The sequence below is a fragment of the Tiliqua scincoides genome, chromosome 3 (assembly GCF_035046505.1).
Source record: "Tiliqua scincoides isolate rTilSci1 chromosome 3, rTilSci1.hap2, whole genome shotgun sequence".
Lineage (NCBI taxonomy): Eukaryota > Metazoa > Chordata > Lepidosauria > Squamata > Scincidae > Tiliqua > Tiliqua scincoides.
Window position 1 is genome coordinate 131,879,362 of NC_089823.1, and position 71,166 is coordinate 131,950,527.

General features: G+C 45.8%; 2 protein-coding genes and 1 pseudogene across 2 annotated transcripts; 2 read left to right on the forward strand and 1 right to left on the reverse strand.

Moving 5' to 3' along the window:
* The first annotated feature begins 13,167 nt into the window (after positions 1-13,167).
* WNT8B (Wnt family member 8B) lies at positions 13,168-31,761 on the forward strand. Its single transcript, XM_066620358.1, has 6 exons — positions 13,168-13,235; positions 19,551-19,584; positions 25,143-25,281; positions 27,838-27,963; positions 29,205-29,347; positions 31,201-31,761. Exons 1-6 carry the CDS (start codon positions 13,168-13,170, stop codon positions 31,759-31,761), a joined length of 1,071 nt encoding a protein of 356 aa, XP_066476455.1.
* Positions 31,762-41,634: 9,873 nt separating this feature from the next.
* Positions 41,635-41,751, forward strand: LOC136647191 (5S ribosomal RNA; annotated as a pseudogene).
* Positions 41,752-62,030: 20,279 nt separating this feature from the next.
* NDUFB8 (NADH:ubiquinone oxidoreductase subunit B8) lies at positions 62,031-67,179 on the reverse strand. The gene is made up of 5 exons (XM_066620346.1): positions 67,041-67,179; positions 65,488-65,614; positions 64,170-64,269; positions 63,147-63,302; positions 62,031-62,444 (listed from the first exon to the last, which is right to left on the reverse strand). Exons 1-5 carry the CDS (start codon positions 67,135-67,137, stop codon positions 62,352-62,354), a joined length of 573 nt encoding a protein of 190 aa, XP_066476443.1. The 5' UTR covers positions 67,138-67,179; the 3' UTR covers positions 62,031-62,351.
* Between the last annotated feature and the right edge of the window lie 3,987 nt (positions 67,180-71,166).

A 71,166-nucleotide genomic window follows, 5' to 3' on the forward strand; every position in this document is an offset into this window, starting at 1 on the left:
TGTTCCCTTACCACGGGGCTGCATTGCAGCTGCACTGGTGCTGGAAAGTTGGATAGGATTGGGCCCTAAAACACATGATCATGATTAACTGAGGAATGAGTTTGCTCTTTGAATAATTAAGAAAAGATAACCAATTTCTAAAGAACTTTTCAGTCAGTCAGTCAGTCTGTCTGTCTGTTCTTGGTCCAAATATACGTAGTAAGTCATAATTGTGGACTTCTGTGTACTGTCTGAGGGAGACGTTGGAAGTGTCTTTTTAACATTTTCATTGAAGTGCCCATATTTTTTTCTGGTCTTAGCCCTCTTAGATGGATCTTGAAAAGTCAAGTGTCTAAGCAGAAAGAGAAATGCATCTTGACTTTTGTGCACATGCTTGAACATTCAGTGCTTTCCTCCAAAGTTGTCCATCTAGGTAGTCAATGCTACTGGGTGACTTCAGAGAAGAACTATATAAACGACTCCAAGGTAATTTAGGAATCAAAGTTTCCTTTTAAAGTATGTTCTTGAAGGAACTCATCTCTTTGTGTGATAGTGTTCACTGTACTAGGTGCAGGATGTTTCCCATGCTTCTTTTGTCATTAGACCCTTACAAGGCTTTTGTGCTTCACATCATTGGTTCATGACAAATACGACTAAACTATAGAATGGGGATAAAATTCACAGAAGCGTTAACTAATTTATATTGACATAATGTTACATTGTCATGATTATATTTAGGTAATGCAAATGGGATTTGCATGAATGATTTTGACTTCCAACTTATTTTGCTCACTAGAAGACAGGCCCTTATAACAAGAATGTTATTGAATAACATTCAATAGCAGTTAATGATACAACAGGCAATTAATGATACCTAGCATGACAAGAACTTTTTGCAGATAACACAGGAGCTTTATTTTTATGAAGTTTATTTTTATGAAGTTTATCAAGTTCCCTGTGGAAAATATGCAGAGAATATACATGGAGATATTCCTGGTCCATGCAGAAGTCACCATAAATTGGAGGATAGCATGAATAAGGGGTAGGGAATAGGAATCATATTGATATTCGCAAATACTAATCACAAACGTCTGTGGTTCAAATCAAAGCCCAGGCTGTGCGGGTCCATCTGGAGTACTCAGGGCCATCAGGAGTTCTCCAACTTGAAACATTAGTGCTTCAAGACTTGAGTATTTTTCGACAAAACTGGAAGTAATGCTTAAAGGCCCTCCAGAGGCTTCAGAAGGCTTTCGGAAGGCCAGAGGATGTCGTGCGTGGCTCTGGAGCAACCAGCAAGGAAGGGAATGGCAGTCCCCATTGCTGATGCTACCCTATGAGTGGTACGATTATCATAATTACCTCACCACAGAATAAATATGATGGGTGGTTATGTGATGTTTTTGCCTTCCTTTCATGAGCCATAGATGGACAGGATTAGGGGACTAGGAAGAAAGAAAAACTTAAGCACAGGCAGGCTGATAGGAACAGGATCAAGTGGCTGTCCATCTTCACTGCTTTGGTGCTTCAAGCTCAATCACAGAGGGCAGGGCCGGCCTTAGGGTGATTCGGCCAATTTGACCAAATTGGGTCACGTGATGGGGGGGCCAAGCGCTGAAGCAGTGAGCGGAACACCTTCAGCCATAGCCACCACGGATTCATCCATACCTGGGTGTCGTGAAGAGAGGGCAACAAGAGGAGCCTTGCTGCTGTGTGTGTGGCCTGCCAACCCCTGGGTAAAATGACCCAAAATTGGGCTGCTAAAAGCAGTCTGTGGTGACGACACCACCACCTGCTTCTGGGTGCCGCACGTTGCAAGGGCATGATCAGTCCAGGCTTACTGCTGCTACTCACCCTGCCCCGGTGAGTACCATCCTCCCCCCGCAAAAATGTTTTACATTGGGCCCTGCAGGTCCCAAGGCCAGCCCAGATGGAGGGCTCTGCAGTGATGAATGACAGAGATGTAAATCACAGTGTTGGGAACTTGAATCAGGTGACTTGGATTTGAGTTACGAAAATGCATGTTTTTGGGTGACTCGGCAACTCATGAGTAGCACACGTGGAAGACTCTGAAAAAGACTCAAGTCAGGGCCCCCTGACTCAGCACTCATCCCCATGCATGCTGAATCGAGTCTGCCTGTGTCTAGGGGTGCTTACTTACTGTTTTTGCCATGTGGAAAACCTTGTGGGGCAAGCATTCCAACAGCGAGTGGAAGGGAGAACCAGCCAGGAGGCAGGAAAGGGTGAATGAATTGGGTGGGAGAGGGGAGGCAGAAGTGAGCTCTTTTTCACCCATCTCTGATAGGAAGGAAGGAACCAATGATCATTGGACAAACAATGGGCATTCGGATATTTTTATTGGCTGAGGGACAGCAGGAGGCGGATCCCAAGGGGTTTCTTGCCAGAAGTCCGGAGAAGTGGGAGAAAACACTTCTGACCAATTCTGCTTTCCAACCTCATGGCGGCTTCTAGAACCTGTTGTTACTTGGGGGAGGGAGCCTCATTGAATGACCCACTAGAGTGGGACTACTTCTGAGTAGGTCTGCCAAGGATCGGTTGTCCTGGTGAGCCTCCCAGTTGCTGCTTGTGACCCTCCTCCTCTCTCTTGCTGCTTCTGTCCCTGCTCTCTCGCACTCCCTTTCACCCCTCCTGCCCTGTTTACAGATGGGTGGGGACAGCAGGAGAATGAGTAAAGAGAACCCTGACTTGGCACTTGTCCGACACACACACACACACACACACACACACACACACACACACACACACACACACACCCTGGCAGCAGCCTCGTTTTTTCCATGGCGGGTTTTTTAAAGGGGGGAGGGCAACTCGACTCCATTCAAGTCACTCAGAGACTCGGAAAGTGCCACTGTTATGACTCTTTTTTGAGTTGAGTTGTGGGGGGCAGTGACTCTGCAACTCAAGTCAAGCCCTGCTGGGTTTTCCCCACATTGGTACATTCCCCACATTCATCATGCATTTGCAGAGTTCATGCAACCCACGTGGCTCTATTAGGTTGTATCTTTCAGGATGCATGCAGCCCTTGTTGGGGTGCTGCATTAGTAGTTGCTGTGTCAGGGGAGCACTGATGGGCCAATGTGATGACTCTTTCCAGCTCCTCTGATGGTTTGATTTAGGATTCTTATTGAGGACCAAGTTGGACATCGACAGCATACTGCCAATGAGTTGCTCCACAATGTACTGGCTTCACCAGCTTCTGATAAAAGGTACTTGCACTGCAGTGTTGGGAGTTAGTTCAATAGATTAACTATTGGGCAGCCTAACCTTATTGAGGCTTTATGCTGGCAGATCTTGCGATCCGCTGCTCTAAGTTCTCTTACAGAATCGGTCAATGCTACTGTTGTGTGCTGCAGGACTTCCGGTCAAATAGCTGGAGGCCTGGCACATGCTCCAGCAGCTCCCAGATGCTGCACTGGAGCAGGTGAGGTGACAGTGGGGGCGGTTTGTGGGTGGGGAGAAGATCGGGGTGGGGCAGAAGCAGACCTGCTCTCTAGGCGCCGCGGGGCAAAGGTCTGCAATGACGCCCTCCCTGCAAAGCTGCCCCACTACTCCTCTGCAGCACAACAGAACCTCGCGCTGCTCCAGGACTGACTGCTCCAGGACTGACTTTTCTCCATACCCAGGGATTTATTTCCAAGGGAGCATTCCAAAGCCAGTCTCCTACTTCCACCAGGAGCAATTCCGTCTATGGCAAGCTTTGCTATTTGATTCTGCGCATGTGTAAAGCAGCCCTGTGTTTCCAGGAGAGGTCTGGATCCTAGAGACCTTCCTGAGTGGAACAAGCAGGTCTTGCTTCTCTCCAGCTTTTGGATCTCTCCGTTCCTGTGCAAGCTGTTATTCATGAGCCTGAAGTTCTCACCTAAGACTGTTCAGTGGCAAGATGCAAAAGGTTTCTTTATTTAGATTTGTGTACTGTCTTTCCCTGGACTAAGACCTGGATTTCCAGAACATTCCCTTGTGCCGACCCTGGAAAAAGAGACTGGACACAGAAAATGGGTTACAACTTGGGCCACACTTTATTAACTAATTTTTTCAGAAACCTGTGAATTCCAATTCTAGAGCAAGGCAGCATTTGGGCTGCAATTACTGCCTCTGCTTCTTTGGGAAAGCAAACTGGGGTCTGAGTTGCAGGATGGCTTCTGCCTCTTCACTGTCCACGCTCACCACTCCCAGGGCCCCCCTGAATGGGAGATACTGGCATTTCTCCCCAGGGGGTTCTGTTGCCAGCACCTGGGTCCCAAAGCCCTGAGAGTCTGATTAAGGTCCATGAGATGACCACCCTGTCTTTCATCTTCCCTGTGCCTTCAGCTACACAATACTGTCTGTTCCCACACTAACCTGCCCTTGTGACCAAGAGACTACACTAGTTATTCGCACTGCCTCCTAATGATAGCCAATTAAAAGACCCTTCCAGTGTCACCGTGTAGAGTAGGCAAAAACCACCCCCCTGTAGGCCAATTCAGGGGGCTGGAAAAACATTCCTACTTGGCTCCAAATAGCAGATGGCTAACCTCACACTGTCACCTGGGTAGTTGGGCAGGTGCCAGCCACTGCCCCAAGCTGCTGCTGCAAGCTGCTGCCCCAAGCTGCTACCAGTGGCTGCAAGCCACTGTCCCAAGCTGCTGCCCGCCGCCTCGGCTGCTACCAGCTGCTACTGGCTGCTGCCCCATGCTGCTGCCTGCTGCTGCCAACCGCTGCCCCAAGCTGTTGCCAGCCACTGCTGCTGCCCCAGGCTGCTGCCAGCCAGTGCCCCAAGCTGCCATCAGCTGCTGCCAGCTGCTACCCTAAGCTGGTGCCCCAAATTGCTGCCAGCTTCTGCCCCAAGCTGCCGCCAGCAGGTGCTGCAAGCTACTTCCAGCTGCTGCCAGCTGTGCTAGCTACTGCCCCAAGCTGCTGCCAGTTGCTCTCATCAGCTGCTGCCACAAGCGGCTGCCAGCCACTGCCACTAGTGCAAGCTGCAGCCAGCCATTGCCAGCCGATGCTCCAAGCTGCCGCCAGCTGCTGTCAACCGCTGCTCCAAGCAGCTGCCAGCCACTGCTGCTGCTGCAGGCTGCTGCCAGCCATTGCCAACCAGTGCCCTGAGCCGCTGCCAACTGTGGACAGCCACTGCCCCAAGCTACTGGCAGCCGCTGCCAGCCGCTGCCCCTGCCGCAAGCAGCTTCCAGCCATTGCTAGCCATTGCTTCCAGCCCCAAGCTGCCACCAGCTGGTGCCGCAAGCTCCTGCCAGCCATTTCCAAAAGCTGCCACCGGACGATCCAGCCACTGCTGCAAGCACATACCAGCCATTGCCAGTCAGTGCCCCGAGCTGCTGCCAGCCACTGCCGTAAGCTACTGCCAACCACTGCCACAAGCCGCTGCCAGTCGTTGACAGCTGGGGCCACAAGCTGCCACCGGCCAGTGCCCCATGCGGCCGCCAGCCGCTGCTGCAAGCCGCAGCCAGTCAGCGCCAGCCAGTGCCCCGAGTTGCTGCCAGCTGCTGCCCCTGCCGGTGCCCCCAGCTGCCACCAGCCAGCGCCGTAAGCTGCTAACAGCTACTTCTGAAAGTCGCCATCAGACGCTGTTGAAAGCTGCTGCCAGGCACTGCTGCTTCCACATGATGCTGCCAGCCGCAACCCGCTGCGGCTGTCAATGTCAAAGGCCAATTAAAAGACCCTTCCAGTGTCACAGGGTAGAGAAGGCAAAAACCACCCCCCTGTAGGCCAATTCAGGAGGATGGAAACATTTCCTACTCGGCCCCCAATGGCAGCCGGCTAATCCCACACTGTTAACTGGGTGGGTGGGCAGGTGCCAAGATGCTGCTGATGGAGGATGGGGGTAAGTTTTACGAGTATGGCATCGCATCCAACCCTGCCCCCCCCCCATTGACCTGAAGCAGCATGAAGCTGCAGGGTGGTTCAGTGGAGGGTTGCATCTCTCTTCTACATCCAGATTCTGCTCAGTCCCCAGTGCCACCGGCAGAGCCAGGGGATGGAACAGCATTGGGCCCACTCCCATGGTGACCCGGAGCACTCTGGGGTGGAAGCGGGCAACAGCCCAGCAGACAAGTGGTGCTCGTCTGCCCTGGCTCACAGAAGAGGCTGTTTTTCAAGCTCAAAGCAAGAAAGGCTGCACCACCCAGGTAGCCCCCCTCCCAGCACCCCTTGGGAAACTGCAAGCAGTTTTGCCAGTTCTCAGGGGCTGTTTTTGGTTTCTGAGGGCTGCCCAAAACCAGAAACAGCCTCCCCTCCCCCCAAGCGCTGGCTGCAAAGAAATCAACTCTGATTTCTTCCCAGCTTCACCAGGGATGCATCTTTCACTGCTTCCTGCTGTAGCGATAAAAACGCATTTCCTTGGTTTCCTTGCTCCTGCCGCCACAAGCATTCCTGCTTTGCTCCTTTCTGCTGGTTCTTCATTATTGGTGTGTTTCTTCTAGGACCTTTCCTGCTGCATAATAAATGCTGAGCAATCCTGTCTCTCTTCCCCATCTCCTGTGTTGCGTTTCTCCCTCCTGGGTTGGACTAAAAACTTCTTGGCATCTGATGTGGTGTGCTGTGGTGGCAATCAGCTGCTACTGCTAGCTGCTGCCAGCCACTGCCCCAAGCTGCTTTCTGACATTGCCCCAAGCTGCTAAAAGCTGCTGCCTCAAGCCGCTGCCAGCTGCTGCCAGCTACCACCGCTGCCCCAAGCTGCTGCCAGCTGTGCCTTCAAGCCACTGTCGCTACAAGAAGCTGCTGCCAGCTGGTGCCCCAAGCTGCCACCAGCCACTTCTGCAAGCTGCTGCCAGCTGCTGCCTGAAGCTACTGCCAGCCGTTGGCCCAAGCTGCTGCTAGCCGCTGCCCCAAGCTGTTGCCAGCTGGGGCCCCAAGCCCAAGCTGCTGCCAGCCACTGCTGCCAACCATTGCCAGCTACTGCTCCAAGCTGTTGCCAGCCGCTGCCACAAGCTGCTACCAGTCACTGCCGCAAGCTGCTGCCAGCCATTGCCCAAAGCTGCCACCAGCTGCTGCCAGCCACTGCCGCAAGCTGCTGTCAGCGGTTGCCAGCCAATGCCCCAAGCTGGTGCCAACCCCTGCCCCAAGAGGCTGCCAGTCACAGTCACCGCTGCAAACTGCTGCCAGCCATTGCCAGCCAGTAGCTGCTGCCAGCCGTTGCCCCAAGCTGTTTCCAGGCGCTGCCCCTGCCACAAGCAGCTGCCAGCCATTGCCAGTCAGTGCCGGTCGATGCCCCAAACTGCAACCAGCCAGTGCCCAAGCTGCCGCCAACCGCTGCCAGCCACTGCCCCAAGTGGCTGCCAACCACTGCTGCTGCTGCATGTTGCCAGACAGTGCCCCAAGCTGCTGCCAGCCACTGCCCCTGCTGTATGCAGCTGCCAGCCATTGCCAGCTGGTGCCCCAAGCTGCCACCAGCCGGTGCCACAAGCTGCTGCCAGCCACTTCCAAAAGCTGCCACCAGATGCTGTTGAAAGCTGCTGCCTGCCACTGCTGCAAACTGCTTCGAGCTGCTGCCCTAAGCTTCAACTGCTGCTGCCAGCCACTGCTGCCCCTGCCACCAGCTGCCGCCAGCTCTTGCCAGCTGGTGCCCCAAGGTGCCTCCTGCCATGGCTGCAAGCTTCCGTCGGCTGCTGCTCCAAGCTTGTGCCAGTTGCTGGCACAAGCCGCTGCCACCTGCTGCTGCCCCAAGTTGCTGCAAGCTGTTGCCAGCCGGTGCCCCAAGCTGCTGCCAGTCGCTACCCCAGGCTGTTGCCAGCTGCTGCTGCAAGCCACTGAGCTGCTGCTGCCACTTCGTCAAGCCACTGGTGCTTTTGCCACTGCTTCAATTTGGGGAGAGAGAATGACTTCAGGGGACAGACTTGCCTGTTGGGGGCCACCTTGCTGCCTTCAGGTGGTCGTGACAGGGCCATTCCTTGGAATCAGCATGAATAAGAGCTCCACCTGGAACCTGTTCTTTGAAGTAGCAGGTCTCATAAGAACCTAAGAACAGCCCCACTGGATCAGGCCATAGGCCCATCTAGTCCAGCTTCCTGTATCTCACAGCGGCCCACCAAATGCCCCAGGGAGCACACCAGACAACAAGAAGACCTGCAAGGCCTCCTGGGAATTGTCGTTAAGAACATAAGAACAGCCCCACTGGATCAGGCCATAGGCCCATCTAGTCCAGCTTCCTGTATTTCACAGCGGCCCACCAAATGCCCTCCTCAACCCCTCTGCATCTTCACAGTGCCTTCCAGGGGTCTCCAGGGAATCTGGGGCTTTTCTCTGTCAGGGCTGATGAAATAATGTGAGCAAATCCTCAGAGGCCAACTGGGGCAGGCGTGCTGGACGCCTTGAGGACAGGATGGCTCTGATTCACAGGGACATGAGTTTCGGAAGTTATTCATTAGAGCATGTGGAGGCATCCAGGGCTGTCTAGCTGTTGGCTGTTTCAGTTGCTGAGGCCTGAGGGCATCGATAGGCAAGTGCTTGAATGGAGAGTGGGCAGAAGGATGGGTGGGTGTCGAATGGATAGGTGGTTCGTAGGTGGGTGGGACGTTCTTGGGTAGCCTAATTGAAGATCAGGAGTCTTCTGAGGCTGTGGAAGGAGGCAGGGGCTTCTTCTTCTCTTTCCTGATCAGGGCTGCTGCCTGTAGGTCCTCTGTGTGGCAGCAGGAGCTGCGTGTCAGGCACTTCTGTTGCCAACTTCCTCCCAGGCTTCAATTGGGAGGAAGAAGAGCCCCAGCCATGCTGTTAAAACCCCGGTTCTCAAAAATCACCAATCTGGGTAGTACTGCCTTGCTGGCAGCCTCTTCCTTCACCCTGAAAGCTGGGGACAGGGCTGCAGCAGGAAAAATCAGCCCAGCACTCGTTAACCTGCAGTCTAAATCCCGGGTTCAGACAAACATCCACAGCTGTGGTTGAAGAAGCCAGGCTGCTTCCATCACCTCAGATGATACATGAGGAGAAGGGGGAGCAAGTGGCTTCGGTGCTCTTTCTGGTTGTCTGCCACATCCTCTGACTCCATCCATTGTCTCTCGCTGCCACCTCCCCAGCATCTGTGCAGAAGGACCATTATGTGTGGCAGTTCCTTCCAACCGTCCCTGGACCTCTTTGGCTCTTTCCAGGCATCCTTTTGAGAGGCCTTCACTCAGATAGAGGCAGACAAGGCAAACATGGCAGGAACACCTCCGCCAGTCTCCAGAGCCCCCTGCTCCGAAAGGCAGGGCTGCCCTTCAGGGCTGCCCTTCAAGCTACTCACTGCTTGGATAAGTGGGGAGGCATGTCAGAAATGGGGGAGAAGCCCCTGTCTCCAGCATTGGCTTCCTCATCTGGTAGGATCCTGATGCTGCCCAGAAAGGGAAGGCCCAGTTGTTCTCCACGAAGCCTTCACACGAAGAATAACGTTTTGAAGTACCTGCCCAGCAAGAATGACAAACCTGCATTCACAAATACACTCCCCCCTTTCTCAGTGATGGGAAGGTGATCTCAAAAGCAGAGCAAACCATCCAGCCTCTTGTTCTCTCAAGAAACCTCTGCCCAACTGATAGGCTGACAGTTGGTGATGTCACAAAGAAAACTCCTCCCAGTGTGATGTCACTCAGAGTGATGTCACAAAGAAAACTCCTCCCAGCGTGATGTCACTGAGAGTGATGTCACAAAGAGAACTCCTCCCAGTGACGACAAGCAGGCCAAGAAAAGCCCTTTCTGGGGCTGACCAATGACCCTGCTTCTGCCAGATGCCTCCAGGAATCTCACAAGTGGAGCCTGAAGGCTTCCTCCAGTGGCTGCGGTTCTGCTCAGTAACTGGTGCTTCAGACCCAGCTTTAAACCAATTGGACCAACTGGGCCCCATGACGGAGGAGGCCCCGCTGTAGGATAATCTGCACTTGTCTGGTAAAATGCACACCACACAGTGCAACAGACATTTGGATTTTTTGATAAATAAAAAATAAAGTTAACATTTTTGCTAAATCATTTCCCATCACTAAAACAACTGGTTTTGTAACGGTGTACTTTTCAAAGGTATTCTACATGTTTTGATTACTTGTAGGCTTGCATGCTTGCAATTTTTATATCAAAATGTGCTTAGATCCATTAAAGGCGAAATCCTATCCTGCGCTGGAACAGGCAAGCCAAGAGGCTTGCACTGTATCCAGGACAGGATAATGGCCATAAGCAACTCAGCCAGAGGCAAGGGGAAACATTGCCCCATATCTCCGGGTAAGGGTTGCTGGCCCCTATGGTTCTCCTCGGACTTGCACCACTTCTTGAGGTGGCGCAAGTCTGAGGAGAGCGGCTTGAAACCGCTCCGTTCTCCCCGGGAATGGGGGTTGGTATCCGGCATAACTTTCGGATCCCAGCCCCGCCTCCCGCTCCCCCTGCCCGCCCCCAGGGCTGTGCACCCCCCACACAGGGGGAACACCTCTCTCCCACCTCCTCCCTGCCTCCCGCCCGCCTACCTTTGCTTCCTCCTTAGGATGTTTGCGACTCTCCTGGGCTGGCGCAAGGGACATGCGCCAGCCCAACTCATTTCCAGGATTGTGCCCTTTATGCCCTTTATCTCACATGCACTTTTTGATTGCTTTCCATTCTACCATAGAGATTTAAATATAAATTTTATTTATATGCCTTCCTTCAGACCTATGTCAACAACAAAATATCAGGTGCTGTACTTTTTGAGAATGTCTGAAAATAAATATATTCAGGCAAGCATTTGAAAGTATTGCACTGTATTCCCAGTCCCTAATGGCAGAGCTCCTGACCAGTTTCAACTAGCCTGAAAGAGGAGACATGGATTACTGTATTGGGCTCAAGGGGGGGGGGGGAGACTTCTCCTTGAAATATCCCCCTTTTTAGTATATTAAGGCTGCAATCCTAACCACACTTTCCTGAGAGTAAGCCCCACTGAACAAAATAGGACTTGCATCTGAGTAGACCTGGTTAGGATTGTGCCCTTAGTGTTATATATCAGAGTGGGATATAAGATTTCTGAAAAGTAAAGAAAACGCTTTTGCCTCCTCCTAGAACCTCATCAAATTGCACAGGAGGGATGTCTGTATAGTCACTTATTTTGAAAAACACATCTACCACTCTTCTCCCATAGGGGCCAGAACTTCTTAGCTCATGGAAAACGCCCCTCTCACCCTAATTCTTCTCTGCAGAATACTATCTAAGCTGTCAGGTATTTAAGCAAACTAATTTCTGTCCCCACCCATTTTTTTTTATGTTACATAATCTTTCTCTCTCTCCCCACACACACATATTACATATTATTATTAACAACACCAACATACATACATACATACATACAATACAGATACAGGAGACTAAAATGTTGGCTTGGTTTATAAATTCACTCCATTCCAGCAAGCTCTCTGGCACACAAAGAAGGCTGGGAGGAAGTGTAGCTTGTTTTCTTATTTGTGTTGGGGTCTGGAGAAAGTAAGAAACGGTTTGGGCCTGCTCAGCCTGCTGAGAACTCATGAGTCAGAGGACAGACACAGAGCAGGATGGGAGGCCATTCTTGGTGACCTGGCATCTTGCACTTGTGCAGTCCTGTGTTTCTAAATCTACTAGTCTCCAGGAGATTCAAGGATGCACTGACTTGCTCACTCACAAGTCTATCGGAATTGTTGGTACCCAGAAAAATGTGAAACAAAAATATAGGTGGATGAAGATTCCACGAATCAGACATCTCATTGTCGAGTGTTCTTGCGAAAGGAGCATGTAGTATTCTTGCTGCCCCCAGTACCTTTTGTGTGCCTTTTGATTAAAAATGTAGGGTGTATAACTCCCGGCAGTTCCATTTGCACGTGGTTTTCAACTTAATTTTTCTGATTAAAATATTGACCAGTTGTGCAACCTTGTAGATTTTTTTCCTAGATATGACTTTGTTGCACCAACTGGCCCATCCTGAGTTGTCTTTGGCAGGACTCTGGGATAAATCTCAAGTGGTCCTATGGTAAGGTAGGGAGGACAATAGGGACAAGCGAGGGGCTGTGCAGAACTCATGGGAGATTTAAAAGGGGAAAACCCAAGTGCCCAGTCTTCATCTCTCGTGTACAGCAACAAGATGCATTTCAACAGCAGGAATATGGGATGGAAGCAGAACCCAGAAATTCCTGGGAGGTGGAGCACATGTCCCTGCTGAACTTCATCGTCTGAATTCAAATGTCTTTGGACTGCAGTATCCTTCTTTAATGTCTGTGCAGAATAAATTTTGAGACACTTTAAGCAGCCAACAAGAGGTAGATTGTCATGGATTCCAATGGTAGCATTTCTAGCATCTGCTTCCTTAGATACAATTTCTAATTAACCACTGTGGCATAAAAGCACTTCTGTGTGGTTTGGTCCCACAACCATACTTCATATCTATAAACAGAATAGAGTGGTTCCTACTAGGCTGCTGTCAGCTGCCCCCCCCCCCCGGGATGTGCTCTTAAAGGAGGGCTACAAAGGCCAGAAGAAAGGTCATATAGAAAGGAAAAAGTCACCTGCCTTTTGGAACTGCCTCCTTTTCTGGCCCGCTCTCTGAGAGGTATGTTGCACGTCTCTTCCACACTCCAGTCTTTCTCTGCAACTTTAGGTAGCCCCTTTCCAAAGCAGCTCCATTGCAGAACCCTTTAAGAACAAATCTAATTCCTCTGGTGCTCAGACAAAAAACATACAGCCACTGGTAGCAAAGGAAGTCTCCAAGGCAAAAGATCAAAGATCTTTCCAAGTTGCCTTTGGGGATGTTGCAGGGAGGCTGATGGTGGAGATTGCATCCAGTGACTATTGGAGGGATTTGCTTTGTCTTTTTCTCTCTTTTTCTCTCCCCCCCCCCCCATCCCTTTCCTTAGTGCATTTGTCTTTGAGGGACCTGGGGTGTTCTTTTGATCAGTTCAGTCTCTCTCTCTGGCACTTGAGTTCTGATTGGCTGAAGGACTTAGAGGAAAAAAATCTTTAATTAAGTAGATAATCTCTTCTTACGAATTTCAGTGGCTCCATTTCACCAGTCCCCTTTGCTCACAGTTCAGGATTGATTGTCCTCCAGCGTAGTTCGGATTCAGGGTCTTTCAACTTCTCGACACACTTTAGGAGCCGAGGCTTGACGCTCATTTTGCTCTTCTTCTAGTTTGTTTCTCTGTCCACCACCTACCATCCTTACCATCCTACTATTTTAAGATCTTCATTTGCACTCCTTGCTTTTAAAAAATTTTTTTGGGGGGGAGGGGGATTATGTTTCGGATGGGTTCTTATCCAGGCTCCTTGCTCCTTGTGTCCTTCTTCCACTTCAGCCATCCTTGGTGAGTATTCAGAGTTCCTTGCTTTGTATACAGGCAGATGGGACACAACTGTGCAGAAGCAAGGACTTTTGTACCTTGCTCTCAGCAGTCACCATCCCCTTTCTCTTGAATGTTTATGATGCTTTTAGGTTGAAATCTGAGCTCACTGAGAGGCAGATCCACAGATTCCTTTTGAACTCCAAAAGCCCAAACCACTGCTTGGATAAACCAGCAGGAGACCCAGGGAAGTTACTTGCAACCAATCTGGGGCATCACTTTCAATTTGCAAGATGAGATAATTGATGAAGTGGGGACCCCCTGTCTGAAGGATCCCAAGCTATGCAGCACTCATCTTTAATATCTTTCCATTCTAAAAATTAGCCTAACCTAAACAAGCAGAAGTCATCAATTCAGCGGCAACCGTCCAAAATTCGTTTAACAGCTTTGGCAATGTCAATTTCATATGAACCTGTTGAAATCATAGCTTCTTGGGTTGGATTGGCACAAACCTAAGGGCCAGGTAAGATGGATAAAGGGGCTAAGTAAGACACTTCAAGAGAGACACATTTGACATGTGGCTGCATCTTTTAGTAGCAGAGTTTTGACTTGCTAACATCTTTTATTTGGCTTTCTATAGGAGCCAATAAAACTTGATCATTCTGAAAGAAATTGGCATGCATTTCAGTTGACTTTGCTGCTGTGTTTTCTATGATTTTGTTCTATGGCCTAAAAATGGTAATAAGGGGTAAGATTTTGTTCTGTGGGGCTCAGAAAATACAGGATTTGTGCAATTTTTGTAGTTTCTTGTAGAAACTATTTTAAAAAAATCATTCTGGAAAAGGATGTTGGAGAAATGATGACCTGTGTTCATAAGAGATTAGGCATTTTAAAAGGCCTATGTTTGCTGGTGTTGGTCTTTGCAGGTTTTGTGGTCACACTAATATTATCATTAGGCAGAATTAACTCAACAATAAAGGTTCCCCCCAATCCCTCATCATCACTTGGTTTTAATTAACATCCTCATATAGAGGGGTCCCAGTGAAACAACATTGTCTGAGCAAGTTCTGTGTTTGATGAACTCTGTGCTTACCATACTATTAGTCAGTTAGGTTTTTGCAGCTTGTTGAAAGTGTGGCAACTCAGTGTATTCCAATTTACAGCATGCTATGTCCCTTCAGAGCTTAGCTTAACTGAGATCCCACTACATAGCAAATGTAAAAATAATCAGATAACGGTGAATGAGGAGTGGCCAAAGGACCTAGTGTCTCCTCACAAAGACCAAGAGCAGGAACAGGAAAAACCTAACCTTGTTCTAATATAGAGGTAAGTTTGGGATCCAGTCCATAACTCATAGTAGTTTCATAGCCCAATCCTATCCACACTTTCCTGGGAGTAAGCCCCATTGACTCAAATGGGACTGACTTCTGAGTAGATATGCATAGGATTGGGCTGTCAGATGGCTGAACAAGTGCCTCATGCTTCTGCTTTACCAAAGGAGAGTTCACATGGGGAATACTGTATACAGATGCTGAATCCTTAGCTTGAATCGAGCATTTTCGTCATCTAGGTTCTCCTTTGGGTGTTACACAGAAGCAAAAAAGGTGCAAGCACAAGTCATTCAGCCATCCGGTTGTGAGCGCTTGCTGAAAAATAGGAAACTGCTTATGGTCAAGTTAAAGTGGAGGTATTATTATTAACAGTATTTATATACCGCTTTTCAACTAAAAGTTCACAAAGCGGTTTACAGAGAAAAATCAAACAACTAAATGGCTCCCTGTCCCAAAAGGGCTCACAATCTAAAAAGATGCAAAAGAATACAAGCAGACAGCCACTAGAAAAGACACTGCTGGGGTGAGATGGGCCAGTTACTCTCCCCTTGCTAAAAAAAAAAATAATTTTTTTTATAGGTATAATTATGGTATAATTATGGTTGGAGGTATAATTATGATTGGAAGAGTGTCTGCCTTGAGGTTAAATTTTTTAAAAAAAACTCCCTTTCCTGCCCTCTATGGAGAGATTTCAGGAGGAGAGAAAAAAAAGGAATTTTTTCTACCATCCTCAGTCTTTTCCCTCCAGTGAGACCTAAACTGTGGCACAAAGCTCCTGTTCTAGGTTGGGTGGAGCCCTGAACAGAAGAATCAAGGACTTCTTGCCACAAAATCTTGCAGGTCCATATTCATTTCTCCTAACAGCAAACTTAGTGGTCCAGTTGATACTTCATGTACCAAAATGGGACCACGTACAGACATGGTAGTTTCTTTTATGTACCTGGGAGATATCTGTGTATGCAAGAAAAAAATTAGCTCATAAATTAAAGGAAAAAGAAAGTTACCACCACCACCACCCCCAAAATTCCCAATGAGGATTGACCTCCATGAGTCATGCAATGCTGAGAGAAGCTGTGTTGTGTTCACCTGAAAAAAATAAGAATAAAAAGGAAAACCAGGAGAGGCTGGTGGAGTATCTAAGAGCATACTATATACTAGAGGGAGACTGGAACCCCCACCTTGCAAATGCAGGATGCCTTACACTTTTAAGAACCTTGGTCACTGGGAAGCAAAAAAAGCCTGGAGAATTAATCAGGATTAAAGGAATAATGATCCAAAGTATCAAAATGCTCTGATTCAAATTAATCACTAACCAAAAAACTGTCTAAACTCAGATGGGGCAGAGCCTCTATAGTTTAAAATATCTGAACGGTGAAATCTGAGGTTCTAAAGTGTACTTTCCTTGATCGCAATTTTCTCCCCAAGAATTCCATAAAATCTTTCATAACCGCAGGGAAGGAGAGACAAAAATACTTCTCTCTTCTGTACAACACAGTACAGGTTCAGGACTAGATAAGCAACTTCCTACTGATGTAGCCCCAAACCTAAGCTGCCCCACAGGGCCATTGCAATAGCTGTCTGAGAGACAAGGATGGCAAAAGATAGCAGAAAGCTATTTATCGAGCCCTATAATTCAGCAGTCTGGCATGATTGTGTATGGAGAGGGAGAGACATTTCCAAAACATTTCCTTATTGTCTCCCCCATGATTTCATGTGGGTCCCCAACTTACATAATATATTCCCCATTAAAGTAAGATGCAAAAGTCATAATAGCGTACATGAACAAGTTCAAATCTTGCCAGTATTGCTGAAGGCACCGATACAGTGAAATTGATTTCCACTTCAATTGCTCATGTTTCTTATTGCTTGACAGAAAGCCAGAAATGCAGAATATGTGCTAGCTTTGAGGATAACCTGAAGGGGATGCTCATTCTGTAAGTTCTCAGTTGTGCCACTAAGTGGAAGGGACCTATGTGAGCTTGTGCCTCGCTGTCTTAGATGGCAAACCTATGACATGCATAGCAAAGTGGTCACACCACAACATTTTGGGTGAGACGCTGGCATTCACCAACATCAGTTTGGTAGTGAGAGAACTGGAATGGTTCCAGTCTATCATTTTTCAAGGAGTGATTCCTACTGTTGGAACCAAGGGTTGTGTCTGATTACCCCTATGACTGTGTCTCTGTGCTGTGTTCATGCACATTTCATGTGCTTTGTTTATGCACATAGCATGCCCAGCCAAAGTGATATATTTCATGAGGCTGGTAGGAAATAAGCTGTGTGGCCCCTTCACACAACACGCTGATACATATATCTAGTTCTAGGAATCACTAAGGCATTATACTATTCCATGTCTTACCCCCAAATGCTAGTTTCCTTCAAGAACTTTGATGAAGAGATGAAATGATAATTGGGTATTTGATAGTCTAGGAAGCAATGAAGTTCACTTTTAGAAGCAAAGCCTCTTTTGCCGTAAAGAAGCAATTAATGTGGACAGACATCCTTGCACGGATTTACAATCAGAATGACCTATATTATGTGGCACTAGTAGTCACAAGCCTTCAATGGAACCAGTAATTTCCCCCCTAACACTGAGGCTTAGATTATCAGGTTGGGAGACTGCAGCCGGCTCGCTCAGTTGTAGGTGATGACAGAATTTGAAATCACCTTTGCTTTTCCCTTCAGTTTATCCTTAAGAGGGCCATTTCCACACGGCCATGCTTATTTATAAATGTAACTGATCCAACGCCTCACGCAACCGGAAAACTTGAATTTGTGTGTTCCCTTTTTTCTCCTTCCCCTGTCCTCCTCTTTTCCTGTGAATAAAGATAAAGTTAGTCCATCAAAAAGCAATCACTTCTGCAGGCATTTGACAGAAGTACTCCAGCAAAAGTTGGAAGGCATTTTCACACCAGTATCCACCAAGCTAATATTTCCTAAAGTCTGGGTGTGACTTATGAATAAAGGTCCTTCATTTTAAGCTCATGATGATAATGGTGATGATGCTGGTGGAATGGAATCTTAACTGATAAAAATTATGAGGCAAAGTGCAAGGATGAGTAATGAAACCTGAGAGATTTCACTGGGAAAACAATCTCAGAAAAAGCATCCTTTGGTTTAGGCAGACTTGGGTATTAGGGTAGTTGCTCTTGCTCTTTACTTTTTCCCCATAGTCCATTTGCCATTGCAATATAGAATACTTTCAGGACTAATGTTATCTGGTCCTCATCCAGCTCTGGTATCCTCCCTTGAATGTGACTAGTGGTCATGAATGGAGATGTACCTTCACCAGATGCATTTCCAAGTACCTGAAAACCTAATGAGCATCAAGGTGGGGATGTAGATTTCCTCTGGATGTGATGATGTTTTCTGCCTTGTTTATGGTGTGGCAATTGCCCCCTGCTAACTGGGGCACAGAGGCTCCATTTGTAGTGGTGTATGTGTGTGTGCTTCTTATCCAGTATCGAGCAGGGGGACAGCAACTGACCCTATTCAGCCCAGCAGTAGCATCTCTCCCAATGGCTGTTTGCTACCTAGTGCCTCCTTGGTGTCTTTTTAAAATTAAGATTGTAGACCCCTTTGGGGCAGGGACTCATCTTTTCATTTGTTTTGCTGTGTAACTCATCGTGTGAACTTCTCTGTTTAAAAGCCTTTTACAAACATTTTTAACAATAAGGATAAGAACTATGTTTTCTGGATCCATTCCTGACATCTTTACTTATCCTTCCAAGCACAGCCACATTTTTAAAAAGCCTATTGCTCATCCAGAAACATATCAGAAGAATCCAGTTGTTGGTTACTAAAGAACCACAGACCATGGCAACATCACATATTTTATTAACAACTTTCTGTATTAGAAGCAGATACTTACCAAGACCAGAGGCCAACTCTGTTGTATAGAGAGTATATAATAATATACTAAATAATAATATACTAAAAGTATACTGAAGTATACTTCGATATACATGATCGAACCCAGGGCATCAAACTTGTTTCGTACAGCAGGCCAAATAGCATTCATGGCGCCTGCTAAGGGCCAAAAGTGATGCCATTAAGCAGGTGATGACCAGAAATAAGCATGTTTTTCTCACTTAGTAACTCATTAGCTCAGAGGTTCCCAAAGTATGCATCACAATGTGTTTCTGGGAGCATCATGGGATGTGCACTGGCTGAGCTTCTTGTTAGTGCAAGCACAACATGCTGGATCGCTGCATAAAGGTGTCGAGCTGCAGGCAGGGCTCTCTGTGGTGCTGTAGAAGGGCCCTCTTGCAGAAGGTTCCTCCCACCCTCCCTGCACCTTTTAATGCTATTTTTGAGGGCTTTTCAGCAGATCCTGGAAGTAAGTGGCAATGATGTCATCACGACAGTGTGTTGTTGTGTCATCACAGTGTACTTCCGGGTCCTGAGCTTGATGCGGGTGTTGTGTACCAAGTGAGTTTGGGAAGTGCTGCATTCGGTGCAGATGACAGAAGATAAAATATGAGAGCCCTGATCATGTTTTACAGCTATGGGGGAGCCCAATTAGCAAGCAGGCCACCCCTTCAGCAGGGCCACTTCTGCTGAGGTGTCGTTTAACAACTTAGCAGCTCAGAGGTGCCTGGGCTCTACCAAGTGATGCCTTTTGAGGCACTTTGCTCCAGAGTGCTCTGCCAAGAACTTTGTTTGGCAGAAGCAGTGCTGTTGAAAGGGTGGCCCACATGATAAATAGGCTCTCCCAGAGCTTTGGCAGCTTCTCCCTTTCTGACCCTTTTTTTCTCCAATCAGATGCAAATATTTGACCATATGCAACAATGTTTGATCAGAGAATGAATTAAAGCAGGGAGAGTTAAGTCTGATGAGCCCTCGATCATAGCCAGCGATACAATGGGTACTGGCACATGTAATTAGAACATGAGAGAGACATTGCTTAGGCAGAATGAGTGGTCGGTGGCTGAACAGAAATGGTGCAGAGGAATTCCAGACATTCCCGTTGCTTCTCGCCATTGATGAACTCTTCTCTTCCTTCCAGGTCAGTGAATAATTTCCTGATGACTGGTCCCAAGGTAAGTTAATTCCCTTTGATCTGTGATTCTGATTCCAGTCAACTCAGATCAGATGGAGGTAGTTTGTCTCTGAATTTCTTGGTTTGCTGAAGGTTGGATGGGCTTGTGTGCTAAATCAGAAGTGCAAGAAGAAAACAACAACAAAAGCTACACTTCTATCCCACCCTTCTCCTAAATTGTTCAGGGCAGTGGTTTCTCCTTTTTAATCTCCCAACAAACCTGTGAGACATTGGGCTGTGAAACAGTGCCCTGTCCAAAGCCACCCAGTGAAATTGACAGCTGAAGAGGATTTGATCCCGAGCCTTTTTGGTTCAGACCCCACTCCTCCAGGACACCCTGGCTAGTAGCTTAAACAATAGACTCCCTGTCACTCCTGGGCTGTGCGTAACCCAGTTAGTGTTAGGATCACCAACATTTTTACTGGCTCCTGTGTTTTTTGGTGCAATTTGATCTGTAGGTGTTAGCTGAAAGTGTCACCTGTTAAGATAACAGCCCTCTAAATCACTTCATCTATATGTTTGTTGAGAGGCCAACTAAAGACTAGCATGTTCAAAGCAAGGAGGTCAATTCACAATTGTATTGTTCAGAGGAGGAATCCCACACTGTCCTCCTTACCAGCTACTCACAATGATTTCATGGCCTATTATAATCTCTGTTATGGCTGGGAGAGTGGTGGCACCAGGGGAAAAAAAGAGACAAAGTTGATGGCAAAGTGCATTTCTGGGGGGAAGAGACAGAACATTTCCAAAATAAAAATCTCATTGTATTTTACATTAATGGGATGCTCCTTCCCCTATCACAAATAGGAGATAGGATAGGGCCTTCAGCTTCTTTGAATTCCCTTTGTTCCTTGGGTTTCTGCATGCCTGATTTATATTTGCAGCAAAACATGGCAGTATGGGATGCATGTATATCATGTCTGCTGCATCATGTGGTGGGAGGCAGTCACGGCGACATCCTCAAGGTAAGGGAACATTTATTCCCTTATCTTGGATCTGCACTGTGGCTGCATCGGTGCTGGAAAGCTGGATAGGATTGGGCCCTAATTTACTCGTATATATCCTGGAGTCTGAAAATCTGGTCATTGGTACAGACTTCAAATATCCCTGGGATTGATCCATGTCTTTGATTATTCTGGGGTTTGCCCCTCCCTCCTGCTGATAGTCCATTTACCATCTGTTGGCTCTACCTGTCTGTGCACAGGGACTACTCAGGGACTTGTAGTTCTCATTGTTCAGAAGTGGCTTTTTTCTGTTCAAACAGTATTTCTGATTGGCTCCAGCAAACCTCCCAAGACTTTACAAGACATCTCATATAGATATTGAAAAATAAGCTACATAAGCACCCTCGGTCATGATCTACAATTTAGTGTCCATTTTTTTCCTCTTGCTACTGAGCTGGCAGCTTGGATGAGGCTTCCACGGTAGAGATGCCAACCCTCCAGGCAGGACCAGCCCATTTATGAGACTAAGTGAAGGTGTTGCCTCAGGCAGCAATTAGTCAGGGGGCTGCCCAACTCAGGCAGCAACACTCGCCTCCACTGTGCATCCTCAAAACCTGTCATATTACCAGGTAAGGGGGCATTTGGTGCTTTGTCTCACGTGCCAGGAGATCTTGAGTCAGCTCCAGGGTTGGCCTGAAGGCTTTGGGAATCAGCATCAAACTCCAGGTGATGCCCAAGACCTCCTGGCACCTGAAGTGTGGTGCCAAATGCTGCCCCTCCCCTTCCTGGAGAAGTGTCAGACTGCTCCTCCTGCTCCCTAGACTGAAAGAGGAAGAGAGGGACAAGGTGGGAGAGGAAGTGTGGAGGAGAGCCAACGGGTGGGTAGGGTATCTCTGAGGCAAAGGGGAGGAGGGACTGGTGAGTGGGCAGATGGAAGTGGGCACCCTCCACCAATTTGCCACCTGGGGTGACCAGTCATGGATGGGCTGGCTTTGAGGTGACAACTGAAAGCAATCCTGGAGATTCTAACAGAGCCTTCAGGAATTTCTGACATGAAGAGCCCAATCCTTCCCCCCCCCCCATGCCTGATGCAGCCAAGGAAGCCTCCAAATGCACAAAATATAGGACCGCACTTATGTAAGTGTGTTTCGAAGTCTGACACATGAGTGAAGAAGGAAGGGAACCAGAAGTGCCTAAAAGGTTATTTTCTGCATGGATAGGGGATTTTTAAGACTGCAGCACCCATTTCCCTGAAGGAAGCACCATTTGTCAGGGATGCTTCAGGCACAGGGTATCCTCCAAGACAATTATTTAGAGTCAAACCACATATTCATTGAAATACGCACTTCTCACCAGAAGTGCCTCATTTGTCTCAAAAAAAACATTTCAGGGTAGGGGGGATCCCAGTGTGTGGGAAGAGAGGGTTAACAATTTCACCTTGTGCCATTTTCCCACTGAAAATCCTTGCCGAAGTGACAATATGCCCCTAAGTAGCTATTCAAGGAACTAGCTGAGGACCAGGATCGCCCTCCCTCCCTCCCTCCCTCCCTTACCCCCCATAATTGTTTTTTGAGAGAAAGATGCATCCAGTTGAAAGCATGCCTATTTAGAATGTGTTCCCATGAAAAAGTGATTGGCAAGACCCCCTCTAACTTTATTCTACTGTATGTCATGATGTAACATTTTCCTTTTCGTAAGAAGATTTGTGGAGGCTCTGGGGGGGGGGGGAGGGAGCCATTTTGGACTGGAAAAGTCACCTGCATTTTGAAATATGAAGTAACATGTTAAATGAAAACAAGTCATATGGTACATTAAAGATGGGCAGCGCAATCCTAAATTGTGCTGGAACAGACAAGCTGGCGGGCCTGCGCTGTATCCAGCACAAGTTTCGGGCTGCCTGAGGCTCAGCTTGAGACAAGGGGAAACTTTTCCCCTTACCCCAGGGACAGTCACAGCAGCCCCAATGGGGCTACTCAGATCTGTGCCACCAAAATCGGTGGTGCAAATCCAAGCAGCCCAAGACTGCACCAGGCCACCTGGGAATGTGGCTAGGATCTGGCATAAGTGCCAGTTCCTGGCCCTGCCTCCCACTCCCTGCCCAACCATCCCTGGGAATGCCTGCTGCCTGCCCTCCCCCTGTCCCAAAACACCTCCTCCCTGCCCTCCCCACAAACCCCTCAGACCCCTGCGCCAGCTGAGCTCGGCTGATGCAAACTCACCTGTTCCCAGGGCCTGCGTTGACCCAGGGAGACTGGCACACGAATGTGCGCCAGCTTATCTCCCCAAAGAGTGGTGCGAAAGTGCTTTATGGCACTTTTGTGACACTCTTCAGCCAGTGTAAGGGACTTGCACCAGCCGAAGGGGTGCTTAGGATTGCGACCTAAGGGCCCAATCCTAATCAACTTTCCAGCACTTAACCCTGGTGTAATGCCTGGTGAAGCCCTGAAGTAAGTGAACAAACATTCCCTTGCGATAAGGAAGCCTCTGTGACTCCCCCCTCCCCAGAATGCAGCACACACCCTGTTGGCATTGCAGAATCAGAGTTAGAAGGTTGGACAGGATTGGGCCGTAACGTTTATTAAGTAGAAACTGACATCAGAATACAGTAGACCTGTTTGTCTGTTTAAGCTGTAAAATGCATCAGCATGGTTGCTTTTCTGGCACATTTTTTAATGCTCCACAGATATTCCTCTCTAAAGACTGCATTGTAAATGGTCTTCTGAAGTAAAAAGAAGGAAAGAAAGAGGAAAAGGGAACTTGCAGATGGACCACACACAGATGGGTGGACCCTTAAAGAAAGCCTACATAAAAGTCTAGGTCCACTTGACAAGGTGTTGCTGGGAAGAGGGAGGAAGTGGATTAAGAGGCTGGGATAAAACATGATTCAAGCGGGAGGTCAGCAAGCGGCACAAACACTGTCTGAGAGGCTCTGAAGTTTCTGTCTCGTCTGGAGACTGAACTGGCTGCATTATCTGCACACGTGGCATGAGAGCCCAGTCAGGAAAAAGCTCAATTCAAAGCCAGGACCCTTTCTGTGCCCTTCAAATTTCTGCAAGGCAAGAAATGACAGAGCCATTCAAGACATGCATCTGCGAAGGAGCCACCACTGTCCATCTCCAGTCAGTCTGTGGAAGATCTTAAGCTGATTGGCCTAACAGTGACAAACACAGGGGGGGAAAGTAGTGGTGGCTTGGCAACTGAGAAGTCCTCCCAAACCCTTCAGCTTGGTTCCCTTGATGATAGATACATTAGCAGGTGGAGACTGCATGCGCAAGGGATATGCTCTTGAGGATTTCAAGAATGGGTCATATAGTGAACCTACCAAAGACCTAGCAGAGAGTGCTTTAGGAGGCTCTCGTTTTAGTACTTAATTTTAAAAGCATATGGGCACAATCCTAACCAGGTCTACTCAGAAGAAAGTCCTATTTTGTTCAGTGGGGTTTACTCTCAGGAAAGTGTGGTTAGGATTGCAGCCTACACCTTCTGGATTTCTAATTGCATGTCATATGGGGAAGACATCACTAAATGATTAACAGCCCAGTCCTATTTAGGATTGCGTGGAAGGCTTTATGGCAATGGAAAAGAGTTCTGCTGTTGTAAAATTGTTGCTGAGCACAGCCATTAGAGGTGTCAGTGCCACAGCTGCACTGACAGATCCTGTGGGGGTGGAAGACTGGGCAAAACTGGGTGGAGAGGGGAGAGGAATGGGGGCAGGGAGGCAGCAGGGGATGGATATAGTGGCAATGGTGCATGCCGAATCCTTTCCTCACTTTGAACAACCTCCCCACCCCTTTCCAGAGCATGCCTTTTGTGGCACAGCTGCAAAAAGGGTAGGACTGGGCTCCAAGAGTATTTCATGGAGTGGCAGGGGTTTGGATGTCTGGCAAGTAGAGTTTCCAGCTAACACTTGATGTTCCTGTCAAACTTTCTTAAAGGGAACAGTGGCACCACTATGTTATCAGCATTGGTCCTGATGGGAAATAAATAAGGAGAATAATGTAAGATGGATGACACTGTGGTTGATTGGTTTATATCACAATGAACTGACAGCAGAACTGGCAAATTCTATTGAGGTATGCCATGTAGAAAGAGAAGTTGAGGCAAGGGGGGCTCTGAAATGATTCTGGTTCGATGACCATGTACCCAATATGGTGCAGTTGTAACATTTGGGGTCACTGAGATAAAATGATTGGAGAGGACCAGAAACAAACTTCTTCACACATAACATATTTCACTGTCAAAAGATGGACTTTTTCCAAGGACTAGATAAAGTCATGGAGAAGTCTCGGTCAACTGGTGACTGTCAGCTGAGATAACTAAATGGATCCTTCACGTTCAGAGGCATGATGCTGCTGGGCAAAAGGGCATAGGATAGTCATCACCATGATGCCTTGCTTGTGAACCTCTAGAGGAAGCCAGCCAGCCAGCCAGCCAGCTATTGGAGGCAGAAGGCTAGCATAGAAGGACTTTGGTCTGATCTTATCCTCTGGTTTTTCTATGACAGACCAAGAACGAACTCCTAAAGGTAAGGTTTGAAAAACAGGTTTAGTCATTTCTGTATGTCTGCTCTCTGTCTGAAAGTGCCTCCGTTATCCATGCCATCTTCCTTTTGCAGGCATATCTCATCTACTCCAGCAGCGTTGCAGCTGGTGCACAGAGTGGTATTGAAGAATGCAAGTTCCAGTTTGCTTGGGATCGCTGGAACTGTCCCGAGAGAGCTTTGCAACTCTCCAGCCATGGAGGCCTGCGCAGTGGTAAGGAAAGGCCAGTGATCACAGAGGAGCCTGCTTTTGCCAGTGTATGCTGCGCATAGCCAGAGGTGTAACAAATGGCCCCGGAGCGCGGGCAGTGACATCACATTGTTACATGATATCACTTTCAGATTCATCAGGAGAAGGAGGAGGTGCTGGTGGTGGCCACTTTGTGATGTGGCTGCCACCCAGGTTCCTTCTCCTGTGGGCATAGCCCCATGGCAACCTCATTGTGAAGTGGCCTCAGTCAGCACCTCCTCCTTCCCCAGAGAACTTGCCAGGAAGTCATGGAGGAGGAAGCACTGGCAGAGAAAAATAATTGTGCCCCCCTTGGCACAGGGCCGAGGGCAGGTGCTCCTCAGACTCTGCCCTAGTTATGCTTGTGGGCACAGCCTATATGGAAACTCAGCTAAACAAATAAGGAACTCAGCTGATAGAATGTCATTGGCTGGTTGTTCTTTGGTCTCCTCAGAATGTGTCTTTTGAAAAACATGCCACAATGTTTCTTTAGTTCTACAAATGTAAAGATCCTTCCCCATTACACATCTGTCATAGTGAAGAGAAAGGGAGGGTGAAGACTAACAAATTAGCTGGCCAGCTGCAATTTAGCTTGATAGCATGGCCAAGTAGATTAGTACGTCTGGCTTTAGGCAATATGGCTGTCTGGTTCTACAGTAACTGGATGTGGCCTCCTCAGTTTGAGGTGACTTCTCAGCAGAACCGAAGATGAAGCGGGAACTGCCACCCAGATGGCCAAAGAAGCCCTGCTAGTGTAAGAGCAGGATTCAAAGAGCAATTTGGATCTACTTGGAAGTAGAGAGACTTCTTGTTTCCACCCATCTTTGGAGGAAGAATCAGCTAGGCAGGAGGGCTGGGGAACTGGGCACAGCTGAGAGGAGGGAGATATAAAAGTCAGGCCATTCCTGTGCTGAGGAGGGGGTGGGGGGGAAGAGGCTGGCAGAAAGCTCCATGGCGGGTTTGGCTCAGTGAAGCTGCTCGTAAGAGAAGAGCAAGAGCACTTGGTTGACCCAGCTCCCTCTGCCCTCAGGAAGCGCGAGATGCAGGGTGACCAGATGTCATAACCGCATAAGAGGAAAAGGTACCCCAGAATGTAGGACATCCAAGAAAAATGTAGAACATGACCAAATAAAAGCTAAAAACATTCATATACTGATTTCATGTGGTTAATATATCATGTAGTTAAGTAATATAGTGTTTAAATTACTTATTATGAAATTTAAAATTATATAAATTTATTAATTGCAAGAAGGCTATGCACTGCCTGCAAGGGCCTGCTCACAGGGAAAAGGAGGACGTTTGAGTTCTTTTCCAGAGCGCAAGGCTAAAAAACAGGACATGTCCTGGAGAAAGGGGACATCTGGTCACCCTGGTGAGGTGCTACTGGGAAAGGGACTACTTCAGAGGTTGTGGCCACTGGAAGCAGAACAACTCTGGTAACACAGGCCTACAAAACTGAGGGTCAGAAAAGTTTTCCCCAAACTTTATGGTGGTTTGATATGAATTTGGGGTGCTGATTCCAAAAATGGCATTCGTTTTGCCCTGTCACGACTAGTTTTGGTGATGTAGTATAGCCTCTTTAGTGAACGGTTCAAGCAGCTTTCTCATGAGGAAGCCATGGTGCAGGCTTCCTCATTAGGAAGCTGCTTGAGCCATTCACTAAAGAGGCTATGATGCCATGTCTCCCAAACTAGCTGTGATAGGGCAAAACGGATGCCATTGTTGCAATCAGCACCCCAAATATACCCAGGAATTGGTGTAACGTTTAAGAAAGCAAAATGTGTCTTGGCCTCTGTAATTAGAAGGGAAGCCCCCTCAGTCTGGTGTAGACTGACAAAGGGAATGAATGTGGGGAGGCAGAGATTCCTTCCTGACACTAAAGATCCCAGCATCATAAGCTTTCAAATATGAACACTGTTGCTCAAAAGAAAGTCCAGGGCCAAGGCCCAGACTATATGTCATCTGGTTGTTTTTCCTGATTGATTTTTCTGTTAATACAAAGCAGCTGTGGATGGCTTCAGGCTGAGCAGAAAGAGTTCTGTGAAGAAGCTGTTTAATCCTCTCCTTGTCAGTCCACCCAAAACCTCTCCCTCCCCTCCACTTGCCATTTCCCACCAGTCAACTTGAAGCTACTAATACCTGCTTTGCATTTAAAAAACACAAACACGGTTTGGTCCTGGGTAACTTATGAATGGTAAGCTATTGTTTCTGTTTATGGAGAAAACCCTGCAGCTCAGTGTTGAGACAAGGCAACGCTCCATAAAACAAATCCAATGAAACATCAGTTGTCAAAGGAAGAGCAAAGTTCGGTTCAATGATAGGAAATTGTTCACATGTTGGTCACATAAATTATGATACATCAAACAGTGACATCATTTCACTTCAGTTAGCTCAGTTATCTTCCAGCTCAATTATTCTGCCCAGTGAAGCGACCTGCTTTGAACCTCCTGCACAAAAGCGTCTCTAAGCTGAATGTTGAGTGGTTGTCGCATTCTGCCTTGTACCTTCCTTAGCAATCCGCTTGTGTCTTTTGCCTGACAGCAAACCGAGAAACAGCTTTTGTCCATGCTATCAGCTCTGCTGGGGTTATGTACACACTGACACGCAACTGCAGCCTCGGGGACTTTGACAATTGCGGATGTGATGACTCCCGCAATGGACAACTTGGTAAGGAGCATTCTTTCTTCTTTTTTCAGAATGGAGGTACACAAGTGTTATTTTTACATCAGCTCACCCTCTCCCCCCTGAACACAGATAAATAAGCACTTGCAACTATTCTTTAGCAAGGGGGGAGAGACCATCACAGCCATGGCCATCAGCATAGCTGTCTCGTCTGCCAACCAGGGCAGTGACTCCTGGTGTGACCCCACCACACAGCTGCAAAAGTAATTGGTGATGATGTGATGACATCACCACCAATTACTTTTGGGTAAGCAGCTGCTAACTCAGCTGCTTTTTTGCTGTGCTCAACTTTTGCATGATCTTCTGGGATGGAACCCGCGGCAGCCTGCCCCCACTAGCTACACCACTGGCCATGGCATTTGGTGCCCAGCTCCACATTCACACCTTGGGGTAACCCTTTCGGAGTGCTATGACGAGTCAGTGATCTGGAAGGCATGAAGTATATTTTCCAAAAGTGAGCAGAGCAGCATGAGGCTTACAAGTTCTTTCAACTGCTTCTCTTACCCTTAGAGTAATTGTGTCTGAGTCTCTTCAGCCACCTTCCTCATTAATGAATCAGTTCACACTATTTTGCTGCCCTGGGAAAAAAAATGAATAATCTTGCCTCTGTTGCTGTATGCAATCTAAAAACCATGTCCTGCATGGATTTTTACCTGTTTCTTTTTCCTGTTCCATCAAGGGAGAGTCGCAATGGGAAGCAACTTCCATGCTGTTCATTTATATGGAATGAGACAAATCATATTGTTTATTGATTATATGCGTATACACCTTTCAGCCAGAAATGGATTGGGGGGGTGGGGGGGTTCCAACTGCCTCCTGTCTTTTGGGCTGACCTGGTCTGTATGATAACTTCTGCTTTATATCTATACCGTACTAAAGTTGTTCCTCGCATTATTTTACTTATATGATTTTTTTTCCTTTCCCCACCTTGCAAGAGAAGGCTTCCCCACATCCCCTTGCCATGGAGAAGGGACTGTGGCAGATACTTATTTGATGACAATGCTCCAGCCAGTAGTGTCTGACTAGCAGGAAAGCACTCATTTCTTGAATTCTGAACTTGGATGCTTAGAATTACTGCTAAATATTCCAATGATAACTAAACTGCATTTAACAAGCAACTTGTCACCACTTCAGATTATAATCTCAACATTATATGATTCCATGATTATAATTCATTTACAGGATGACTCCCTGTCATTTCTTTGAACTGGCATATCTTTCCACAGGAGGACAAGGATGGCTGTGGGGAGGCTGCAGTGACAATGTGGGCTTTGGGGAAGCCATTTCCAAGCAGTTTGTGGACGCACTTGAGACTGGGCAGGATGCCAGAGCAGCAATGAACTTGCATAACAATGAGGCTGGCAGAAAGGTGAGGCCTCTATGAAAAGTCAGTAGAAGCAGGAGATGGACTAGACCTCTTTGGTTTCCTTCTTTATCCTCTTTACAGCAAGGCATTGTGCTCTTTTATAACCTGCTTTTCAACCCCAGAGAACATCACAAAGGTGTCTAACCACCATTGACAATATTGTCCCTACACTTTCTGCATTTATCTGTCCATGCAGTCTTTCCAAATCTCTTTGATGGCATGAGTAGAAAAAGTACTATTGGAAAGCTGATAGGGAGGGTCATATTGGGAAACTTGCAAACTTTCATCCAACAGTATCTTTGTGACTGCCATTACACTGATTCTCACTCTCGTCTGAGTCCTACTTGCATGCTTAGCAACTACCTTCTCACTAAGGCAAGGATCACAGATTTCCATATTTGACCAACCCTGGAATCAAAAGGTGAGAGAATATGGGCATAGAGAAGTGAACAGCAAACCAAACCATATATATATATTCCCATTATTTAAAATTTATTTAATTTCAGCCCATTTCAGGTGGGTCCCCATTCATTTCAATATTGTATTTTTCATATATAAGACTTGATGCTACCGTGGGATGTGACTACATTTGGGGAAATGATACAGACCTGTATAATAATAATAATAATAATAATAATAATAATAATAATAATAATAATAAACAGTATTTATATACCGCTTTTCAACTAAAAGTTCACAAAGCGGTTTACAGAGAAAAAAATCAAATAACTAAATGGCTCCCTGTCCCAAAAGGGCTCACAATCTAAAAATATGCAAAAGAATACCAGCAGACAGCCACCAGAACAGACACTGCTGGGGTGAGATGGGCCAGTTACTCTCCCCCTGCTAAAAAAAGAGGAGCACCCACTTGAAAAAGTGCCTCTTACCCAATCAGCAGGGACTTGTACTTTTAACTTGTACTTTTACAAGCTTGTACTTTTAACAAGCTACTATGTTTATTCTTTTAACAATGATAATCAATGGGACTTACTCCTGGGTAAGTGCGGGTAGGATTGCAGCCTAGGATTTTTAAAAATTTTCCTGCTTGATGATGTCACTTCCGGTCATGACAACACTTCCGATAGGCCCTTACAGATTCTCATTCTAAAAGTGAGTCCCAGTGCTAAATGTGTGAGAACCACTGCCTATGTGATAACTGCCTATGTCTTCAAAAAAGAATAATTCATGCTGGAGAAGGAGCAAGAGGAGCAATTAAGAATGATTGCAAGAATGAAGAACTATCATTCTTTATAAGAATAGATTAAAAGAAGCTGGCATGTCAAGTTCAGAAAAATTGAGATGGGGACTTGTTTTGTACATTATGTAGCTGGTATTGTCAGTTGCTGCTGAAAGCTAGTTCTGCATGGAGAGAGTTCTGTGTGTCTTACATATTACGTGTAAGTGGGCAACCATATGGATCATGCCTCTGAAAGTCTCCAAGAAGTGGTTGTGGCAGCAAGGAAGCTGGTGCGTTAAGGTTGGATAGTTTCCACCCAGTTGGCCAAAACCACATGGTAAGCTGCTTACATACATTATGGCAATAACACATAAACCATTTTTGTGGCAACCACAGCACCCACCTGGTGAGCAAAGTGGACCTCAAAGGTTTGTGCTATAAACTCTGTGCATTTAACATTACATCACAATAGAATGGGAAAGGTATTGAAGTTAATCAAAATGGTGGGTTCAGGAATTAATCATTTTGGGGCTGATGTTTCATAAAGCAGAAATCAAATTGCTGACTGTTAATGGGGAAATTTTAGTTTTAGGTAGGTAGTGTAACTTCAAAAGGAGGAACATCCTGATCATCTGGGTTCATTGTGTGACATTCACTCTGTCTTTTTTGTCATCTCTAGGCAGTGAAAGGGACCATGAAAAGGACTTGCAAATGCCATGGGGTATCGGGCAGCTGCACCACCCAGACCTGTTGGTTACAACTGCCTGAGTTTCGAGAAGTGGGGACATACCTGAAGGAGAAGTACCACAAAGCACTGAAAGTCGACTTGCTCCAAGGAGCAGGCAACAGTGCCGCAAGCCGGGGGGCCATTGCCGAGACCTTCAGCTCCATCTCCAAGAAGGAGCTGGTCCATCTGGAAGACTCACCTGACTACTGCTTGGAGAACAAGACTTTGGGCCTCCTCGGCACTGAAGGCAGGGAGTGCTTGAAGAGAGGTAAAGCCCTGAGCAAGTGGGAGAAGCGGAGCTGCCAGCGCTTGTGTGGGGACTGTGGGCTGGCAGTGGAGGAGCGGCGAGCTGAGATGGTGTCCAGCTGCAACTGCAAGTTCCACTGGTGTTGTGCCGTCCGTTGCGAGCAGTGTCGCAAGCGTGTCACCAAATATTACTGCGTTCACAAGGAGAAGAGGGAGCGTAACGGGGGCAGCGCAGCCTCTCGCAAACTCAGAAGGAAGCAGCCCTAATACCTTGATTAATTCATAACAACTTCTTACCCTCTCACCACTTCCCACCCTTCTCTTCACTTCATTTTTCTTTTTTTCCATGTGTATAGATAACCCTGAGGATGGAAGGTTCTGTTCTATATAGTATTTAAATTAGCACCATGTCTCCAGTTTGGGGTGCCAAGATGGAAGACGTTCACCATAGTACCAGCAAAGATGAAGTCATCTCGAGTGTTGTGGAGTGAATTTGGTTTAAACCAAGATTCCCCCCCCCCCCCGCGCATGAAAACACCACTGTCCTCTTAGTTGGGTTTTCTAAGAAACCAACCTACCTTTATCAGAAATTATTAAACTCATTTTAGGGACACTTGCCAACCTCTCAGGCTTAGTGTGCGGATACTCAGTAAGGGAAACCCAAGGTTTAGAGGTAGTTAGGCCATGTTTTCATAGAGGAGGAATCCCAGGCATGTTCTTGCTCTGCAGCCTTACCTGTTCTCTCAGGGTGCGTATCATGACCTTTGACCTCCATATAACAGTGCAGGCCTGGGATCAGGACCATGTAGCTGTTCCCAGAACCTGATGTGACAAGAGCACCACCACTCTTTTTTTTTTTTTTAACCAGGGGCTTTCCTTCACTATGATCTCTGCTTCAGAATCTGATTTGTCCTGTGATTGTATAAGCAGACTGGGGACTGAAGTGGATTAAAGAGTTTCATTTCAGGGCCCCTGGCTGAGTTAAGAGACTTCCTAGGAGAGGGCGTCCTTGAACTCTGAAACAATCTTCCAAGATTTTCCAGGGTCAGGACAAACAGGAAGTAGGGAAAGCAACCCTGCATTCTAAAGCAGGGAATGGGAACGAAGAATTTGTAACTAGAACAGAACATAATTTTTAAGGGGAAGATGGAGGAGTGGAAAGGAGGGCAAGGGAATTTTGGGGGGAGGATTAGAAAATGTGTGTTTTATTTTGAGCGGTCTATGATGGAAATACACTTCCACACACACTTCCTGTATTTTTCTAAAAAGAAAAACATCTTCATTTTTGGGCCATGTTTATGTACCAAAAAATTTGATGTGGGTAGCCCAATTCTACCTAACTCCCTGTGCAACAATGCAGCAGAGCCAACATGGTGAGGAGAGTTTTAGCATGTTGAGGCCTCTTCAGGAGAAGCCTTGCTGCCGCCATGGATAAAATCAGACCTGTGTCAGCAATATTGCCCTCCTCCTCTCCCCTGTTGCCTCCCCCTTCCACCAACACTCTCTCAACCCATGTGACATCTTACTGGTGGCAGTGGGCATTCACTGTCCATTGTCATCATGCAGACCTGGCTGCTCATCACTTGTAGCTTTGCATTTGCCCATTATGTTTGTTCTGATGGCATAAATGGCCCTTAGAATTGGGTCATAAATCTTTGACTATATTTTATTTCTCAGAGCAAGAAGGGGCTTTGATGGGGATTTTGTAAAGTCAATCCACATTTGTTACTCATTTGATTTGAGGATGAAGACATCTTCTGTCAAGGTTGCGCTGAAGTGGAGGAACTCACATTTTCTTGGCATTTGAATCTCAGTTCTTTTTCACTTTGAAAATGCAATTCCCCCCCCCCCCACACACACACCAATGCATCACTGCTTTTGCAATTGTTATGGGGGTCCATATGTCGCCTGGATCTTTCCAGTGACATCACTAGTGAATCGGACAAAAAGCTCATGTCAGTTTGTGAATTTTTATTTGTAAAATTGTTTTCTTAAAGACCAAGTACCCTGTCCCCTCTGTATGCAACCTTTTCTCGTCTTCGGTTATTCCATCCTTCTGCCAATCACTTCCTTGCTGGGTACATGCTCCCTAGATATACTTATCCTTCCAGCCCATTCACAAAGAGGCATGGTTATGCCCTCACACCAAGACTTCCCCACATCTAGTCTATCTAATGTGAGGATATGTTATTTCACTATTGGGGCTAGTAAACATGTACTTTTGTATGGACAATCTCATTTTTATCATTTGGAAAGGCCCGCAGTTAAAAGAAAGTGAATTAAGGGGAGACTAATTCTGTTTGTCCTCTGCCCTGGAAAATGTTATGGGGGAGAAAAATTTGCCCACTGAAACATTCTCACCCCCCCCCAAACATTATATTTCTGAAAGAAATCATATTGTAAGGAGAAAAGGTTTGATCTGAAACTGTTGAACAAATTGTTAAAAGTGATGTTGGTGATTTTCAATGCTTTGCTAACATTTGGAGTGTATTATGATAAGAACTGCAAGAATTTTTCTTTAAGCAGTTCATCCCTTCTTGGCGTAGATGTGAAGGGTACCTTCTGTGAGAGTCTTTGAGTGGAATCCTCTGCCTCTTTGATCACTTCTCCAGCTCTCAACAGTGCAGTGCAGTGTGAATAAGGGTTTTAGAGGCTCTGACTTGAAGATTTCAGGGTGCCATTTGACCTTCTTAATCAGCTGCTGTCTCAAACACGGTGATTTAGGGATCCCATGACTCACTCTCTCATGCTTCTATGGCACATCTGGAGCATCCATTCTTGCCTTTCGTAATGTGTATTCTTTCCCATATCAGTTCTCCTTCCTTAATATCTCCCAGAATTATGCTACAGAAACTATGAAATTCTACATACTTCTGTGCAATTATGCTACAGAAAAAGTCCTCAGTTTGTTCCTAGGATCTGATCACAGGAACATTATCCTCAGGAGTCTGTGTTCACCAAGCTTTAAGGAGAACAAAGTGAGAGATGTCTAGGACATATGCATATATGCAGGCTATGGGTCTAATGGCCAATTCACACAGGCTTGTATTTGTGGTATTTTCAAATCAGCTTTGCAGAGAAGAGATCTTCTGAGCAGTTTGTTATGGGAAGACTGCTAAGTTGCTTGAGCGATGGGGTGTGCAAAATCACAGCCTGAGCTTTAAGCTGAACCGTTCATGTGTCTGCCTCATCATTACTGCATATGTTGAGCCCATCTAGGGAGGAAGTAGGTCTCCAAGCAGGCTTGTAACCAGTGCAAGATTTGAGTTTCCAATCTCACATCAAATATTATAGTGATGGCAGATGGGCGGACAGAGAAGTTTATTTCCTATGTCCAGTCATTCTAGGGCCAGATGAAATTACGCTACTAAAATCCCTTTCTTGTTCTCCCTAATGCTACTTACAAAAACCATCCTCTTGTATGGAATGAATAACATCAATACAGTATTTAATTATGTTGTAAATAGGAGAGTTAAGCACTTTGAAGTTTTATTTATTTGCACAGTTAACTGTGATATATACATAACTGTTTGCCCAACTAGATTGTATATCTTTACTAGACATAGCAAAAACTTTATAACTGTGGGTGGAAGACTTTTTCTTTTGCTCTTTGCTGTGCAATGGTATATACAACAGAACTTCTGTCATTGTACGTAGGGAATTTCCCATGTGACGTGGCATACAGAGAAAGGTAGTCTCTCAGAGCATTAATTAATTGCAACTTTTGCTGCTAATTTTCAAAATTAGAATGGTCCTAACCCAAGCTAGCTAGCCAGTAGACATCTAGCTTGTAAGCCAATAGTTAATAAACTGACAGCCAATTTTAAGGTGTCTTAGCAGTTTATTTATTTTGATTTCAGCCACTGCATCCTGAAGGATCAAGGAGGGTAAGGAATCTGGAGATATTTTAAAGCAGAACCAGAGTTATTGGGGAAAGTCTGAATTTACACAAGGAGGCCCATCCATGAAATTCTTCCATGACTATTGGTTCTCTTATAAGCACATCCACATGGTAAAATATTGGGTGAAATATAAATACAACATGGTATTGGGTGAAATCCTTTTATGGAAAATAAGCAATATTGTATTGCTGTTTTACCAGATAAAAGTACATTTCGAAGGATAAGTAATGCTAGGAATATTACAGGTATTTCTTACCCTTTTGGTGAGTGTTCCCTCTTCAAACAAAATAATGTAGGTTCACCCTGAGGCTTGGGCTTGGGCTTCAGCAAAATGGCAACTCTTTCGCATGACAGTGTGCTACTGGAAATTTGCTTAGGTCTGGGCTGTAATAGCAGCCACTGTTCCTCACCCCCTGTTAAGTCTGCCAAGATCTATCCAGATGGGGGGTCATGACATAGGAGGATCTCCAGAAGAGTGCTTTGCCTATGGCCATCTTCGATCTTGATCCAGCCTTGCCTACACTCATTACAGCAGTGTACTGTTGTGATAATTTGTTTGAAAGCAGCTAAAGTTAAGGAACTGTCATAGGAGGCAGCTAAAGTTCCATAGGAGGCAGCTAAAGTTAAGGGACTGTCATTCTTCCCTAGGCCTTTACTTTCATTATTGAATTATATACAATGTTGGCAAAGTAAACACAGGGTGGCCTCAAACAAATGAACAAGGGGACTGTTCAGATGCCATCCAATCCCATGTGTAAAAAGACATGAATGCTCAGAATGCATATATTGCCTGGTTCACCTGTATTCCCTGGTAAATCTTCCTCATTGCATGCTGTTTTTGGTTTTGGTTTGTCTTTCATTTTCATCCAAACCACTCCCCTACACATGTTGCAGCACAAATAAGGGGGCGGTTTTGAACTTTCACCACCACAAGTTTAGGATGACTTATTGGGAAACAAGGGAAGCGAGCAGGAGCCCACACCATGAGCACATATGCCTTTTAATGCATAGGTCTGGTGGCTGACGAAAGTACTGTCCAAATTAGCCCAAAGTGATTATTTTATTATTCAGGGTAAAACTGCTAAACACCCCTTCATGCACACGTTTTCAAACACAGCTTTAAAGCCTCAGTTTTAAAAGGATCCCACTAGAACCTTACTGCTGGACAATAGGACACAGGGCTGGTGTCAGAGGCTGACTATGTCGGATGTTAACAGAGGGGCCCAGAGCTCCTACCAGCCTACCCTGAAGCCTCCCAACACATCAGACAGTGGTGATGCAGGTCATTCACTGAGACCACCGTGGCAGGGTCACATGGATGAGGGAGATGTGAGGTCTGTGCTTCTCTTTCTCATATACCCTCTGAATTTCTTGTATTTCCTCAGGTATTTCCTAGGTGGCTAGGAGCTGTTTGGCAAAGGGGTAGATGCTCCACTTGGAAAGGAGAAGATCTCAAAATGGGTGTCCTTCCCAACCCAGCATCCTGTTAAAGTGGGAACTCCAATTGCCAGGTGCCCTTAGCATGAAAGCTGGCTACTAGATGAGCAGCACAGAAAGCCAACCAACATGACTGACCCTACTCCTCTGAATCCAGGCAGTGGTGATCCTGGCACAGATGCTGCCAGGGGCCACAACTGCAAATTGCCACCTCCCCACCAACCAGGCTGCCCCTCCCCCCATGATCCTGTCTGCTGCCTCCTGTCCGGATGCCTTCGGAGAGCCGGAGCAGCTACACATAACCTCCCAGACCCTCAGAAGGCCTTATAAGGCCTTGTTCATTCATCTGAAAACTGGAAGTGAAGTTTTTATGCCCTTAGAAGGCTTTCTGAAGGCATTAAAACTTCACTTCCAGTTTCCCTGAGAAACCAGAAGTGTCATTTTTTGACCTTCCAAAGGCTCTACAATGCCTTCTGAGAGTCAATGAGGCTGTTAGTGGCCTTTCTGGCTCTCTAAATGCCTTTGGACAGAAGGAAGCGGCCAGGATCAGGGGAGTGGCATGGCTGGGGGGGCTGTGCTACCCCTCCAGATGTGCTGCCCGGGGTCACTTGACCCTGTGGACAACCCCCCAAGTATGCCACTGAATCCAGGATTGCCCAGTGTAGTGCTAGCCCTGAGCTACTCTCAGGGAGTGGGGGGGGGGGGAATAGTTCTTTAGTCTGATAATAACAACTGGGCAAGTGACTTGTAAAAATAACAAAAGATTATTTTAAAAAGAAAAAAAAATGGGCAAAGGCTGAAAAGGGAAAAACAGGCACTTGGAATTACAGTATACCAGTGGTTCTCACACATTTAGCACAGGGACCCACTTTTTAGAATGAGAATCTGTCAGGACCCACCGGAAGTGACATCATCAAGCAGGAACATTTTTAACAATCCTAGGCTGCAATCCTGCCCGCACTTACCCAGGAGTAAATCCCATTGACTATCATTGTTAAAAGAATATACATAGTAGCTTGTTAACAGTACAGGTCTGTAACATTTCCCCAAATGCAGTCACAGACCAGGGTAGTATCAGGTCTAATATATTAAAATAAAATATTGAAATGAATGGGAACCCACCTGAAATCAGCTCGTGACCCACCTAGTGAGTCCCAACCCATAGTTTGAGAAAAACGGCAGTATACCAAACCAGATCTCAATTTTAGAGAAAATTGTAGGCAACCTTCAGTCTCGAAAGAATATGGTATCGCGCTCTGAGTGGTGGTTCTGGAACAGCGTCTAGTGTGGCTGAAAAGGCCAATTCGGGAGTGACAATCCCTTCCACACTGGGAGCAAGTGCAGTCTGTCCCTGGTCTGTCTCCCTGGCTATGGGCCTTCCTTCTTTGCCTCTTAGCCTCAGACTGTTGGCCAAGTGACTCTTCAAACTGGGAAAGGCCATGCTGCACAGACTGCCTCCAAGTGGGCCGCTCAGAGGCCAAGGTTTAGAGAAAATTAGTTCTTAGAATTATGAACGTTAGAAGTATTAGAATTAGAATTAAAAAAACCTGACACAACTACTCTAGACATGGGTGCGTATGATTATTGAAATATGTTTTAAATTACCTTGTTGGCTTTGATATAATCAGGCACTCAGTAATTCCTTTTAAAGAAAAATACAGCCTGTGTGGTTTCTGGCACTAAAATATATCTTTTGGTTTTTCATGCTTACAAGAAATTGAATTGGTTTGGATAATACTTATTGTTTTGAACAAACCCCATGCAACTAAGATGCATGCTCAAAGCATGTGCACATGTGTTGGCCTTTCCTCTTGTCCCATGGGTATTATAAACAGCATGGTGGGCAGCAAGGTACTGTACCAGCTATGTGAGTGCACCTGCCCTGAATGACGTGGACCAATTTGGAGCGCAGAACATTGTTCAAAATAGTTGAAAGAGTAAAGAATGGAATGAAAAAAGCCTTATGTTTTTATTTGTTTTGCTGTGGTTGTTAGCCCAGTGTGGCTAACAGGGGCTGGATCATTATCCATAATAAAATTAGGGAAGAAAGACTATCTGAAGATAGTCTAAGCAGCAGCACTGAAGTCTTAGGATGTAATCTGAAAGGCACCTAGTTCTGCTGGAACAAGTGATCTGGTGGTGGTACTAGGTGAGCTCTGGTGTGCCGCTGTGAGATACAGGAAGCTGGACTAGATGGGCCTATGGCCTGATCCAGTGGGGCTGTTCTTATGTTCTTATGTTCTTATGTGCTTTCTGGCTGTCTCAAAAAGTGACAGGCTGGAGAGTGCTGCCTGGCCAACTCCAAACATCCACCCTTGTCATCCTCCATTCTTGTTATCCCCATCAAATATATTTGAAAGCAGGCCATACTGGGAGAGACAGATGACCTCAGAAACAAGTTTCCTGAACCAAAGTGCACAGTACCCCTATTGGTTGATAGAAAAATTAATTTCCTAGGATCTAAAACTCAATTTTTATGTTGATAGCAGGTAAACAGGGACTCTCAATTTAGGGCCCAATCCTATCCAACTTTTCAGCCCTAGTGGAGCCACAATGCAGCCCCATGATAAGGGAACACATGTTCCCATACCTTAAGAAGGTCCTGATGACTGCCCTTTCACCACAGGATGCAGCGCACACCCCACTAGCACAACTACACCAGCACTGGAAAATTGAATAGGATTGGGCCCTTAATTTCCTACATGAGATTAGGAGTCTAACCAGCAAACTAGGTTAATTAACACTTCAAAGAAATGGATGAGCCATCAAGATAAGTGGAGGGTGATTGTCTACTACCAGAAATTCATTTACATTTGATAAGCACCACTCAAAATCCCCATACAAGTGAAATTGGAGACAAAAGGAAGGTTAGTAATTAATTCGAATCCGCATTCTCTGGGGCCTTTCACTGGACACAGAGCAAAAGTTTCACAAGTACTAGCTGCTGTTTGACAAATAAAAAATAACAGGGCAAATAATCTCTCATAGAAATTATATATAGCCATCTCTATCTATCAGAAAAAATTTAAAAGTCACAATACAGTAATAATTTTGGGGGGATCAAATAAACTGTCACAAAACAGAGAGGGCGCATTTGAGTTTTCTAGGACTTTGCATCAGAATGTTAAGCAAGATGGGGGGGGGGGACAAGTTTAGCACCATGGAAAAGTACCTCAAATTCTGTTTGTTAGTCTTTAAAATGGAATGCAGAAGGAACCATCTAGAAGTAATTCCATTTGCCTCAGTAGATGCTAGACAGGTTTCAGTTGTTAGAAAACTACTGGGACAAGGAAACAATTATATCTATATATATGATTTAGCAGTTATTCAGTTATTGGAACGCATGAATCCCGTGTGAGGCAGCAAGCAGAAATGTGGTAGCTGATGCTTCGCGATGTGAAAGACAGCCATATTTTCATCAGGAGCCATCAAGCTCCTGAGACCAATGCCACATAGCTGGGGAAGGGAGAAAACTTGATTTTATCATTGCTATTGCCTCTGCTTCACTGCCAGAAAAGTTTACCCACATTGGTGGTGGGCAGGCATTAGACTAGGGAGCCTTAGGGTGCAATCCTAAGCAACTTTCCAGCACTGACACAACTGTGCCAATGTGACTTGCCCTGCATCCTGCAGTGGGTTGGCAGTCAAGGGGGCCTCCTCAAAGTAAGGGCATGTTTGTTACCTTACCTTGAGTCTGCATTGCAGCCAAGTCAGTGCTGGAAATTTGGTTAGGATTGTGCCCTGTGAGAACTACATTTCTTAGGACTCCTTATGCCCAGTCCACAGGAGTATACATTTGGATTCTGTTGCATATATGCAACGTTGAGCAGAAAATGTTAACTTGGAATGCTGCTGTTGTATTTTTCTTCTAGGCACTCCAATGGAGAGAAGAAAGCTACTTTTCTGCCTGTAATGCTACTGCCCTGTTGCCAGGGAAGCCTGGGAAAAAAGAGGGGACCCAAGGGTTTGTGGTGGGCTAGGGAAGGGGGACCACCTAAATTTGTGTGTGTTTTTTATAATACAGTCTTTTCATGAGCACTTTCAGGTTTTGTTCAAGTGGGGGGAAAAATTATCAGTCAATGCAAGTCAGGAAGTTGAAATAACAATACTCCTGTAAACCATTTTACCTTCAGTTTACCTTCAGGTAAACCTTCAGTGTTCTGATAAACCATTGTTCTATTTTTTTTTCTTTACAACAGAAATTGCCTACCAGAAAGCATCAAAATTTCCTTTTCTCTAACCTGTAGATCCCTGAAACATCTTTGCAAAATTCTCCCTCTTCTTCAAGAAGTTCACAGCTCCTGATTCTTGAGTTTCCTTCACCCATTCTTTCCCAAACTGGGGGGTGGAACTTACCTAAATGTGACTTGCCCTCTTAGCCTGCACCTCTTTATGACCCTTCCAGCCAGCTTCCCACTCATATATTTTAATCTGAAAAAACTCCACAGGGAATTACAGGGCAGGTCCTCTCCTGGATTGAGACCCGGTTGAAGACCAGGAAGCAGAGAGTGGGTGTCAATGGGCAATTTTCACAATGGAGAGAGGTGAAAAGCGGTGTGCCCCAAGGATCTGTCCTGGGACTGGTGCTTTTCAACCTCTTCATAAATGACCTGGAGACAGGGTTGAGCAGTGAGGTGGCAAAGTTTGCAGACGAAACCAAGCTTTTCTGGGTGGAGAAGACCAGATGTGATTGTGAGAAGCTCCAGAAGGATCTCTCCAAACTGGCAGAACAGGCAGCAAAATGGCAGATGCCCATTCAATGTGTTTCAATGTAAGTAAGTGTAAAGTCATGCACATTGGGGATAGCAACTGTTACCCTGCACATGCCCGATCTCGTCTGATCTCGGAAACTAAGCAGGGTCAGGCCTGGTTAGTACTTGGATGGGAGACTGACTGGGAATACCAGGTGCTGTAGGCTTATACCATAGTCTTTCGAGACTGAAGGTTGCCAACCATCATGCACATTGGGACAAAAAATCAAAACTTCACATACAGGCTAATGGGTTCTGAGCTGTCTGTGACAGATCAGGAGAGAGATCTTGGGGTGGTGGTGAACAGGTCGATGAAAGTGTCGACCCAATGTGCGGCGGCAGTAAAGAAGGCCAATTCTATGCTTGGGATCATTAGAAAAGGTATTGAGAACAAAATGGCTAATATTATAACGCCGTTGTACAAATTGATGGTAAGGCCACACCTGGAGTATTGTGTCCAGTTCTGATCATGGCGAAGGACATAGTGGAAATGGAAAAGGTGCAAAAGAAAGCAACTAAGATGATTACTGGGCTGGGGCACCTTCCTTATGAGGAAAGGCTATGGCGTTTGGGCCTCTTCAGCCTAGAAAAGTGACGCCTGAGGGGGAACATGATTGAGACATACAAAATTATGCAGGGGATGGACAGAGTGGATAGAGAGATGCTCTTTACACTCTCACATAACACCAGAACCAGGGGACATCCACTAAAATTGAGTGTTGGGAGAGTTAGGACAGACAAAAGAAAATATTTCTTTACTCAGCGTGTGGTTGGTCTGTGGAACTCCTTGCCGCAGGATGTTGTGACGGCATCTGGCCTGGATGCCTTTAAAAGTTGGACAAGTTCCTGGAGGAAACATCCATTATGGGTTACAAGACATGATGTGTATGTGCAACCTCCTGATTTTAGAAATGGGCTATGTCAGACGCAAGGGAGGGCACCAGGATGCAGGTCTCTTGTTATCTGGTGTGCTCCCTGGGGCGTTTGGTGAGCTGCAGTGAGATACAGGAAGCTGGACTAGATGGGTCTATGGCCTGATCCAGTGGGGCTGTTCTTATGTTCTTATGTTCTTAATCCTTTATGGTCTGGTTGCTCTTTATAACTAAGGGCCCAACTTTCCAGCTCTGATGTACCTGTGCCAAGGGTGTTTGTGCTGCATCCTGCAGTGGGAGAGCAGTCATGGAGGCCACCTCAAAGTAAGGGAATATTTGTTCCCTTACCTTGAGGCTGCATTGCTCTTACATCGGTGCTAGACAGTTGGATAGGATTGGGACCCCCACCAGATAAATCATACCTACAAAAAGAAAGCTGGTATTTCTTAGGGCAGTAGTTCTAACACATTTAGCACCAGGACCCACTTTTAGAATGAGAATCTGTCAAGACCCGCTGGAAGTGATGTCATGACCAGAAGCGACATCAAGCAGGAAAATTTTTTAACAATCCTAGGCTGCAATCCTACCCAGGATTAAGTCCCACTCACTATCATTGTCAAAAGTATATACATAGTAGCTTGTTAAAAGTACAGGTCTGTAACATTTCCCCAAATGCAGTCACATACCATGGTAGCATCAAGTCTAATATATTAAAAATAAAATATTGAAATAAATGGGGACCCACCTGAAATTGGCTTGGGACCCACCTAGTGGGTCCCTACCCACAGTTTGAGAAACACTGTCTTGGGGAAAGTGACAGCTCCAAAGAACTACTAGCAAACTTTGTTACAAGGAACCTGTTGAATGTTGATCAGAATCCTAGTGGCTGTGCAGTTCCTGCAGAATGAGAAACAAAGCGAAAGTTAAAGGATGTCTTTCATCGGGCAAACGAGAAAGAAAAGTAGGTCAATAGTCTAGCAGCTGTCACAAGTTCAATGTCAAATAGAAATATTTGGATTGTCTCTCAGATTCTAAGTTCCATCCAGCTTTCCTCCCTCCCTGCCCGGATTTCTATTTGATCTGTGTAACATTTTCTACTCCTTTCCAATTTTTTATTCAGGTCTAGAAATTTTGGGAGAGTGCACGAGTATGAGACAGAAACCTTCTTAGGGTTTTTGTTTTAAGGAAGCATCTGAGAGAGAGAGAGAGAGAGAGAGAGAGAGAGCCATAATGTCCCCATGCCAGGGAGCACCCTACAAAACTTTCAAAAGTTAGTAAGAATAAAAACGTTCTGTGTTAACAAAACACATGTGTAGCAGGTTTGCCTTTGAAGTGAAACAGCAAGAGAGCACTTTTCCGTGTCTCTGCAGCAAGATAGAAGATGTAACATAGCATCTTCTAGAAATGTCACCTTTTCTACACAAACCCCTAAGTTCTAAAGCAGACGAGCAGCCGCAACATGGGCCACAGTTTGGAGATCCCAGTTTTAGAGGAATATGTTGTACAGTGAGAGTCCCGCTTCATAAAACAGGTGGAGGAAGTGGAGGGTGGCTACTGACTAACTAAAGAGTTCAGCTGGTGAGAGCAGAGAGCGCCAGATTTTTTCATCTTGCTCTTGTACTTTCCACTCAAATGGCCCAATCCTATCCTCTGCCTATGGCCCAGTTCTATCTTCTGCCTCTGAAACTAGTGTATGGGTGGGACACACTTTACATGGTGCAGTTCGTTTTATAATCACATATTTCCTGTTCCAGCACTGACTTTTCTCTCCTTAATGTTCATCTCACCTTAGGCAGACAGATGCCTGCAAAGCCAACTGGCTGTACACCCATGAAATCAAGAACACATCCGCACATACTTCCTCTTCCTGTAAAACTTTTCCTGGTTGTTTTTTTGAGACCAATTCCTAGATGGGTAGAGAGGTGGTAGTGGGGGAAGCAGGGACCTTTGAGAGCAGCTCTGCACTGCCCTTCCACCCCCTCTGGAATGCCGAAATGAGGGGCCCCCAGCCCATGGGGGTCCCCTCTTTCACAGCCAGTATTATTCCCCATACAATTGTTGCCTCAAGGCTATGGCCTTCAAGTCCTTGCCATTCAGCACAGTGACACCTGTTGGCGAGGGGCAGCACTGGTCCCCTCCATGCCGCTGCCAAACAGATGGCATGCTGGGAACTATGCCGACAGCAAGCCCATCTCTTCCACCTACTCCTTTCTGTGCCACAAATGCCCGCACAATAGCTGCAAAACACGCTGACCCTCACAGCAGGCCAGGGCCAGCCCAGGGTCGGCTGGAGCAACAGGCTTCCCAGCAGCAAAGGCAGTGGGCCTTTGTGCTCCTGTATTGGATGCTTCCACATATTCATTTCTTCTTAATGAAGGTGCATTCCTTCGAGAAGAAATATTTACATTTGGCTTCCCAGGTGGTCACCCTCATACAAGACGACACAGAACCAGCTGCCTTCCAATCAAAACCTCTTTAACAGGCTCTGAGAGGAGAGGGTGAAATGAAGGGAACAAAAGTCTAATAACTGAGACACCCAACTGCCTTTCCCCTCCCCTCGATGGAGTCAATGGAAAGTCCATTTCACATGCTAATCCCCATGGCTCTCTTCACAACACCTTTTCCAAAAGTGTTTGGGAAAAGTCCTTGTGGCGGGTACACAGCGCCCTGCTGCTTGGATTCCTCCTTGTTTAGTCCTGTGGGTCTCTCACTCCAGCAGGGCCATTTACAAGGGAAAAAAAATTAAACAAAGACTTTGGAGTTCATCAACCTCCCACTGAAATTCACAGCTGCTGAACAAACTAATCCCCTCTTCAGGGCTTTCTTCCTTTCAATGGGTTCTTGGCTTCAAAGACATGTTGGGAAAGGACTCTGTGGGGACTCACACTGTTCCCTCAATAGAAGTTAGTGCAAGTATTATGTTCCGAGCAAGTGCCTTTATAAACACATACTGCGGAACAATCCTAGCCTCTGCCTCCATCAAACATGCACACTCACAACAATCTCTACCTTCGAGACACCATGTTATCTTGCAGACACTTTGTCCTTGAGAGCGTAAGCAACAGGCTTCAGTGCCTGCTCTGCAGAGATAAGGGTATCATGGATCAAGCATGGTTAGGCTACATGGGGATGGCAGGCTGTATGCTCAAATGTGCTTCCAGCCAGCTGGGAAAGCACCAGCATTTGGACTGAAGAGCAGGGCTAAAGGGTCCTTCTGGATGGGATAGATTGGTAAGCAGGGTATGCCCAGACTATCCGTTGTGGCACAAATAGAGTGCCAGGAGCAGTGCTAGGAAAACAGACCCAATCAGCACAACTTGAGAGCCAGGATGGTGTAGTAGTTTGGGATTGGACTTAGTGTGTGAATGGACTTAGTATGTGAATGCAGGGAAAACTAAAGGCAGCATGGCTGTCTGGTTATGTACAACAGGTGCATCACACTGGGAAGCAGCAAGTCGGAAATTAAGACATCTGCAGTGCCTGTTTTGCAGTTTTTCGCCTTGGCCATATGAAGTTGCTTTAAGCGGAGTCAGACCATTGACTGCTCTAGCCAAAATTAGGCTGCAATCCTAACTACACTTTCCTGGAAGAAAACCCCATTGAACAAAATAGGACTTACTACTAAGTAGACCTGGTTAGGATTGTGCCCATAGTCTCCTTTTCCAGGCAGAGGAATTTTGCTTACCTGTTATGTGATCCTTTTAACCGAAGATGCCAGGGATTGAACCTAGGAGCCTCTGCATGCAAAATATGTGCTTCACCAGTCAACGCGTCCCCAATCAACAGCTCTGTCAAAAAAGGAAACACAAAGGGAAAGTCTTTTATTTAAGCCCCTAGTATTTTGTACATTTACAAATGGGCATAGCTCTCTTAAATGGTGTTAATTTAAAAAAAACACACTTTTTATTATACAGTATAGCTAGATAAATACAAAAGAATGCTACAAAAGAAAAAAACAATATCATGCAAACAATTCTATGATGATAGTGAATATAATGAACAATATATTATATTAAAGTATTTTTAAATAATTTGATTCTTGGTTACAGGAACCAGCTTCGTGGCCATTACATGTGAATAATGGTCACATTACAGGTGTGAATGGTGAAAAGAACAGCTATTGGCATGGCAGATCAGTTGTGACTGCCCATCTCTTCCACACAAGAGGAGACCAGTTCCCCTCTTTGGAAGTTTGTCTGCAAAGAGGTGGATTTCTTCTCTTCCAATTAAACTGCTTTTTGTCTATTAAAAGGAGGATAGGAGTTCTTGCTGGCATGTAAAACATATTTTGGATTGTAGAGTTATGTGGAGACAGAGTTCCTTTGTGTACCAGAGATGGAACACGTCTCCTCAAGCAGGCAAGGATGCCAAGGCAACCATGGAAAGGAGACTTCCTCCTCCCTCTCCCTGGATATGTGTCCAGAGCCATCTTTGTTAGGCTGAACTATTTTTCTGAAATTGTAAAGGCCTTCTGGCCAGATTAACATCAGTAAGCAGGTAAAAAGAGGTTTCCAGTGTCAGCGTTTATATTTTTTATCTGTTCCCTCTGTTACATTTATTCATCTTTACTTAATTTTTTTTCTAAACTAAGTAGTATTCTACATTTTTGTTTTGGTTTGTTACAAGACTGTACCAGGGGAGTTAAGCCAACATTGTGGCTCATGCTACAAGATTCAATTTTGAATCTCCATAGTGAAAGGGGGGGGGGTTCTTTTACAAATATTTTGGACACCCTATAATTATTGGGATTCTGTTTAGTTCTTTTAGAAGGGGCATTTTCAGCAGGCCTCATAGCTAAGTGGTGGCAGCTGGTAAAAATAAAGGTTTGCATGATTTGGTACCTAACCTGTGGTACCCAGATCTGTCATGTGTGAGTTTTGACTTGCCTCACTTGATCTAAAGTTGGTAGCTTAGTTCACTTTTTGGAATGATTTGTTCTGCACAGGTTTTGAGTTCTCTCTATTATCCTGGGCTCAGCTGCCTGAGTTTTAATTCTTCCTTTGTGCTTGTGACATGGGGGGAGTCTTGATTGTGTTAAGATTGATCTGTGCTAACCTGATGTATATGTAAATATGGCTTGGTGGCCAGGTTTTGAAGGTGTATGCAACAGCTATACACTTTGGATATGTTATCAGAGTTGTGGAAAAAACAGTTCATTCAAAGTATGGATCCCTTCTTCCCACCCAAGTTGTTTTGTTGTTGTTGTTGTTGTTGTTGTTTTTACCTCAGTTGGCCTCAGGATGGGACCCTGTGAGGAAGAGGCCTCTCTGCTCTCTGGATCTGCACCATCCACACTCCAGGACTCCTTGAGTTCCAACAGACAGAATGCTCCTTTATGGTCATGCAATTCCCTGTTGCCATAATGTATACAGTTGCAGGAGGATGAGGAGGTCAGCATACAGACAGCCATGCTAGCAGGTGCCAGCAAGGACGCAAAGAGCATTCTGTGTGTGTGGCTGAATGGGCAGGCCACTGCAGTCAGTATTCATGCCAGCCCACTGATTGGCCCCTGATGTGCTCCTTCTGATAGGTCCATATACTACAGCCTTCCAGCCAGGTACACCTGTTTGTGGTGATTCGGGATTTTTAAATACCAGATGAGGTCTTCTTCACCCTGTCTTCTGCTGTGGTGTAGTGTTGGAATGGGACTGGGCCATTAGTCTCATCAGGTTGTACAGTTTCCAGCTCCAGTTAATCAAATGCCCTTCCCATTTCACTAGACTTAAATGACTCCTGTGATATTTCAAAGTTCAGCTTTCCTTCCATTTGTTGCAAGTATTCCAAATTGATATTTATTATGTTATTATCCATGGTTTCCTTTATTTCTCTTCTGCCCAAGGTAGATGATATTTCAGAAGTACTTTCTTGTTCAGTTGTTCATAACACAATCACTAAAGTTGCTTTATCTTGTCTAGTCCACTGTAGTAAACACAGCGATTGAATCATGCTGTAATAGCACGGCATGGTCAGAAAGCTTAATCTGCCATGATATTTATTTTCAGATTTCATTTTATTTGAAATTCCTGCCACTTTCCATCTGGGCATAAATCTATAAACAGTTTTGCCACTTTTCTTGAAGCATTCCTGAAATCACTGGCACTTTAAAATTAAAAGAGCAATTTGGGAATTTTACAGGTATTAATTAATTATATCCTTCCAGACCAAGGTATTTTATATTGTTTCTATGTTCGTAAAGCTTTCTGTATTGTATTAATCACAAACATTGCAATAAATTATTCAATCTAATTCAAAAGATAATAGAACATCCAGATATATTGTTGGCTGCGTTTTCCCCTGACTGCCAACTCTTTTCTTTTTGTCTCTCTTCTCACAGTTGTAAAAAATTAAAAATCAATAAATTTCATTTTATAGCCATTTATTTTGTAACCCGAGATTTGCTCTACCTTATACTTCTAATGATTTAATTGTATCTGGCTAAGCATTATATTTTCAGCATATAATATGTTAAAATTTTCATATACTGTCTCAATTCCTTTTTATATTTGAGTGTTTTCTGATCACATTTGCTAAGCTCTCAGGAACACTGCAAACTTTACTTAGCTTAATTCTTCTTTTGCCTTGTTTTGCCATGCCTATTATTATCTACTGGGACTTTTTGCCTTTCAAAGTCACAGGTGAAAGCTTTTCCTATCACCTACTATCTAATCCTTTTCTCTGGAGACAGGAATGTGGGAGGTTCTGTACACAAAACATGTGCTCAGTCACCTTCTGATGGGCTTGGGTCCTCAGCCAGTGCCTGACCTGACTGCCCTTGATGCCACTCTGTCCTTAATGGTTCATTGATGGCTCTTTAAGGGAAAATATCCAGGAGATTTCTCTGGAAAGTGGAAAGCCATCAGAGCCAGAGAAAGAAGGAGCAAGTTGAAGGGAGACATTGGTGTCAGGTACTGAATGAAAAGAGATGGTTGTTTCGTTTTGCATCTTCTGGTTTGAAGACTGGAGACAGATTGAATGAAGTAGCTGAGAGAGAGAGAGAGAGAGAGAGAGAGAGAGAGAGAGAGAGAGTCAAGAACTAGAAGTATTCCCTGGTGTATAAGCAGAAACCTAACTATGATTTGTGTACCCTGGTGAGAGAGCTCATTGCGTAACCCCCATGATGAACCTCCTCCTGTACCAGATACCCATACAAATGCTTTAAACCATAATTCAGGATTTTGACTTAATCAACCCCTAATGCGACGAATTTAAATTTGGGGGTGAATTATAGAACCTCCTATTACTTAGGCCTGGCTGGCTTTTTCCCCTGTGCTACTGCTTGCAAAAGGCCTGTGGTCTACATGGCAACTGAGGCCAGGCCAGCCCTTTTAACTCAACCCTTTTAAAGTTGGTATGGCAAGGGATAGTAAAAGTACAGAAAAATAAGTCATTTTAGGGTTTACTCTGAACAGTAAAATGAAGTGTTATTTCTTCCTCAATGCGAAGTTGAGCTACCCAAAGATTTTGATAAGCCTTTCTCCTGAGAACTTGTGCTATTGTTGGACACTATCTCCAGCCCTTGCTGTGCTTATCCTTGTGTTTCGGTGAGAGGAGAGTTAGGGAAGGGCAATGGCTCGAGAGTTGTGTGGTACAGTCTAGCTTCCCTCAAAGAAGGCATTTTCTCTTGACTGTAGTTGCTATAAATAACAGCTGAGGATCCCTCAATTTAAGCCGGTATTTTTTGTGATTTTTTTTTAAAAAATTACAATCTTCTCTTTGTTATTTCTTCATCAAATGTTATTATTTTGAATTTCACTTCATCATTCAGCATCAACACACTTTGCTTTACTCAAATGACATAATTTTTCTAAATTTGTTTTCCTTTCCTTTTGCTAATATCTTTGCTAAGCATGGGTACTATGCTGTTATAGCACAAAACTAATTCCAAATACAAAAATAACTATTTCTTAAACAAAAAAATTTGATGGAACCATGACTTTCAATAATTACAGGCTGTTTCCTGTCAAGGGGTAGTTGTGCTAAATTTCAATTGTTCATTGCAAACAAAGGAAAGTTTATATGAGTTAAAATGGATTTAAAGCAGTGAAATACCATAGTGAAGCAGGGTTCACTGACCTGTTCACTGACTTCCAGGAGCATACATGCTATTTTCCTCTACCAGATGCTCAATGTACATATTTGTAATAAACCAAATATTACCATTGCTGCCAGTCAGGGCCAGCCCAACCATGAGACCAACTAAAACAGCTGCCTCAGAGCCCAAACCCAAAGCTGACCAGCACTGACGCCGAGCCTTAGCACCTAGCTGGGTGTTTGTAGCACCCAGCGAGTAAGGACTGCCAATGCTGGGCCCATGCCAGTCAGGTGCTGGACCCAGCACTAGCAGGAAGAGGACGCATCACCACTGGGGGTAACACTAGGTGGTGTTGTGGCCTCTGGGTAGCAGAGGGAGGGCCCGACAAGTGCGAGTGAGGGTGGGGTGAAGGGAGAAACTGGGGCAGGAGGAGGTCACATTATCAGAGCTCTGCTCTGCCATATCCTGAACACCATATCAGGCCAGAAGGCCCAAAAGGGAGTCTCTCAAGTCTGTGTCGGCAAAATATCTAGTCTTCATTGGCATCCTTCATTGGCATCCTTCGGGAGAATATGGTATCACGCTCTGAAAAGTGGTTCTGGAACAGCATCTAGTGTGGCTGAAGAGGCCAATTTGGGAGTGACAATCCCTTCCACACTGGGAGCAAGTGCAGTCTGTCCCTGGTCTGTCTCCCTGGCTATGGGCCTTCCTTCTTTGCCTCTTAGCCTCAGACTGTTGGCCAAGTGTCTCTTCAAACTGGGAAAGGCCATGCTGCACAGCCTGCCTCCAAGCGGGCTGCTCAGAGGCCAAGCTTTCCCACCTGTTGAGGTCCATTCCTAAGGCCTTCAGATCCCTCTTGCAGATGTCCTTGTATCGCAGCTGTGGTCTTCCTGTAGGGTGCTTTCCCTGCATGAGTTCTCCACAGAGGAGATCCTTTGGGGTCCGGCCATCGCCCATTCTCACGACATGACCAAGCCAACACAAGTGTCTCTGTTTCAGCAGTGCATACATTCTAGGGATTCCAGCACATTCCAGGACTGTGTTGTTTGGAACTTTGTCCTGCTAGGTGATGCTGAGGATGCGTCAGAGGCAGCGCATGTGGAAAGCATTCAGTTTCCTCTCCTGTTGTGAGTGAAGAGTCCATAACTTGCTGCAGTACAGAAGTGTACTCAAGATGCAAGCTCTGTAGACCTGGATCTTGGTATGTTCCGTCAGCTTCTTGTTGGACCAGGCTCTCTCTGTGAGTCTGGAAAACGTGGTAGCTGCTTTACCGATGCGTTTGTTTAGCTCGGTATCGAGAGAAAGAGTGTAGGAGATCGTTGAGCCAAGGTACACAAAGTCATGGACAACCTCCAGTTCATGCGCAGAGGTTGTAATTCAGGGAGGTGAGTCCACATCCTGTGTTTTCTTCAGGCTGATTGTCAGTTCAAAGTCTTGGCAGGCCTTGCTAAAACAATTCATGAGCTGCTGGAGATCTTTGGTAGAGTGGGCGGTGATAGCTGCATTGAAAGTCACGCAGACATTTCAGCTGGACTTTGGACTTTGCTCTCAGTCTGAAGAGCTTTCCATCTGATCTGGTCCGGAGATAGATGCCTTCTGTTGCAGTTCCAATGGCCTGCTTCAGCAGGACAGCAAATAAAATCCCAAACAAGAACGGAGCAAGAACACAGCCCTGCTTCACTCTGCTTTGAATGTCAAAGGGGCTGATGTGGAGCCATCAAAGACTACAGTACCTTTCATGTCCTCGTGGAAAGACCTGATGATGCTGAGGAGCCTGGGTGGACATCTACTCTTGGGGAGAATCTTGAAGAGGCTGCCCTGCTGACCAGGTGGAAAGCCTTCATGAGATCTATGAAGGCTATAAAGAGTGGCTGTCGTTGTTCCCTGCATTTCTCCTGCAGCTAAGGGAGAATACCATATCGGTGGCATTCTTGAAATGTTCCCATCTGTTGGATGCATTTGCATCGGCCGGGCCTGGAAGAATTTCCTCAAGCACTCATGCAAATGCCTCCACTTTTCCCTGATCCCGAGTCTTGCTGGTGTCAATGCGAGGTCTTCCTTCCTTTTTCGTGTGATATAGTCACTTTGCTTGCAGTTTCACTCTGCTGCATACCAGGGAGTGGTCAGTGTCGCAGGCAGCACCCTGATAACTACGTGTGATCTTGATACTGGGAAGGCTGGAGCGTCTGGTGAGAATCAGGTCGAGCTGGTGCCAGTGTTTTGATCTTGGGTGTCTCCAAGAGACTCTGTGTTGAGGCTTCGTGTTGAAGAATGTTTTGCTGACACAGAGACCATGATGGCAGCAAGACTCTAGCAGGCGTTGGCCATTTTCATTCATCTTCCCAATGCCGAACTGACCTAAGCAAGTGGGCCACAAACTGATCAGCACCAACTCTAGCATTGAAATCACCAAGGATGAACAATGGCTCTTTTAAGGGGATCTTCTTGATAGTGGTGGCCAGCTCGTCGTAGAATTTGTCTTTGGCTTCTGTTGGAGACGACAGTCAGTGCAGAAGCACTGATGAGAGTAACAGGTCCTGCTGATGACTGGAGCTGCAGGGACAAAATTCTTTCACTTCCCACAGTAGGTGGGATGATGGATTCCAGCAGGGTATTTCTGACCGCTAAGCCAACACCATGTTCCCTGGTCTCGTTTGGTGGTTTTCCCTGCCAGAAAAATGAGAAATTTCTCTCCTTGACAGATCCAGAATCCGGCAGCCTCGTCTCTTGAAGGGCCACGATGTCCATCTGCAGCTCCATGTCGATGACAGCTGTTTTGCATGCATTGTCTATTTCTTGCAGGTTGTCAGAAAAGCTAGGTGTCATTGTCCTAACATTCCAGGTGCCCAGCTTTAGGGCAGGAGTTTTCTGTTTTCTGTTGCCTGATGCAGAGTTGTCGATCCGCTTGTTGGTTTTCATCCTAAACCCCATGCACCCCATGAGGTTAACGGACCGTGGCAAGGCAACACCTTACTGGCTGGGGACTGCCCAGCTTAAGGTGGGTGGTAGCTGCCCAATGAGATGCAATGATCTCTCCCACCATCGGAAACAGCCCCTGGCATCGCGCTCTATGCCAATCGAACAAAGACTTATAACCAGTAAACTGCTGCTTCCCGTGTTGTGCTGTATGGCGAAGCTGGAGTGTCCTCTCCAGTGCGCGAAGCCTGGGTAAAGAAGATATGGAAGATAGGCTGTTACCCATGCAGCAAATCCCCCCTCTCCACATCACTGAAATGGCCCAATGGAAAGGCAGAAGCCAATACAGTTGGTTCCAGCAGCGTCCAGCAGTTGGTTCCAGCGAACATGACTGTATACAGCCATGAACTGCCTCAGGGACTCTGGCTCCTGATTTTGCCTCGAGGTTGACTCCTGGAGCCTTTTCCATAACTAGATATAGCCACAAGGCAGTGGAGTTTTAGGATCAGAGTTTTCCATCTCTTAGATGAGCTGCCTTCCCAGGCTAATGAGTCCCACCTACCTGGTGGCTGTTTAGTTGCCTCTTACGACAAGTACAGTCTAACTGAGGGCCTATTCTTATCACCCAGTCCCCAGGGGACCTCCCTCCCCCCGCAACCCACAAAATATCTCTCCCCCTCAAAAAATATCTAATGCAGACTTGAGAAGCCCCATTGCAGGACTTGAGGCTTTCCCTGGTTGAAGGGGACAAAAGTCCCCTTCCCCTGAGGAGACCTCTGGTTGCTTCCCGGCACCTACTGGATACAGTGGTAGCTGCTTTGGCACCGCTACTCCAGCAGGCGCCAGGAAGCTAAGGATTGGGCTGCCCGGCAGCAGATTGGTGGGTGGTGCACATCTCTGCCCACCTACTTGCTTCTGCTGCTCCTTCTTCTCCTTCCTCTCCTTGGATTGGAAAAGGAAAAAGGAGAGGAAGGAGAAATATGGAGATGAGGGGAGTGCTGACCTACAACATTAGGGAATGGGAGGAGCAGAAGTTGGCACATTAATGGGTAAGGAGGGCAGTATTTGGCATGCCACCTTGGGCATCAAGAAGTCTTGCTGTCAGTGGTCTCTCCTCCAAAGGCAGCCAAAACCCAGGTAGCACTGTGCCTAGAATTTCTTACGAGCCTGAGATGTGAGAAGTAGATAACAATATGAAAAGAAGTGCACAGGATTTAGGCAACTGAGCCTTTCCCCCCAGTTTTCTCTCTGTGCAGCGTAGCCCCCAGCAAAAATTAGGCAACTGAGCCTTTCCCCCCAGTTTTCTCTCTGTGCAGCGTAGCCCCCAGCAAAAATTTTTTCCAGCCCAGCTCTAACACAAGAAGGAGCCAGGGTAAGGAGGAAAGTGCATAGGGTAAAAAGACCAAAAGGCAGTAAGACAGGGAGGATTTGACTCACCTCACTTGTGCCCTCATTTTCTTGTTACACCCCTCATTCCATATTTTATACATGAATAAACTCACACACCTGTCCCATGTAACATCTGCAGATTTTTAGGCTCGAACGACAAGTTACATTAAATGTGTCACTTGGGATGTAAGTATGTTTAAAAACAGCACAACTTAAGTAGTATCCAAAAGGAGGCCTGATCAGGATAGGTCAGAGGTATCAAACATAAGGCCTGTGGACTGAATCCAGTCCATGAAAGCTCTTCGTGGTGTAGCTGCAGAGATCTGCATCGCCAAAGTTTGGAGGCTTCCAATGTTATTCCAATGTCTTGTGCAGTAACATAGCTACAGGGGGAATAAAGTGCTCGGTTTTGCAGGTGCCTCAATGTGCAGTGTAAGTGGCCCTTCCCCTTCGCCTTCAGAGCTATTCCAGGTGGCTAAAGCAAAGCGGAGGTGTCTCCTTAGCTTTGTTCTGCCTCCTGGAATGGCTCTGAAGGTGAGGAGAAGGGGTCATTTACAACCACGCGTTGAGACACCTGCAAAACATAGCGCTGTGCTTCCCCCCCCCGTAGCTACACTACTGGTCTCGTGGGACTTTGGAACCCAAGATCTTGAGGAATTGCATGAGATCGTAGGAGATCAATGATGGCAGTTGCCAGAGAATAGCAGAGGAAAGAGGGCAAGGAGGCTTGAAAGAGAGGGAAGAGAGAGGCAGGGGGTGGAAGGAGTAGAAGTAGAGAACTTGAGAGAGATGCTTGGAAAACAGAGGAGGGAAGTTACTTCTTGCTTAATGACATCACTTCTGGCCCTCATCAGGTGCCATAGATGCTGTTTGGCCCTATGTATGAAATGAGTTTGACACTCCTGGGATAGATTGTGCTGTTTGAGGAGAGGAAAGAAAGCAATGCTCTTGGGGGCTGGGAAGAATCACCTATTCTTTTCCTTTGATTCAAGCTATGTGTGCTCCAGCATTAGAGAGTTGAGCACATGCTTAGACCTGATTTTTGAAGTGAAGAGATTTTAAAAGGGACAAAGGGAGTCCATTTCCATGTTGAGTGGAGATGGAGAAGAGAATCAGAGCTACTCCAGTGAAACCTGAAAGCCTTTAAAGTGTTTTTCCTGTTCCACCCGCAAGCAAGCAATACTAGAGCTTAAGAGACAAAAGCATGTGGGGCTTGTGTGTCTGGATAAAGCTGCTAACCTTTTATCTCATCACAGAGCACATTGCAATGAAGAAAGTGCAGTTATCCCCTGAACATTTGTTTCCCACTGTCATTATTTCACTAATTTGGCAACAGTTTTGTAATTTTCATCAATTAGGCCAAGGTACTGTCTAAGCACTGCAGATAATTCGCTTATTTCATAAAACAAGCAAAAACAGGGACTCTCTCCAGACAGAAGCATTGTGATACCTTTTGTGACAGTCTAGACTTTGGACCAGTCTTCTCTCAAGTGCTGATGAACACAAGTTCTTTACAAGTCACTGAGTTGTTTCCTCTGAACTAAGCAGTCAGTTCATTCTTTGAAATCCCACAGCCTATGTGCTGCTACGACCGGCCTCAGATGTTCAGAAGCCTTAACACTGGCAGCAATAGGAGAAAAGTCTTCTCCTCCCTTCCAGTCCAGGTCTGCTCTTCTTCAACTGGCATGGGTGTTGCAAGTGATGCTTTTATTACTTTGTATTTTGTGTGACTTACTCTCATATTCATGGAACCTATGAACTACTGACAGTATTTCAAATGCCAGGCTGTGAACACATGCCAGGCTGCACAACTCCAATCAGCTATTTTGTTGCCAGTAGTGTATTTCTGGACTATTTTCCTGAAGTCTCTACATGCATTAAGTAAAAGAAAATAATAGGAGTTACGGACATTGCTCTTTCTGGAATTCAGGTCAGGCTCTCAAGACTCCCATCTTGACCTCTGTTTGCCACAAGGTGTCTTCTCATGCAGGACACACACTTCTGGAGGGTTGGAGGAGGTTGCAAATTCCTATCTCATCATATGGTGAAACTTTCATATCCTGTTGGTATATGACTTTTGTCTGTTCTTGTATTTTAGCTGTATCTTTTGAAAGCCCTTTGTACATCAGGAAAACCCATGTCAGTGCCACCTGGATGCTACTCACACAACAAATGGGGACCCACCAAACTCAGGTAAGCCCCTAGTAAGATGATATACAACCCAATCCTATTCCAAATTACGCTGTTGGCCAGAGCGCTTTGCAACAGTGGAATAAAATTCTGCTGTAGCAAAATGGGTGCCACAGTGCTCTTCGGATGTCACTGCACCCCACAGCACCTGTTGGAGTAGGTATGGCAGTAGCATGAGCAGGGAGTATTGTGTCCAATTCTGGTCGCCACATCTCAAAAAGGACATAGTGGAAATGGAAAAGGTGCAAAAGAGAGCAACTAAGATGATTACTGGGCTGGGGCACCTTCCTTATGAGGAAAGACTATGGCGTTTGGGCCTCTTCAGCCTAGAAAAGAGACGTCTGAGGTGGGGGATGGGACATGATTGAGAAATACAAAATTATGCATGGGAAGGATAAAGTGCATAGAGAGATGCTCTTTACACTCTTACATAACACCAGAACCAGGGGACATCCACTAAAATTGAATGTTGGGAGGTTAGGACAGACAAAAGAAAATATTTCTTTACTCAGCATGTGGTCGATCCATGGAACTCCTTGCCACAGGATGTGGTGACGGCATCTGGCCTGGATGCCTTTAAAAGGGGATTGGACAAGTTTCTGGAGGAAAAATCCATTACGGGTTACAAGCCATGATGTGTATGTGCAACCACCTGATTTTCAAAATTTGCTGTGTCAGAATGCCAATGCAAGGGAGGGCACCAGGATGAGGTCTCGTTATCTGGTGTGCTCCCTGGGGCATTTGGTGGGCCGCTGTGAGATACAGGAAGCTGGAGTAGATGGGCCTATGGCCTGACCCAGTGGGGCTGTTCTTATGTTCTTATGAGGGGGTGAAATGAGGCAGGGACAGGGCGAAACTGGGTAGCCTTGGACCAGTCACTCTCTCTCAGCCTCACCTACCTCACAGGGTTGTTGCGAGGATAAAAGGAGGGATGGAACTATGTAAGCCACTCTTTGCTCCTTGGAGGAAGAATGGCATAAAGTGAAAGCAAACAAACAAATAATCTGGGGGTGTTAACTGGGTTTCACCTGTGGGACTGAATACTGAAGGGTCAACTTGGCCACTTCTGGAAATTTCCCGTTCCTGAAATTCTGGTGAACTCATGGTCCAATGAGCTGCTTTAAAGCCACATTCTTTGTTTACCAGAACATTTGGGAGGAAAGGGAACAGTGGCTGATGCTTTGGGATAGCTCAACTTTGGGATGCTGAGGCATCACAGAAGCCTCTGCGATGAAAGCAAGGTTCAAACAGGTTTAAAAATAGGGGGCAATCAGAGATTTTTCACCACAGCCAGCGTTTCGAATCCCTGAAGAGCTGATGAGGTATGAGGCTTTGCGCCCTACACTGGACAGCTGGGTGTCTACAGTCTGGGCTGGCTGAGCATGTGATTAGCCATCAGTGCTGGCACAAGGCAACGTTAGCAGACAGGTGAACAAGTCAGCAGCCTCAAGACACAGAGAGATTAGCCCGCAGACGAAGAGAAGCCACCACCCCTTGACCCCAGGGAGAGAACAGAAAGAGGAAAAGGGACCACGTGCCCCCCTTCAGAAGTGCAGCAAGACGCAAAAGGTAAGGCATTCAAAGCGAACAGCATCCATCTGCTGCGATACTGTAATGAAAGAGACAGAGAGAAAAAAGTTACCTCCAAAGAGTTTTAGACCACAACTAGATGAGATGGCAGCAGGACCCATAAAGCTGAAGCACAAAGGAGATTTAAAGTGAGGCAAAGGCAGGCAGGAGGGGGAAGGTGATCCCTCCCCTCTGCACACACTTTTCCATTTAAAGTAAAGAGGCACATTTAAAAAGATGGCTGTTTTATAGTGAGCAGGGGGGGCAGCCATTGCCATTCTAGCACAGCCTCCCAGTGGCTGTTGCTGGTGGGGTCTCCCTTATGTGCCTTTTGAGTGTACACTAGTGTAGCTAAGGGGGGTACAGGGCCCTGAGCAGCGCATGTAGGGGGTGGGATCCACTGCCTCCATGGCAGTTCCGCCACACCATGCAACCTTTCTTCATCTGGGAGGTCGCATGTGCCCCCCCCCCCCGAACTCAGGAAGCCTGCCAGAGACTTCTAACAGGTACATCTAGCCTTATGAAAACGAAGTGCCTGCTAAAAGGCTTTGGAGGCATTGTGAGTCACGGGGTAAGAGGTGGATGAAAGTGTTTTTCAGGAGGCAGGAGGTCTGGTCTGGGCAGGAGGTCTGGTCTAGAGGGTAGAGCCTCCGTTTGCCTGGAGACAACATCCGAAGGTCGCCAGTTCGAGGCCACCGGCACCGTGAACGGTGAGAGAAGCAGCTGACAAGCCTAGCCAAGTTATTCCACTTGCTCTTGGCCGCTGTCAGCCTGTGTGGGAGGAAAATGGAGGCCAGAATGTGATTCCAGATCATAAAAAGATCCATCTGAAATGTTGTGGTTCTTGAAAGACAGAACCTTCTTCAATTGTAAAAATCCTTATTGGGATTTAGTATTGCCTGCCTATGTAAACTACCTTGAATTAAAGTCTGAGGAGAAAACTGACGACCAAGAAAGGCAGTATATGCCGTATTTTTCGCTCCATAAGACGCACCTGACCATAAGACGCACCTAGTTTTTAGAGGAGGAAAACAGGATCCTGCGGGTGCTGCCCGGGTGGGCAAAGCCTTGCACGGTCCCAGCAGCTGTGGAGCCGGGCAGCGGCAGATGAAGGGCGACTCATGCGCAGAGGTGGTGCAGAGGGAGGGATCCTCGCCCCGCGCAGGAGAAGTGCTGCTTCCTCCCAACAGCCCTGCGAGGTGGGACAGCAGAGCGGCAGCGCCCCGTCCCCCTTCTTCTGGCGGACAGGCAGCGTCCCTCCCCTGGGCACCCGGCCAGCTCCGAGAAAGCCCGCCTGGCGCAGGGACCGGACACGCCCGTGGGAGGAGGCGTGCCGGCGAGCGGAGAGCGGGCCGGGCTAGGCAGGGCATGAGCGCCGCCGCTCGCCCCACCGGCACCCCTGGACGGCAGCACCAGCAGTGGCTCCGCGGCGGCAGCCCCTCTGCGGTGAAGCCCAAGAGCGCGGCGGCCGCGAAGTTTGCCAAGCAGCGGGGAAGTTCCGATGGGGCGGTCTTACCAGGGTGAGGGCTGCGATGTGAGGGGCGGGCGGGCAGGTGCTCCAGCCTCGGCTGCAGCGCATCTCCTGGCGGCGGCGGCTGCTGGCCGAGCCCGGCAGTGGGCAGAGCGAGAGGTGGGCTGGAGGTGAGCTCCCGGCGCGAGGGCAGCAGCCAGCCCTGCCCAGCCCTGGCTTCCCTTTCTGATCTGGCTGCAGGCTTCCCCATGGCATCATTAAGGTCCCCAACGTGCACTCTTTTTTGCAGTATTCGCTCCATAAGACGCACACACTCCCCCCCCCCACTTTTTTGGGGGGGAAAAGTGCATCTTATGGAGTGAAAAATACGGTAAATACTTGTATTATTATTATTTTTGGAAAGTCTGGGTTAACTTCTGAACTGCAGCATCAAAATGTGGGTCTGGGCATGCTTCCACTGGAGTGACTTTTGGAGCTGGGACCTCAACAGGGGTATGAATGGCAAGCAGTTGTGTAAGGGAGGATCTCACGTATTGGGGAACTGACAGATTGCCTTGCTGGATCAGACAACACTTCCCCAAGAGCAGCAGCCCTCCAGTCAAGGCCACAGGCAGGGCTGTGCAGCTGTGTCCCCCAGAGGGAGAAACATTCTGGGGATCTCTGGCTTTGTTCAGTACTGATGTTTGAGGATGGAAGAAATCCCAGAAGGCAGGCTTTCATTTGTGTTAGATAGTTCCTTGTATTTTTAAAGTATATATTTTAAGGTTTTTAAAAATAATTTGCGTCTGATCACCCTGTGTCCTTCGCAAGGGAAATATTTATAAGAAATAATAAGAATTCCCTACACAGCTCTTATGGCTACACAAGCCGTACCTCCACCTCCTCCTTTGTCCTGGCTGTGAGAGTTGCTAACCAGTCATGTAAAAGGTAAATGTGATGCTGATTATAAGAAAGCCCTTGTTGGGACTCGAGCCCACCTTTTCTTATGTCCAGTCTGAGTCTCTTGTGTAGAAAGGCAACTGCGCCCTGCTTTGCCTGAGCACTGCTGGACTTCTCCTTGTGACTCCTGTCCCACCTTTGGCAAACTGCTCTTTTCAGTAGGTGGATTCGCACATGAAGTTTTGTGTTTATTTTACATACTTGTGCTCCCTTAAATGAACTATCTTCCTTCCCTGTGCCTGCTGCCATGAAATAGGTATTTCTCAGAAGCATGTGTTGATGGGTATGGCCTAAAGATACTTGAAATTTTGAATTCCTAGCAGTTTTCTTGACAGTGCTCTGCTTCTGCTCTCTTGCTGTATGTGCCACAGTAAGTGAGAAAGGGAAAGGGATGGTGGCTTCTTGTGGCATGTGCATAGTATCATATGGGCATTTCTCCATGGCTGCCCTGGCCTAGCAATGGCTGCTCACTGATCCTGTACTTGTTGCTGTCCTTTCCTTGTTTGACCCCAGTGGCACTTCCCTGATTGATAGGACTGGGTGGGTATAATGCAATGATTCATTTCTTGGCTTCATTTCTTGAGCATCTGTCTGACATGGGTCTGTCTGTCTGACAACATCAGGGTTTGCAAAAATGTTGGTGATTACTAGGAGAACCACACCACTATGGAATTGTTTGGGCTCTGGTTTCCCCCCTTTATGCAGGATGGGCTTAGGATATGCAGGACCAGAAGAGGTACTGGCCCAGGAGCGACACCTACACGACTTAGGCACTAGTCAGCTGGGGAGTGACCAACCTTGGCAAAAACATTTCTGTATCTTTATAGCCATCCATCCCTTTAAAGTGAAATTCTGTAAGTGTTGGGGATTTTCTTATTTATGAGACCCCACCTTTATGATGTATGAAGATTCTGGGCAGATAACCAATGACAAATTTAAAGTATGTACAATTTTTAGCAGATTAAGGAAAGGCTAGTGTAAAAAACATGTCTTCTATCTCACCCATCTTTGGATCCCTGTGAACATTAAGCAGGCCAAGCTCAAGCCACAGTCTGAGTAAGCACCACATTTTTACATTTTTGTTTATTTACCTCTTCCTTGCATCATGTCATTGTCCTGGACCTATGATATCTGAGATCAATACATGAAGTATCATGACCTGAAACTTCTCGAAACAATGATACATATAAAGGAACTCCCCTTTCTTTAGATAAGGAGTGGCACACAGTAACTCCATGAGGCCCACAGTACATGAATTAGAAATACTAGATAGAATGTTTCACTGTTTTCTGCCTCCCATCAGGATCTTTAAAACAGCAAGGGTAATGTACAATATGGTTGGTTCTACAACCCTGACGAGAGAAGACGAAGAACAGTTCCAGAATACTCTTAGATCTCATAGTTCTTCACCTCTGGAGGCTCTATGTTGGGATCGCCCCCATGCTCCAGATATAGATTGCTAAAAGGATACTGCTTTGGGCCCTGCACAGACAAAGAAAGAGGGAGAGAGAGAGAAATGAAATTCCAAAAACAAACCAGTTGTATAAGACATTTAGAACACAAAGCATCAGACCTGAAGGGTCAAACCTTTCTCCCAAACCCCTAAATTCGACCCCGCTTATAATTTTATCTAATCTTGGCACCACCTGTATAGGTCTAATCAGACTGTTGTGAATGTTCACCCCTATGAAAGATTAGTAGCAACTGCTCAAGGACTTGCTACAGGAGACAAGAACCCTTTGGAGTAAGGGCTTCAAATTTTCTTTTATTAAAAGACAAAAAATAGTATTATAATTTTCAAGGGCTATACGAGCTGCTGGAGTACGTACTAGAGCAGCACATGTACACGGAGTATACTCTGTGTATATTTCTCTAACTGTAGGTCACAACCCACTGCTGTGCTGGAAGCGACTTCCATTTTGCATCCATGACTTCCATTTTGCTTCTGCAAGGCATTCTGGGACCCAAAGAGGCCAATGGAGTGGTTTATCGGCCCAGTGTGACCCGGAGGTGACCTTGGTGGCTCCCAGTAATGCTTTGCAACACAACAATATTGGTTCACAAACCACCATGGCGGATGAAGTGAATTGCAGTCACACAGTCTCTGAGAATCGCTGTTCCAGAGTCTAGACAGGCATTTTGGAGATTCAAGATATCTTGATTAAATACCAGCTCAAAACTCACCACGGGCTGGTAGGACGGATACATCTGACCAAGACCAAACATGATGAGCATGAAACCAACAAAGCCAAAGAGGTAATTGCGCATTGTGTGCCAGGACAGAGGTGTAGGAGAGGTGTCAACCCGTGTCCGGAGGTACATGTCAAAATGCCAGTGCATCTAGTCAAAACAGGAAGAAGCAAAGTAATACATTTTTAAACTAGCCTATTATCACTTTGGCTTTCATCAATCCAATTCAGGAGAATGTAACAAATCCAAATACACCCTCCCACTTGTATAACATTTTGCTGGACTTAAAACTGAAATTATAGAAATGGAAAGCAAAAAACCCATTGCCTTATCACAGGGCCTAGGAGAGGTGGGTAAAGGGGGTAATTTGTACCCAGGCCCAGGGTCAAAAAGGGGGCCCAGAAATTTTCTGGGATCTTACATTTTCCTATCTACTCAAGACTTATTGCCTGCACAGGATGCTGGGGACACTACCATGAGCGTGCAGCTGCAGCTACTGGCAAGCCATACATGCTGGGCCGAGGAATGCATACATGACACTCCTTAACACAGTGTCAGATCTGGGAGGAAACTAACCTGCTACAGTAGCTCTTTGGCTTGTGGATCTGCCTACCATGAAGGAGTGTAAAGGAGCTCAGGGACACAGCTGCAAGACTACAGGTGCTGCAGAAGCAAGTTTTGGGACTCACAGAACTCTTTCCATTCTAATGTGAACCTAAATATGATGATGCTAATTTTTTGCATGATTTTCTATATGTAAAAGATTTTAGAGAGGAGTGTGTTTTGTTTACCATATTGCTGTATCTAGCTGCCAGTTTAACATGGATTGGTAGACCTGCGCTCTGAAGACTTATCTAGCTGTCTCCAACCTCCCCCCATCCTGTTTTGCCCCTCCCTACCGCCTTCTGCTCTCCCATCAACACCCTTCCCTGCTCTTTTACCCCTGCCCTTTTGCAAAGGGGTCCAAAAGAAACTTTGCACCCCCTGATAAAATTCCTCTCAGAGGCCCTGCCTCACCGTCTCTCCATGGTTACGCCTCAGATCAGAATGGTCCCACTCATACCAGGGATCTCTCTCTTGTTGGGATCGGTCAGGGAGTTTGGGGTAATCACCGTAACTGTAAAAAGCGTAAGAGACAAAGCCGTTTAAAACTCAACCCAAAACTGCTATACTGGACAAGGTAAACACCAGAGAAATTCATTCCGGTAGGAAGGGGGGGGGAGAAAATAGCTATAATAATTAATAAAGATTTAAGTATTCTAAGCATTTATTTAAACTTTACAGCACGATTATGTAAATGTTTACTAAGAAGTAAGTAAACTTTGTTTCAGTGGAGCTTACTTCCAGTTGAGTCTGATTAGGATTGCAGCATAAATTTTTTTCCTCTCCAGGCAAACCAATTTGTGTTTTAGTCTTTTCCACGCCTTTTTCCACCTTTTTTTTCCTAGTCTGCAAGTTCAGCAGGTCTTGTGACTATGGAATGTCATCAATCATTAGTGACATACAGGGCATTTTACCATGTAAACAATTTACAGCTGTGTGGTCAGAAACCCAGTTTCATATCCCAACCTTGGCAGAGAATCTTCCATGAATTAAGCAAATATTTCTCTACCAGCAAGATTTAGATGCTTTATACCAAAGAAATAGTACATAAACAGGCACTATGTATTTTACTTTTATCATTTTTAGCTGTATTCTTGTTGTACTTGGATTCCTACCTTCACTTGGAATATATCAGTCACAGATTTACTGGCTAGTACAGACTATGATTCAAAATTAAAATATACTGTAGTGATAATGCAGCACTGTTTGGCTACCAGTAAGGTTCACAAATGGATTTTGGATGACAAAACTCTGCGATAGCCCCCTTTCTCCTCCACCCTGAAAGCTTGGAACCATCTCCTAATCTAATCTCCTTGGCTCTGGTTTCCCATATAAAATCAGGAGCAAGAACAACCCATGTCTTCTATTCAGCAGTGTTAGAACAAACACATCATCCAAAGGCCCCACTTCATGAGAGACATCCAATATCTGAATATAAGCTTAAAGTTGCCTCCAACTTTTGCTGCTGCAAAGTCCAAGTTTTTGTCTCCACTTACTGTCCATCTAGGAAGCAACGCTCTTATTATCACAGCTGGAGAATGCAGAGATAGCTGCATATTATACTTGGTCTCTAAAGCACACCAAAGGAGCTAATTCATGTAGAAAAAAGCTAGATAAAATATAGTCTTTGTTGCAAATGACACCCAAAGAGGCCTCTAGTAGGTACATTTTTTTTCACAACCCCAATCATCACACCATTCTTTCCTTTTCAAAGCCATGAAGCACAGCTCACCCTAGGCCATCATCTGGATATGGCTCATAGTCCTCTACCCTCATGTTGTACTTTTTTGCAGCAGCTGCCCGTTCCTCTGGAGTCCTGGGGTAAGGCCCTGGCAGCAAGTCCTTGGGCAAGTCTGAAGCTGGAATGAAACCCAAACAAGACACATAACAGATGACAAAGAGGCCATGATGGACTGCGTCAACAATATGGTGCTATGAAACAAAAGGCCAAAATCCCTTTTAATCCATGTTAATCAAAGCTTTGATTTCAGCAGAAATCACTGAACAAGGCTAGCTGCAACACACAGTGTGGGACTGCCAAGCCCCCACCATCCCTGCTCCAAGTTCTCCCCCATCCCTTTACAATATTGCTGGAGTGTCCCTGTGTTTTTTGCCCTATTCTGCAAGGGGGGGGGAGGGTGAGTTTACAGTGGGAGCAGAGAAACTTGATGATAAGATTAGAAAGTCTGTCTATATGTTACTGGAGCAGGTGCTCAACACTGAATGGGTTTTTGTTTAGTTGAGCAACCCTCAACTAAGCATGACAGGATGTATTCATCTTCAGTTCAGTACATGACAATGAAGAATATGGTCCAAAATTAGTTAAAGCTAACAGAAGTCTAAAACATAAATTCTGCACTTTCCTATTTCAAAGGGTGGTCATTCAACCCCCTTCCCCCCATAAGACAGCCTTCTTTGTAAAAGCCAAAGATGGCCAGGAAAGGCATCACAAACTCTCAACTACAATAAGGTGTTGCTTTGCAGCTCTGGTAATCTAGAGACAGTGGAAACTGGGAAACCTGAATAAGCCCCATCTGCACCAGGCTAACAGTAAGTGGCCCAAGTTCTTGCCCTTTTCAGAAACAGCCTCCTCCTTCTCAATAGCAAACCAGCAATTCAAAATCTAAATACTTAGGTTGAGATCCTGTGCACATTGATGCAGAAATAAAATCCCAGTGAAGTCAGCCAAGAATTCCCAAATAAGGGCAAGCAGGTGACAGCTGCACGAAAGCTTAGCAGAGCCCCATCTTATCTATAGAAGTGTTTGAGAATGGTGTTATTTACCTTACTCAGAAGTAAGCCCATTGTGTTCAGTAAGATTTAGGTTGTAAACCTATCTTACTCACCAGAAACAACACCTCTACTATGCATGTTTACTCACAAATTCAGCAGGCCTAGAGCCTAATCCTATGCATGCCTACTCAGGAGTAAGCCCCATTATAGTCAATGGGGCTTACTCCCAGGAAAGTGGATAGGGCCGTGGCCTCAGAGCCCAAGCCTTTGCCTGTCTACTCAGGAGTAAGTCCCATTAGAGTCAAAGGGGCTTCCTCCCAGGGAAGTGTGGGCAGGAGGGCAGCCTCAGAGCCCAAGACTCTGCATGTCTACTCAGAAGCAAGTCCCATGACAGTCAATGGGCTTCCTCCCAGGTAAGAGCAGAGAGAACTGCAGCCTTCCTCCTCACTGCACAGCCTCAGCCCGCCCCTTCCCTGCTCAGAGAGAAGGTGGCCCAGCCAGAGAAGGAGCCCCCTGGACCCCATTCACCGGAGGGGGCAGTAACTCTCGCACCTGCACGGGCCCCGCTCAGGGCCGCCGCCGCCTTCCATCCCCGGGGCCGCAGCAGGACGATCTCCCGCAAACGACCTCGAGCGCCCGCAAACGCCATCGCACCCCCTCTCCAGGTGGAGTGCGCCTGCGCCGAAACTACGGCGAGCCAGAGGGGACAGAACGGCAGTCAACGTAGCTGAAGGAGGAGCTGAAAGGTGGCGCGTGGTTTTGATCAAAGACACCGTAGACTTATAAATTTCCTAGAATGACTACTCCATTATCGATTGAGAGACTCTGATTTTACCTTTGAAGCCACTTGTGTCTCCCTCTGGGCTGAAGAGGTAGCTCAGTGGTCATGGCTTGTTCTTCTTGTCGCAGTAGACAGCCCAATCCTATTCATATCTACTCACAAGTAAGTCCCATTAGAGTCAATGGGGTTTACTCCCAGGTAAGTGTGGCTAGGACTGGGCTGAAAAAGTAATATCAAAGGCAGACTTTTATGCTCTTCCTTGTTTATGAACACTATTATATTTTTAAAATCTCTCTCTCTCTCTCTAGATTATATAACATATATAAATACATAAATACATTAAAATAGAAATAATTATAAATAATAAAAATTTATTAATAAGCATTAATACATTTATTTATTAATAAAATAATAAATATCAATTTAATAAACAAATTTATTAATAAATGAATAAATTATTAATAAATTAAAAATAATATTTATATATTATGAATATTAATATTTATCCATACTATAATGTTTATAATACAATATAAATATATTGTATAATATATATTTTTATATATTAATAAATATATATAATACATGTGTATATATATATATGTGTATATATATATATATATATATATATATGTGTGTGTGTGTGTGTGTGTGTATATATATATATGTGTGTGTGTATATATATATATATATATATGTGTGTGTGTGTGTGTGTGTGTGTATATATATATATATATATATGTGTGTGTGTGTGTGTGTGTGTGTGTGTGTATATATATATATATATAAAGAGAGAGAGAGAGTTATATTTTTAAGGGCGCAATCCTAATCCCTTATGTCAGTACTTTCCAGCACTGGTATAAGGGTGCCAATGGGACGTGTGCTGCATCCTACAGTTGGGTGTCACTCACGGAGACCTCCTCAAAGTAAGGGAATGTTTGTTCCCTTACTCAGAGCTCCATTGCCCTTAAGTCACTGCTGGAAAGCACTGACAGAAGGGGTTAGGATTGCGCCTATAAATCTTCTATAGATCTTGCAATGTGATTTTATAGAAATTTTCTATAAATCTTGCAATGTGATGCTAGTTATCCACTGCAACATGTTGTTGTGTGTACTTGACAAAACTAGATTACCCTAGCATGGGAGGCCCTTAGGTGCAGGGGTCATGAGAACATAAGAACAGCCCCACTGGATCAGGCCATAGGCCCATCTAGTCCAGCTTCCTGTGTCTCAGAGCGGCCCCCCAAATGCCCCAGGGAGCACACCAGATAACAAGAGACCTCATCCTGGTGCCCTCCCTTGCATCTGGCATTCTGACATAGCCCATTTCTAAAATCAGGAGGTTGCACATATTGGGTCAATTGGGAGCAATTGGTCCAATTGGACTAAAGCCAACCCTGAGCTTCTGCTATGTTCAATGGGTTTACTTCCAGATAAGTGTGCATAGGATTGCAGTCTTGGGCCCAAATCCTAACCAACTTTCCAGCACTGACACAGCTCTGCCAGTAGGGCATGTGCTGCATCCTGCAGTTAGGTGGCAGTCACAGAGGCCTCCTCAAGATAAGGGAATGTTTGTTCCCTTACCTTAGAGCTGCATTGCCCTTACCTCAGTGGTGGAAAGTTGGATAGGATTGCGCCCTTAGTTTAATTGCCCTGAGACACTCTTCTGGTCCAAGCCAGTAGCTAGTTGCATAGTGGACATACTATAGCGTGCATTTCCCACTAGGAAGTTGTAGAATGAACATTCCAAGTAAACCAAGAAGCTGGGCAGGATGTGTGAAACTAACTAACTAATTAGCAGATTACATAGCTAAACAAATCAATAAATGATTCTGTGTCCCCAAAGTGCTCACAATCTCAAAAAGATGCGGAAGCCATGCTGGGGTGAAAATGGACAGTTGCTCTCCCCTTACTAAATGTAAGATAGTGAGGGCACAATCCTATCCAATTTTCCAGCAGCGGTGCAGCCTCAATGCAGTCCTAAGGAAAGGGAACAAATGTCCCCATACCTTAAGAAGGCCTCTGTGACTGCTGCCCCACCACAAGATGCAGTGTATGCCCCATTGGCACAACTGCACCAGCACTGGAAAATTGGATAGGATGGGGCCCTTAGTGAGCTCCAGGAATCTGTCTGCCATGTAGGAGTGCTTGCTTCCACTTTATAACATCTGGTTTATTTATAAATACGTAATGTGCCTAAGTTTCTACTGCATTTGCATCCTAAGGAAATGAAACCCAGTTGCACTGCTTCTGGAATTTCTTACTACTCAGAAAAGTGCCAAACAAATGTACTGTTACAAACTTTTTAGCACCGGGACCCACTTTTTAAAATGACATTCTATCAGGACCCATCTAGCCTTAGGAGACATTTTCAAAAAGTTCCTCCTTACCAGCTGCTCAAACCTCTGTTTTCATCCTTTTTACTGTGGTGGGAGGGGTCACCTTCTGGAGCGTTTGTTGAACTCCACCTTCATCAAATCAGGACCATTCTGTTGGCCCTAGCATTCCCCTTTACCTTGCTTTTGATAGAAGCTGAGGCATTTGTCTACTCATGAGTAAATGTGCATGTACTGCTCCCTTTCAGTTTCCATAGGACTTGATACATTTTCCTTATCAGCTTGTGGGAGGGGGACTTCCTTCTTCAGTGTTTTTGCAGCCACCATTCATAGGATGAGGACCATTCTTGTGGTGTTGCATCCCTCCTTTTGAAGTGGACTGAGGCAGGATCACTGCCTGATCACTGCCTGGGGGGGGGGTGTTTATAACATACCATTCCTTTTATGCACAAAATGTACCTTAGTAGTTTGCAAATACCTTTTGCCAAAACAGCCTACCCTCAGTTATGTCCTCATGTGACTTTGGTCCTCCTAATAAGAGCCAAGCTTAATTTAGAGGGAACTGGATGCCCGATATTAAAAAAAAAAAACAAATAGAAAAGCCAGACAGGCTGCCCATTTTGGTGAAAGAAGAGCTGCTTGCCCCTTCCTTTTCAGCTATATATCTGCTCAAAGTCACCTCCCTACAGTAGATTTCAGACAGAATAGCAGATCTAGTGGATTTTCACTCTCCTCCAGCACTGCTTTTCTTTACATTTGTTCAAGTCCATTTCACATCCTGAATTGGTAAGTCCAAAAAATGGGAGGCAGACCCTTGTATATCTCTTATGACAATATGAAGTCCATTCTTTTTCCTTGTCTGTGTTTTATTTATGCACTTGCCATTCTTGCAGCAAGAAAAAAAGGCTCTCTCTTGGCATGTGCCATTTTTCTCTCACTCCCCACCCCCATACTAATACAATACATATATGATTTAATCAGCCATTGTTACAATAATATTGACTTTAAAAGTTATATATGAAATGGCCATTACTGTCATCTTTCACTCTATGTGGCAAATTCTAGCTGAAGCTAATGAGAATTTACAGTGTAGAGTTTTATGGGGCAGAAGGATCAATTCCAAATAAGATCAATTTTGCATCACACCTCATTATGCAAATTGCCTTTTTTGGATTGGTATCAATATTATTAAAGTTAATATCCAAATCTAATTGCCTTGTCTTGGTAGAGCTGGGAAATATAAACAGCTGAAACAGCAGGCTTATTTTCTGATGTTATTTTCTTTTACACGACTGATACATTATCTTGGATAAGATCAATATAAACATTAATGAATTCTACATTTTACTTCATTACATAAACTCTGTGGTAGTAGCGCTCATTTTTCCTCCGTTATTCACATCAGCCATAATGGGGAATACTCTGTAACGATCTCTGTTATAAACCTCTGCAGATCAAAAACCATTCCAGATTATTTATCATTGAACCCATTTGCTATAATGACAACATTAGTTATAAACATACTAATTTAAGCAAGACAATGACAAACCAGGTATACCTA

Excerpts from the sequence above, each read along its gene's own strand:
- NDUFB8 (XM_066620346.1), bottom strand. The coding sequence starts at position 67,137 with ATGGCGTTTGCGGGCGCTCGAGGTCGTTTGCGGGAGATCGTCCTGCTG. Across the intron at positions 64,270-65,487 it reads TATCCAGATGATGGCCTAGG|TTACGGTGATTACCCCAAAC; the intron begins GTGAGCTGTGCT and ends CGCTTTTTACAG. Across the intron at positions 62,445-63,146 it reads ATCCGTCCTACCAGCCCGTG|GGCCCAAAGCAGTATCCTTT; the intron begins GTGAGTTTTGAG and ends TTGTCTGTGCAG.
- WNT8B (XM_066620358.1), top strand. The coding sequence starts at position 13,168 with ATGTTTCGGATGGGTTCTTATCCAGGCTCCTTGCTCCTTGTGTCCTTC. Across the intron at positions 13,236-19,550 it reads TTCCACTTCAGCCATCCTTG|GTCAGTGAATAATTTCCTGA; the intron begins GTGAGTATTCAG and ends TCTTCCTTCCAG. Across the intron at positions 25,282-27,837 it reads CCATGGAGGCCTGCGCAGTG|CAAACCGAGAAACAGCTTTT; the intron begins GTAAGGAAAGGC and ends TTTGCCTGACAG.